The sequence below is a fragment of the Lactuca serriola genome, chromosome 8 (genome assembly GCF_051521515.1).
Source record: "Lactuca serriola cultivar US96UC23 chromosome 8, Lser_US96UC23_V15, whole genome shotgun sequence".
Classification (NCBI taxonomy): domain Eukaryota; kingdom Viridiplantae; phylum Streptophyta; class Magnoliopsida; order Asterales; family Asteraceae; genus Lactuca; species Lactuca serriola.
Window position 1 is genome coordinate 169,236,446 of NC_136415.1, and position 72,089 is coordinate 169,308,534.

Consider the following 72,089-nt stretch of genomic DNA (forward strand, 5'->3'; position numbering starts at 1 on the left):
ATCAAACATTTTATTTATACTTTGAGTATATGTGTTCATTTATGTCACTACAAAAGTTATACTTTACATAACAAGTGAGCATTTTACTAGGGTTTACTATACAAACGAAACAAACTTTTGGAAAACTATAATCGGTATAGTTTACGATGAACATTTTTACATATTAAAAACTCTTTATCAAACTGTCTTACATACTTTATATTTCCTTTCAAACGCTGTTAGAATCATGTTTCTAACAAAGGTCTTCCTATACTTAAAACTGTTCTTATTAAACAAACTGCTTTCAAACCATTTTATAAACTGACATCAAGTCATCATTTCTTATTTATTAAACTTTTCAAAGGTTTTACAAAACTTCTTTTATATTTTTATATTGTCAATTGCATGCCTATATATGTATAGTTATATAAGTAATGTTTAAAGGACATAGGACGGCTAGCTCGCTTTATTTCCTTTTCCTCGTTAGGATGTGGCCTGAGGGCATCAGTTATTCGTCCGAATGTCATCTAAATATTAGTTATATATATCATGTATACATATATAGACATAAAAGTTTCCATCAGTTGGTTCAGTACTTTTGGGTAGCAAAGGCATACTTCGGTTATACACGTACAATACTAGTAACTATAATAGGTATAGTTAGGAGATACTACTTACCATTCCAAGTACAAGGAATCACACAAGAGTCAGTTTATTCATGAGTCTATACTAATACATTACATACTATATGAAGAGATACGATTACATACAATTACAAGGCATACAATTTCAAGACATACAATTACAAGAGATACGATTACATAAGATAGTGTACTAGATATTCATGAAATTTTACATACTACAAGTACTATATCAAGGAAATACTTTCATATACAAAAACAAAGTGGACTTTCATATGTAAATCTATTTAATACTAAGAATTGTGAGACATTTCAGCTTCACGTACTTTCGAGTATGCATTTCAAGTCATGTATTATAAACCATAATCTCTTGGAGGGAGAGCGTGATACTTGTGTATAGATCTATACGGGATTGACAATCCCGCACCTAAACTGTTAGCTACAGTTAGATCGGCAGGTCTAGGGTGACAAACGTCATAACATTCCAACACCTGAAGAACGTTGTTACAGGCAGTCTGGGTCATTAGCATGGTTATAAAACTCACATGGGGTATTAAAAACACGTTGATTTACGGGGTTATCAAATACCTTAGCGATTTTATACGTACACAAATCTACTATTTTAGGCATGAAAAACACCATGGTAGTTCATTTTTGGGACTTTTAAACTACTACCCACTTCTGGGCAAATATTAGATTTCTAAAAGCAAACATTCAAAACAGTCGGGTCTTGGTAGAAGGCTACTTTTTATACTAGTAGAAAATGGGATTTTCTAGGGTTTTCAAACGTTTACAATTACTTACAAACATGTTCATTGGTACAAACTTTCCTTCAAACATTTACAGGTCTTTCTTTACAGTTTTACAAATCAAAGTCACATAAATACTTGTGAATTCACCAGCATTATTGCTGATACTCGCTTTCAAAATAACTTGTATTCCGAGGTCACAAATAGGCAGGTACGAATACCAGGTTTTGTGAAGACGGAGCAGTCAAGACTCGTCTTTTATAATGAATATTCATTTTGTAGAATTATACTATGAAAGAACTCGCATGTAATTAAAAATATACTATTAATGCAATGGATGATGTTGTTGCCTGTTTACTACTTTGCATTGTTGTGATACATTACATGATGTCCTCCGCCCCAGAACGTTTCCGCCGTTCTTGGTTTTGGGGTGTGACAAATAGTATAAGTTATGATTTATTAATATATTATAAGTTCTAATATATTAATATAAAATCATATTATTTAATTAGTATTGATCTATAATTAATCTAGGATTAATTTAGAGATCAAAAGTATTACTAATTAAATATGGGCTCCTATATTTATATAGTGTAGGCTAATGCTTATTTGGAATGGGCTAGGCTTGCATGGAAATTCCATGGATACTCCATGGAGCTTTAACCCATGGATCTCATGGAAATGAAAAGACATGGGTATTAGGGTTTACTTGGATGTAACCCTAATCCACCACATTATATAAAGGAGGCTTTGGTTCTTGAAATCACACTAGTTGTGGTGAGTAAAGTAAGAGGGCCGATTTCAAGATAGTTGTGACTATTCTCTCAAGGTTCCAAAGTTTGTGGTGATTTGTGATTTCCATTTGAGGCGTCCACACTATTGGTGCTAGGCTCTAAAACTCCAAGCAATCAACTACAACTACAAGGTAAGTAATTCTACTAGCTTTATTTGATTCAAGTTCCCCATGCCATGCTAGATAGGATAAGAAACTTGGAAAAATAATTATTTGCATGTATCTTAGTCAAACATAGATCCAAGGTTTCTAGGGTTGCATGTACACCATAGGAGTGTTAGAATGCTCAAAACCCATCAAAAACATGTCTTGTTGTACTTATGTCATCATCACCATCAACATTATGAATGTTATCACTGTATCCCATCAAGCTCATATTTTTACTTTGTTTATATATTATCCCAAAAGATGTACCACGTAAGTAAGAAAGAATTTGCTTAATAGCACATGTGTGAGATTCTCTTGGACGTTGCATGTAACAACTAACGACTCCAACCAAATATGCTAAATCTAGATGTGTGTGCAAGAGATATCGTAAGCAACACACTAGTTTTCGATAATGGGTAGCTACAACTTTAGGTTCATCTTCAGCGTTAGATAGTTTTAGCCTTGGCTCCATAGGTAGTGAGTTGAATTACAGTCTTCCGCGCCTGCTTCTTTTAGAATTTTCATGGCATAACTATCTTGTTTTACTTTTACACAACTTTTTTCTTGCAATACCTCAATACCCAAGTAGCAAGTTAGTTTTCCAAGGTCTGACATTTCAAATTGTAACGTCATTAGGTTCTTGAATTGGTTTATAAACTTTAGACTTGTTCCCGTCACGAATAAGTCATCTGCATAAACCGTAACAATTATAAACTTTCCATTTGAAACCATTCTATAAACAACATTTTCTTGCATGCATCGTTGAAAACCCATATTTCTCAAAGTATTATTAAGTTTCAAATTCCATGCTCTTTGAGATTGTCAAAGACCATATAAAGCTTTTGCCAATTTGTAGACTTTTTTTCTTCACCTTGCTTCACGAAACCTTCCGGTTAGCTAACGTACACTTCTTCCTTGAACTCGCCATACAAGAATGTCATTTTTCTGTCCAAGTGATGAATTTTCCATCCATTCCCGGCTGCGAGAGCAATCAATAGTCTTATTGTCTCAAGACAAGCTACTGGCACGAATACTTCATGAAAATCAATACCTTGTTCTTGTACATAACCTTTAGCCACTACACATGCTTTATACCTTGTAAATGATCCACTCATATTTCTTTTTAATTGATCCACACATATTTCTTTTAATTTTATACAACCATCTTAGCCTGATCGGTTTAGCATCTTTAGGTGGAAGAGCTAATTTCCAAGTGTTGTTCTTTTTAATGGAGTCAATTTCGGCCTTCATAAATTTAAGTCAATCCTTGTTCACTTTAGCTTCATTAAAATTCTTAGGTTCTTCATTGAATGTCAACATTAAATGATCTACATTTAGCTTGTAGTCATTTAATCTTCTTGGCAACACTGAAGTTTGAGTGGACCATTGAAGTGGGACAAAACTTGCATTGTTATTATGATCATCAACAGGTTGCGATGGGCTGTTGTCAATGTGCAACGTGCCATCACCTTGGTTGGTTTAGGCGCGATCGGTGGGTTGTTCGGTTTCTATTGTAGTTGGGCATGAACCAACATTACATTGGGCTTCTTCAACGGTTTGATCATTACTTCATGAGACCATGAATGTACCCGATCCATTTCCAACTTGATTTCTATGTACATTAAATTGGGCCGACAATGGTGCCTTAGACCCGTTCCTATTAAAGGAAACTCACCTCGCAAAGCTAACTGTTGAAATCTCGAGTGAGGAATCTCTGATGGTTGCTCCAACGACTCCCCGACTATTAATATCACAATAGCACTTAGTCAAAACCTAATAATCCTCCTTAGGGTAAAATGACCATTTTACCCTTGGTCAAAGTCAACATTCTGGGTTGACCAACTACCCGAGTCGACCTATCAACTCGCCGAGTTCTTTAACTCAATAGTCCTAAAATCGCGATCCAACTCGCCGAGTCATCCCCCCGACTCGTCGAGTTCTATCGTGTTGCTCATGGTAGCGATTTAGCGAATCAACTCATCGAGTCCCTTCACAGACTCCTCGAGTTCTATCTTAAGCTAAAACGAGACAACACGACCCAACTCGTCGAGTTCCCTTAGGGACTTGACGAGTTCCTCTGTCTGTTTGGCCATCTTAACAGATTAAGCCTCTACTCTCAGATCCAAAGTCCAAACTTCGTCTATACACCGGAAATACCACTTTTAGGGGTAAAGTTTCCAACTTTACCCGCTAATAACCCATCTTAATGGGTTTAGTTAAAACTCTAGTTCCTTAGGACATAGTGATGGGTTTTGAGCATTCTAACACTCCTAAGTGTACATGCAACCCTAAATACCTTGGATCTATGTTTTCTCTATTATACATACAAATATGAACATCCAAGGTATTATCCTAATGTATATAAAATAATGAATATAACAAGATAGAATACATACCTCTTTCATGTAGAAAGTCTTCATGAAGCTTGAGTGCCTAGTGCCCCAAGTGTGACACCTCAAATGGTTCACACAACACCAAATACACTTGGAATAACTTGAGAGAAATCTACACTTCATGAAATCGGCTAGCCCTTCTATTACTCACACTAGTGACCGATTTTGTCAAGAATAAGATCTTTATATAGTGTTACAATTAGGGTAAACCCTAATTGTCATGACTTTCCATTTCCTTGGATCCATGGGTTCAAATACACCATGGAGCATCCATGGACCATCCTATGGGTTTTAGCCCAACTTGATTATCCATGGAGCATTAGCCCACTATACAAGTATGGATGATTTACACAATCAACCCATATATTTAATTAGTCTTCTTTTGATCACTTAATTAATCCTAGATTAATTCTTGATCAATACTAATTAAATAATCTTATTATTCTTATTATTAATATACTAGAACTTATAATATATTAATAACCATAAGTGTCTTATTTCTCTCATTATAGTCTATCCAAGTGCATGATGCCATGCAACCCAAATGGACCATGTCGGGTCGGGTCAAGTCTTACCAATTATAGTTATGGACTTAGACATTAATCCAACACATAGATCTTTGTCCAACAACCTTATTACTCCAAACCAATGCATGAAAACCCAGATCTAGGTCGAAGATACCAGAAGAACATGTAAATTAAAGCCTCAGACTTCCCTTCAATGCATGGCCTTTTAGGGCACAAAAGGCCATAACAACACCTTAGAGGTTGCATGGGGGCTTTAATGGCATAAAGTTTGCATGTTTATGCCTTAACAACCCTTAATGATCCCAGATCTGAAAGGATCCTTGCTTGGGACGTCTAAACCCCAAGGGTCAACCTTCTTGAACCAAAACCCTCAAAAAGTGGAAATAAGTAGATCTAATGAATAAATGATGAAGTTAGAGACTTGATTACCAGAAAGTGAAGGGAATGACATGTTACTTTTGGATCAATCTTCTCTTGGAGTTCTCAAGCTTCTTCTTCTTCTACAAGCTTCAAAACACACAATAACACTAAAAATGGCTCACACACTCACACAATGCTCTAGGGTTTCGTGGATTAGGGTTTGGGACTTGGAGGCTGGAAATGAGGCCAAAAAGTGGGGATTAAGATGCTTAAGTAGGGTGCAAAACCCCGAAATTAGGATTTCACTCTGGCAGACCTACTCGCCGAGTAGATAACTTAAAACCCGCATCCAAGACCCATTTCTACTCGACGAGTCTGGGGCTTCCAACTCGTCGAGTAGCTCTAACAAAATGAATAATTTATAAATAAATGCGTACCAGAAACCAGGCGTTACAGTTTTGTTGAGGTGCATAAGGAGCCGTCAAGATATATGTTACCCCTTCTTCATTACAAAAACGATTTAACTCATGCGATGTGAATTCTCCACCTCTATCCGTATGGAATCTCTTGAACTCTTTACTGGTTCATTTTTGAATTGATGTCTTGAAGATCTTAATAACTTTGGATGCATTGTTTTTGTGCTTCAAAAGAAAAGACCACATGTATCTAGAATAATCATGAATAAGAATTAAAATATAAATATTACCCACTTGGGCGGGGGGATCAACCAACCCAAAAATATCTCCGGCAGCAGGTGCAGATCCCTGAAGAAGCTGAGGGCACTCGGCCTTCCTATGGCCAGTCTGGTTGCAATGAAAGCAAACCGTAAATCCCTTGGGACACTCCCTAGCAATGTGCCCCTCCTTGCCACACTTGTAGCAAGCACCAGATCGACACGCCCCCTCATGACCCTTGCCGCACTTTCCGCAAGTGCGGCTCTTCGAACCTCCCGTCCTCGCATCGGCGGACTTGGTCCGCTTGGCTGCCGGCTGGAACTGAGCCGGTCGCCGGTCCACCCGCTGAGACTTGGCCTCCTCCCTGGCCTGGGTCTCCAACTCGATCTCGCGCTTCCTGGCATTCGCCTGAAGCTCAGCAAAAGTATGGTAGGTGGAGTTCGACACAAACTCCCGGATATCCCTCCTCAACACTCCCAAGTACCGGCTCATCCGAGCCTGATCAGTGGACACCAGCTCGGGGCAGAACATTGCCCTCTTATGAAACTTCCGCGTAATCACCGCAACAGAATCAGTACCCTGCTTGAGGGTTAAGAACTCCTGCACCAATCGTTCCCTCTCCACCGGGGGAACGTACTCATCCCTGAACATGGCAGTAAATCCCTCCCATGTCACCGCTGTAGTCTCTGCCAAAGTGAAGTTCGCCGTCACGAACTTCCACCAGTCCTTCGCTCCCAGGCGGAGCTGGTTCAATGCGAACCGTACCCTCAGGTGCTTCGGGCATGAACACGTGTAGAAGCACCCCTCTATGTCCGCGATCCACCTCATCGCAGCAATCGGATCCTGCGTCCCATCGAACTCCGGTGGCTTCGTGTTGCTGAACTCTCGGAACAGCAACGAGTCACCTCCCTGTGGCCTAGCAGCGGCCACAACTGCGGTAGCTGCAACGGTTGCAGCCTCAGTCAACGCGGCGTACCGCTCATCGAATGTCTCCATCAGGGTGGTCTTAATAGACCCAAACATCTCCGGGATCTCAGCCCGGATCACGGCCGCCACCTCCTCGTGAATCATCTGACGAATATCCTCGTCACTCACACCGCTCGTACTCGCTCCGTGGCGTGGTCTAACCATGATGTCTCTGAAATACAACATAAAACTATCAGAGACTCCTCCGAGTATAATCGCACTCGATACGCAACCCTACTCAGTCCCCGATATCCAGGGATTCTTACTTGGGTCTCCCACTAACCCGGTGTCCTCGGTAGTACGGGCCCAATACTACCGACCACACCGCATCAGTGTTCATCCCAAGTCCTCCTCCCCAAACTCCGGATAGTGAGTACTCTACTGATGATATGCACTATCTACCCGCATGCTAGCAACACATCTCATATAGGCAAATTTCCCTAGACTAAGGCATCACAAATCAGGCCACTCTAGTCCTATCATGGATACCTAGTCTTCTAGCATGCATAACAATTCATATCATATAATATTGTAAGGTATTTTGGGGATCTTTACTGTTCGGGCGCTGACTGATCGTACACACTGCTTCTTTATTGCTTACCACAAAACCATTTACAAAAGTTTATGCCTTTATTTAAAAAGTTTCCCTCAAATCCTCGGTTTGAGTTCAGCTACTCCCAAAGGTGCACCCGAATCCCTCAAACCAAGGCTCTGATACCAATTGTAACAACTCAAATTTTCAAACCAATTTTTCATTTTAAAAATACATTTATTTCCATTCAAAACAAGGCATAAATAGTTTAAGTGTTCTGTCAAATACAAATAATCCAAAATCCCAAGATCATAAAAGTAGTCTTCAGTGTGTATCGATCACGCCGGCGCCTTCCCACGGTCCTCGCTAGTACCTGAAATACATGTACAACAACTGTAAGCATAAATGCTTAGTGAGTTCCCCAATATACAACTTACGCACTTACGCCTTTCCAGGCCCGACCTTCCGGTCCATGTGTCTCAAGGGACTTCCGTCCCTGCTGGGTAAACCTTCCGGTCCTACCCACGCCGACCTTCCGGTCCATCACACAACATATCGCCTTCCGGCCCATAACATATTGCCTTCCGGCCCATAATATAATCGCCTTCCGGCCCATGACATACATAGCACACATATAACAAATAACTTACCACAAATAGCATACATATCACATATCATATCCGACCTTCCGGTCACACAGTCAAACCCTTCCGGGTACAGTATAGTGAGAAGACTCACCTCGTAAAAGCTGAAAGCTAGCAAATCCTGAAATCACTCGTGCACAATCCGACGAGCTACAACCTCCCTATAACATCACATATCTCATTAGCACTTATATCTTCTAAGTGTGACTATCCCTAAGAAGTCAGACTTAGGTCAACTCTGGTCAACGGTCAACGGTCAACTCGACCGGACTCGGCGAGTACCATGGCGACTCGGCGAGTCTAGACGTCCTCCAACTTTCTGAGATTCCTTATCTACTCGTCGAGTATCCTCCTCGACCCGACGAGTTACCCCTGGAAGAATCGCGGGGCCACCCCGACTCCACTCGCCGAGTCTGAAGAACAACTCGGCGAGTCCCAGTAAATCTTCAAGCTACTCGCCGAGTCTGAAGAACAACTCGGCGAGTCCATGCCATGCAGATGATCAACTGCTTCCTGAATTACGTATGGTCCCGAGATATACAATCATGGGACTTTCTGGACTTCTAAACACCTTATTACTGGGGTATAAACGTTTGGGTAATAACATAATAACCCATCTAATCACTAAATGGGTTTCATAAACCCTAATTTCGCATACACATCAAAATAACATAAAGGAATCCGAAATATTACCTGGAATATGCCCTCTCTGAGTCTCCAAACCGCAAAACTCGAATCCCTTGCTGTTCCTTTAGCCAAAACCCTTCTCCTCCTTGCCCAACAATCTCTTCAAGCCCTAATATCCTCCAATCTTGCTCTAGATGCCCACAGCCGTTTAGGGTTCCTCTCAATCGACTAAAGACGGACAATGACGGCATATAAGAGCATTATATACGATCCAAAATCGAACGGTTAGGGTTTCTGCTGAACAGCGTCGACTCGCCGAGTCCATATCTGGACTCGTCGAGTCCAGTCGCGGACCCGCGACCAAGTCTGCGATCCTACTCGGCGAGTCTAGGCTCCAACTCGCCGAGTCCCCTCTTAACTCACCCCAAAAACATAATTAAACAATACCTGAGATTTCGGGCTGTTACATTGTTGCTCTTGTAGTTGTTGGAGCCTAGATCAACAACATCCCAAACCCTATGGATTCTAAGCAAAACCTCCATTCGCATTCTCCAAATCATGTAGTTTGTCGACGTTAAAATTAGGTATGGAAATGTTAACGAGGTAGGTTCCTTTGTAGTTGGCTGTGAAAAGCCTACTTCTCCTGTCATCACCAAATGGATTATGCTTCTGCCTTAATTGTCAAGCTTTCGATTCTTTTTAGCTCTTCAAACTATTGATCGAGAATTCCTAAAGCCTTAACCTCACTCAGGGTGTATGATCCTCATGTTTTTGATTGATCCAAGCCGAGAAAACCTACCACACGAACAAGAAAGTTGTTTATTCACTGTTCCGATTTAGATTTATGCTCATGTTTTCCACACGAAATGTTTCTCTGATTTTGAACATGAAAGCTCTTTCTCTTTTGTCCCAGGTTCACCTTCTGTCATAGGTCTTTGATTCGAAGCTTTGATACCAATTAAAGGTAACATGAAATACAAGTAACAAAATTAGAATACCTAACTCGCATGAACTTTATTTGAAGAAAATTACTCAAAACTTCAATCGGATACAGAATACAAGATCCTATCTCTATTATATACTATACAGATCACATTAGAATATAACTAGGATACCTAAATGTAATTAAACAATACTTTCCATGTGAAGCATTCCTTATGGCTCAAGGAAAACTCTAAAACCTTGGACAACACTCCAAGTAACCTTTGATTTGGACCCGAATACGCCAACATGCCACATCTGTCTCAGATAAATTGTCAACAGTTTATTGTACAGATTGTGAATGCTATCAATAACCAATTTCCACAAACTATCTTTTTCATTCATCATCCTACGCCACCATTTGATTAAGAGGGCTGTATTTTGAGCTAATAAGGATCCAATTCCAAGACCTCCATCAAATATTGGCGCGATGACTTTTGACCATTCCATCCAGTGAATTTTCTTTTTAGGTCCTCCACAGCTCCCCCAAAGAAGTATGCTCCTGATCATTTCAAGATTATAAATAATTCATTGATGAGCTTTGAATAAAGATATGTAGTAGGTCAAAAGGGAACCAAGGATGGATTTGGTGAGAGTGGGATGACCGCCAAACGATAATGATTTAGCTTTCCAAACTGATAGGTTGGAGCTAAATTTATCAAGAATCGGCTTCTAGTTCTTTTTTAAGAACAACCCCAACCGGGACACCTAAATAATTGAAAGGGAAAAAACCCTCCAAGCAGCCGAGAATACGGACAATTGCATGTAATTTTGCATCGGAAACTCCAACTCCAAATATAATTTTACTAATTGGTTAATTTCATATTTCTGGGTAATTGAGCTCTCAAATAAAGTTTGATCATTTTACGGTCATTGAATTTGCCTAAACAAATATATGGTTGTCATTCATGGCAAAATTAAAAATTATATTAATATTAGGTTGATCGTTGGATGTGAACTAAATTTAGTTTTGTTAAAATGTTAGTATTTAATTATTTGGAGTTGGTCAAGTAAGTAGTTTTATCAAAACAAAACAAACCAAATCATGAATTTATTGTTTTTAAAATTTTTAATATTAAATTTTACAAGTTTATGCTCAATAACAAAAATCATGTATTTTATTTGCAGCTTTATTGTCTTGAAAATGTATTTTAATTTGTAAAAAAATCATTTTTAATAGTTTACACGTATTATATGTCAATGATAGTAGGATTGTGTCAACAACACATTCTGAGATTTTTGTAAATTTGTTTTGTCTACCAAAAAAATATATTTTACAAATTGTCCTTATTATTTACAAAAGGTATCAATTTTAGGATTAGTCAAGGTAAACACTATATTATTTATATTATTGGTATATATGGTTTCAAAATCTTGAATTTTTGGGCCTTTTAACAATTGGATTGCACCGTTAACAACATATAAAATAACTAATTTAACATTCTTATCATTACACAGGGTGTGTGTGGGTTCATCATCTAGTTTGTGACAAGTTTGAGCAACCTAACATCATCATCATCTTCTTCATTGCTATAATGGTTGGATATAGAATTTGAAGTCAACTGTTTTTTTTGAATATTTTTAAAACCGACCGATAGGTTATACAATGTTATGATCGATAAAGTGGCCTTGTCAACTTCTTCCTCTCATTTTGAATCCAAAAATCAGTCACATCCTATCTCTTAAATCATAATCTAGGATTTAAAGATTTAAACATTTTATTTCATATTTCAGTATCTATATGGGTATTGTTGGTTTAGTTGGTGCTTTATCAATCAAGATATATCTTAGTTTAATTGGTGGGAAAATGATTTAAAAGTCCAACGAAGTTTTCAAACCATTAAAAAAATCTCAATAATGTTTTATCTGTTCAAAAAAACCCAACGAACTTAACTTTTTGTCTAAAAAGTCCAACAAAGTTCCAAACCGTTCAAAAAATCTCAATTTTGTTTTGTTTAAGTTTGTTGGGTTTTTTTTTAACAGTCAAAACATGATTGAAGTTTTTTAAACGTTTTGGAAACTTCGTTGGTCTAACAAGTTATTTTCCCGATACGGTAATGAGCCATGTCATTTGTTTCTCTTATTTGACTTTCAGGAAAGTGTAACTTAGTTGGGGTTTTTTAGACAAAATGTTAAGTTTGTTGGGTTTTTTTGAACAGACAAAACATGATTGGGGTTTTTTGAACGATTTGGAAACTTATTTGGGTTTTGTAAGTCATTTTTCCTTTAATTGGTATGTGGTCACAATTCACAAAATATGAAGATGATAAAGGTTTCAATGTGGATTGAAAAACTATATCGGTAAGTTGTATGTTTTTTAATCATTAGATATCGTTTGTTTTGGATAGTTTTATGGATCTATTTGTAACTTAAATCCATGTAAGTGTAGTTATATATTTGTAATCTAAAATTAAATACTCATATGTTGCATTACGGGAAAAAAAAACCTTGACCTTTAGAATGCAAAGTCCGGGTTAGAGGTTATTTGATAGTTGTTAATTGAGTTAAGAGTCAAGAGTCTGACTCACTGAGTTAGACACAACCTTGAATATGAAGCATGGACCAAATCAAAAGCTTCTAAATATGATACCAAATAGTTTGAATCTAACACAGTCATTCGAGCATTTTACTAGAGGTCATAAAAGGCCTATCAATTTATCAAACACCTAATATAATGAGTGCGTTTGAGATAAACTGAGATTAGAGAACTAAGGAGTAAGGAATATACTTACCTTTACTAAAACACAAAGTGGAATAAATTTGACCAAGTCAATATCCAAGTCAGCAAGAAATTTCAAACGCCAAATACCAAATCCGCATAAAATATTTACGTCCTTGCAACCTATTGGGAAACCTGAAATTGTTCAATTGGCCAAAATACAAAAACATAGATCATATCTTAATTACATTAATATTTATTTAAATTAATTAAAAAATGAAAATAAGATAAGAATATATTAATGGTTATTATATTATTTTATATATTTCAGATCTCATCATACAAAATTGATAGTCTTAACAACCGAAGAACTAACCGTGTTTGATTTAGGAAACTACATGAACCAATTGTATAACATTGTCCAACATAATCCTTAAATTGATAATTCTTAGAAAATGCATGGATCATTCATGACATTTCGTTTTATCAAAGATATACTTTCTTTCGAAATTTCAAACCTTATCACAAATTCACAACTATCAAAAAGCATGTGCTTTGTGGAAAAAGTACAAAATAAAGGATTGATTCACAATCAAAGCACGATCGAAATGTGAAACAATAATATGAATGTTTTGGTCTTAAAATAATGAATACTCTTCTGAAATTTGTTGTGTAAACTTCCAAGACTTTGATGTTTTAAAAAAACCAAAATGCAATAACAAAACTATGTTACACGGTTGAGATAAAGTCAAATTTAACCATTTTTAGTCCGGATAAAACAATTTCGAGTTAGATGCAACCATAATATCGAATTTTTGGAATATATATATATATATATATATATATATATATATATATATATATATATATATATATATATATATATATATATATATATATATAGGGTTGAGATCGGTTGAGAACACATAGTTTCCCGAGAACCTGATAACTAAATATGGAGCGTTAGATCAAAATTAACTCATTAAGGACATGATCGTAATCTTACCAATCTCATTTAATGTTTATTTTTTGTGTTATTTGACAAAATTAACATAATAAATCAAATTTCGGATTTTAATATTTTTTTTAAATGGAGTTTTTTTAATTTTTTTTCAGAAAACATGAATTTTTAAAAAAAAAAATGAAAAAATGTAATTTTTTAAAAAAATTGCAAAAATTTTCAAAAAAAAATCTGTACTTTTTTTAAAAAAAACTGCTTCTTTAAAAAAACAACATTTAAAAAAGAACTGCAATGTTTTCAGAAAAAAAAAAACCTACAATTTTTTTATAAAAAACTGCATTTTTTTTCAAAAAAAACTGCAATTTTTTCAAAAAACAAAACTCCTAATTTTTTAAAAAAAATTGTATTTTTTTTTTCAAAAAAAAAACTGCAATTTATTCAAAAAAAAATTGCAGTTTTTTATAAAAACAACTGCATTTTTTTCTTAAAAAACTGCATTTTTTTTCAAAAAATAACTGTAATTTTTTCTTATACTATAATATTCTTAAGTAAATCATAAAAGATCTTATTTTTATTAATTAATCTATAAATATAATGGTGCAATTATTTTGTTCGATACAAAATAATATATAAAAAATAAAAAAAGCTTCAAAGATTCACAATGTTATCATTTTTTCGTATCAAGATTTTCATATTTTCTTCAATTTATCACTTTTTGCATCTTCAAAATTTTCCACAAATTCTTTCAAATCTACAAGAAAATAAAAAAAAATGATTAATGCAAGAACACTCACAAAAATGCATATATATATATATATATATATATATATATATCATGTAAGATTCACATTCGATTATATAATGTAATATTCACATGTGATTGTATCTTTTAAAATTCAAATGTGAAATTCATAAAATAAAATGAAGAACACTCACACAAAATTACATGTGATTTATATGTGAATTACATGTGATTTATATGTGAACATGTAATTCATATTTGATTCACTTGTGAATTACATGTGATTTATATGTGAATCACATGTAATTCATATTTCATATGTGATTCGCTTGTAGATTACATGTGATTCATATGTGAATTACATATTATTTATACGTGAATTACATGTGATTTATATGCGAGTCACATGTGATTTATATGTGAATCATATGTAATTTATATGTGAATCACATGTAATTCATATGTGATTCGCTTGTGAATTACATGTTATTCATATGCGAATTACATGTGATTTATAAGTGAATAACATTTGATTTATATGTGAATCACATATAATTCATATGTGATGTGATTCATATGTGAATTACATATAATTCATATGTGAATTACATGTGATTTTTATCAATCAGATATGTAATGTAACTAACTGTCTAGGTTACTTTAAAGGAATTACATGTGATTCAAAAACAATAATTAATCAATAAAAAAAGGAATGATTTTTAGTAACTTTTTTTAATTCTTTTTTAAGAAATGATTTTTTTTAGTCAACTTGAAAATTACCTGCGTTTTGGCTTTGAATCATAAATAGCTAATAGTTAAAGACGTAAAGATACTTTAGACGTACATATTTGGTTTGTAATTTGCAATCACTAAATAAATAAAGTGTAGCTAGTTGTACCTGTGCCTTCTGGGATGGTGTAATCCAACATCATATAGTTGTCTGTGATAGTATTTCCAACTATGTGAATGTTTTCCGATAATAACTGAGTGCAATTTCAAGAGCCCATCCATCAATCACAAAAACCACATCCTACAACAAAATACATACATACCTTCTAACTAAATTTAAATCAAACAAACAAAACAAGTAATTGCATCAATAATAAATGTAAGTCATTTGTTACCTTAGGTTCTTCTTTTGTTATCTTCATTGTAAGAAAAATTCTTTCCATATCTCTATAAACTTCATCTTCTGTTTTTCTATTAACTAACAGAAGCTGGCCTTTGGGTTCTGTACATGATTGAAACATAATGAAATTTGAAAACTACAAACAAATCATAAATTCTAAAATTTAATCAAACATGAAAAACTATCATTCCTACTCAAGATACGGGTAAACTCAAGAAATAACAACATATTTTTGTTCATTTTTTTACTTTATAATTGAAAAATAAATTGAAATGGTAAAATCCTAAGAAAATATCATGGATTATTAGAAGTGAACAAAGGAATGCAAAGTTGTATACTTGTATTAAGCCAATCTACCTTAAAATTAAAGCAAAGGAACTAAATTTGGTTCAGGACTTTATCGAGCAGCTTGTGTGTGATGGGTTTTTGGTCATAAGACATCCTATGTGCTCATACAAACCCTAAAGCTCGGATCTATGTTTCTCTATTGTACATACTTTGAATCCAAGACTTTGAACCCTAATTCTAGCATATGGAAATCAGAATTCACATGTAAATAGGTTTAAGAACATACCTTGATTGTTATATAGCAATAACAATCCAATTCCTCCTTGAATTGACCTTGGAAAGCAAAGAGTCACAAGTGTCACTCCTCTAATGGCTTACAAACACCATAAGCAAGTGGAGAAGGTATATAGAGAGAGGAGAGAGGTTAGAATTCGTATTTGGGACTTCTTGGGAAGGGATACACGAATTCATGACCTTGGGGTTGTTTATATAGGTGTAGAGATAGGGTTTCAGTCATTATCCTTATCTAGTTGATTATCCATTAAGCAACCAATAAGATAATCCTTGAATCCTTATCATACTCGAATTCTAAGGCTTTCCAACCTTAAATTCGTCCACCATATATAAAAGATAATCCTTACCTTATTTTGTAACTATCACATAATTACAAATCAGCCCCTCTAGTTTAATTAATTACATTTGATCACAAAACTAATTCTTAATTAATTATCGACCAATATTAATTAAACAAATATGATTTCTCCTTTAATATATTATTCTTATAACATATTAATAAATCATATTATCCTCTCTCTTTATTCATTTCTCCAATCAAGTTGCTTTGGTGAAGGCAACCCAAAAGGACCATGCACCATCGGGTCAAGTACATACCAAAATAGTTATGGACTTAGACACTAATCCAACAGTCTCCCACTTGGATAAGTCTAATAACTATTCTGCGTATGACTTCGGATCCCGATCTGCAATCGTAGCTTTCCAAAGCCGCTGTCAACTCTGATCATATCAAATACGCGTGTCCTTAGATAAGGGATCATATATTCCTCCATTCTAGATATCATATGAGATATGATTTCAAATCATTCTCTTTGTACTATATCTCGATTTCCGATTTATGACGACAGACTAATTGAACAAATCAAATTAGCCCTAGCCCGGCCGAGCATTTACGTTTGTCATCACTAAACCATCGAGGGGCCCAAAGATATCGCTTTTATTCTACTTTGAATAAAAGGAACGGATAAAGTTTGATACAATGCTTGCTTGCACTCACCCACCGAATTACACACAACAATATGTTTTATAACACCAAGTTACTAGTGCGTTTACATATTATCAATGTGCAACCGATTTGCAAGATACAACTCACACATCTCGGTTTCAAGAATATAAGATGTTATCGTCTCACTAATCACTCGTGATACAATTCATGGAGTGATCCAAGCGAGCGTGGGTCTAATCCAATGCTCAAATCACATTCATAAGCACTCATGAACGTTGCAGCAAACATTTGCTTATGTCTAATACTCTTTTAGACAATCCACACACCAATTCATGACAGTCTTCATTCATATCTACTTCCAACATATGAACGACTGTGGCCCGTTTGAATAATTCGATTATTCTTAACAAACTCAATTATTCTGGAAGTCAAAACATGCAAATGTGAAACACAAGAATAATACTAATCCCATATGGCCTCAAACCTTTGAGCATAAATAAAACACCTTTTATTTATCACCATATTGATTACTCATTATTTGTCGTTTCGGGTAATCAACTTCTTACTTGAATTACAACACTTGTCCCATGCTCCTAGCATGCACACAATGTTTACCTATGGTTCTTACTTTGTGAAATAGATCACATTGAACACATTTCCAATCCTTCTCATTTCACAACTCCAAATCCGTTTTTCATAAGTCAAAGAATATCAAATTCTTGCTACTTATAGAATATGCTAGATTCTAACATTCTATGCAACTATCCTTTCGTAATGTCACTGCACCAAAGTCACAAAGACTATTGCCAATGATATTACAAAGTCCTCTATCAGAGATTGTTACAAGACAATTCCATAGACGTGATGTCTCTCACTCAAAGTACATTCTTTGAACATCCTTTTGCATAGAAGTGTCTAATCTAGTCATAGATTTCTCAATATTCAATTCCCAATATGGACACACTTCCATATGTTCCATATGACAACTCATTCTTAATAGAATCTTATCTATTCGTAATGATGTCGATACGGTCCATCCAATATGGAAACATTTCCATATTTTCCAATACTATACTTCCAACTACTCACAAGCGACCAATCTTCGTCGAACTTGGATTGTCCTTTGATAGTTGTTTGATTATTTTAGTCAAAACCAATTCTAGTCCCTTTTCCCTCTAAATGCGCTCGACATTTGGAAAATTTTAGAATGGTCAAACATTAAGCATTTGCAATCGATCCTATACCCGAAGCGTATGGGACACGACGCATAATGTTTTATTTGCTATGTTCTCAAAATTCGGATTGTGAAAAGGGATGCCGTAATCATAATCGAAATTTTAAGAACACACTATGTACCTTTGACTAAATTTATTAACATTTCTCAACCTAATCCTTTAGATTTGAAATGAAGCATAATATTCTCTCCCTTAATTATAGTAAAACAACCTTTCAACTCTTACAACTTTGCAAAGTATGACTCTTGTTTTCTATAATTAATATTGCTAACCTTGCAATACTTTCCTTAATAATCATACAATCATAACATTTATGCTCCCACTATCATGATGATTATTATAAAACATAACACTTATGCTCCCACTAGCTTCGACATGTATTCATAAACATCTTAACTTTCAGAAAACAATACTTATTGAATTTCTTAAGTTCATGTTTCTAATACTTAGTGCTTTGATAATCCTTTATCAATGCTTCTTGAACTTATACACCTTTGCCTTCGATAGTTCATATGTGTGTCTAAACAATTAAGACTAATTGCCAAACCTCACAATTCAAATTATGGAAAGGGATGCCGTAACCATAATTGAATTCGAGAATGCAATTTTACAATCACTATCTTCTTAAAATCTGTCTTAGTGAAAGCATTTCCTCACAATCATTTTCATGAAGGAGGAAATCTTATGACACTTAGATTTAAATGGTGTATATGTTCCTATCCATGTGAATTTGTCAAATACAAAGTTTACGACGAATTCAAACTCATATGGATCGAACTTTCTTAATCTTGATTTCTTGCCTTATGGTAGCACAGCTGCCCACCACGTCTTCCAAGTAGTTAAGCAGCTCACCTTTTCCTATCAATGTACTTTCCATTGATCAAGGTCCTTGCCTTTTATGCATTCAAATGAGAACTCATAGGACTCACATGTATAATTAACTCGATTGGATTGGCACAAAATCAAAATAATGTCAACACGATAGGTTGTAAACCTCAACTCGTGTGCTAGTGATGATCGATAAGGTTTATTTGATTTGTTCTTGAAACCTTTCAAGACAGTTAAGACTCCCACTGACTCCTTGACATATAAGGTTCTCTTGTCAATAACCATTTCTTGACAAACAAATATTCAAGAGTTAGTGTAGCTTTTATCAAAACACTTCATAAATTGGTCCTAGTTGGTCTTTGTCTTATCCAAGACATCACAACTTTCCACATTTAATGAAAGTTACAAACCTTCTTAATACCTTTTCACTCAATGCCACAATCTTAACTTTAAGACTTGTTTTTGGAACGAAGTATGATTGACTTTTTGATTTAACCATTTCTTCAATTCTTGATTCCTCTTCTCAAACATACAATTGTACTAAGACTTACTTAGAGGATCAATTGAGATATGGTTCTTAATCATTAAGACCTATCATAAAGCATAAAAGGTACTCTCCCTTCTTCTTAGAATGGAGAAACTTTTATCTTTCTACCTACTTGATTCTTTTTATTCGTTCTGCTATTGATTTAAACATTTTCAATCAATTCAGAATTACACTTAATCTTATAAGCATAATCATATTTACTAAATCTTTAGTAAATCATGTCGAATATCTCGTTACTCTTGTGGTGGACTTTGATCAACACACAACTTTGTGTACTCGATCTCCTAGTCCTTCACTTGACACTTTGTCAATGAATTAGTCTAATTTCCAAATACGAAATTTCTCATTCATCGTGCATCCAAGTTGCATGATTCCAAATTTCTGTCCAATTGAAACTTGGGCGATGAGAAAACTCTCCCTATTTGGTAAATTCTTGACTTTTCCATAAACACCATAAATAAGAATCATATCCATTTGTTGTAGAAATATGAAAACACCAATTTTCATAACGATTTCATTGCAAGGAAATAAATAAATAAATAAGTCAAACAAAAATTTATTTTATTTATAAAAGCAGCGGAAAACATTTGTCCTTACAATGCAAAATCCATTGAAAACTATGTATTTCAAAAGAAAATTTTCTAACAACTCTATCATAACTATCTAAGCTCAAAATTTAATCTTCAAGTCCATGCGATCAAGATCCATTCCTTGTGATTAGATTCATCTTGCTCTTTCACCAAGCTTCCTTTCTTTTCACCGATCCTGTAAAACATTCAAATGCAATCTTATTACATTATGTATTAAGAATTAATGAATAGGAACTTAATGGAGTTAGATAGTGGATTTTACCTGAAGCGCAGTCATACCTTTGACTCTCCCATCTCTTAGATCTCTTAGGTAATTAGGGCAACTTCGTCTCCAATGCCCCTTCTCTTGGCAATAAAAGCAAATTGACTCTTTTGGAATAACACATGGAACTACTTCAGACATCGCCTTTCTCTTATGATCAAACTTTTCGATCATTGCATGTCTTTCATTGCCATTGTCTATATCCATAGAGTTCTTGAAGGCAGATTCACCAATCAACCTTGCTTTTCTATTGCGCCAAACCATTGCTGATTCGGCAACAATAAGCATATAGGTGAGATCTATAAGGGTCACGTTGTGGTTCGTCATATAGTACTCTCTTACGAACTCACTATATGAGTTGGGAAGTGACTGAAGAACCCAATCAACAGCCATCTCTTCACTAACAACGGATCCCATGTCTATCAATGCGCGACTTCATCCCTAGGACGTGTGCACACACCGACTTTCCTTCTTTATGTTTACTTGCCAAAAGGGCTTGAGTGATATTGAACCTTTCAATTTTACAATCTTGTGGGTTAGGGAGAATAATTGGAGGAGGAGGAGGAAGTGAAGCATGATTTCTTGTTCCTCGATTGAATCGTGGAATACCATCTTCATGTGGAAAGCTTGTTCCACGGGATTTGGGAAAACCATAGTTGTCGAACTTTGACATCTACAATACGGGAGAAAACGAATTCAAGTTAGTTGATTGATTGAGTCCTTGGTAAATCACCCAAATGAAATTCCAAGGCTAGGACCCAACACAATATTCTACAACTCGGGAGAGGGATGCCGTAACCCTAGTTGCAGAATATTTGAAGGTAAGTGAATGACGATTCACTAATTTCCACCATGAAAAACGAAAAAGAAATTTAAGTTTTAAATCTATGAAAATTCCTAGATCCTTTGAGATACATTGAACTTTCAATGGCATGTTTATATCTCGATATGCCCCTCTTGTTTGTGACTGGGATGCCGAGGATCACAAAGCGGGTGTGAATAACCATGCAAACTACATGGTGCCCTCACATGTTACGGTCACCTATTCGATGTGCCGGTAAACCACACACGCTCCACCGAACTATGACAAACATTGAGTCACCCTTTGCTACCTTTGCTTAGAACCATTTAGTGTGTCGGTAAACCACACACGCTCCACTAACGTCTTCGCAAGGGCACAAAGTGTAATTTCATGGAATTGCATCAATTCACTTTTGCCTAAGTAACTAAGATTGGGAATTTTGAAAAACATTTAGTTACTTTTATAATTTATTATACTTATAATGGAAGGTTTCGTCCTATCCTACCCGTTCGGCTAACGACTCTCCACTAGTCAAGAGTGCGGTGGGTAAGAGTGGATACCCATTCAATCGCCATTTTATAGGCAATTTCCTTAAACACCCCTTATAGACCAGCTTCGTGAATGAGGCCTACTAACGGTAAGACTGACTTTTACTCATACATATATATAATGTTAGACTTTTAATGTTATATATAGTATAGGGTGTATTTTATAACTTTTAAAATACTATGTGGTTAACTTTAACAATTACACTTTTAATCTATTAAATGGTTAACCTAAACTTTTATGGATTTATTAAACCTCTTTTAATTATACACCTTAAATAATTAATAAAACCATAAGGGTGTGATTTGAACCTTTTCAAAACTTCTTAGAGTTTTAGAATTTAACATTCCTAATTAAACTTTTAATCAACTTTTAAATTCCAAAACTTGAGGGCAAGTTTTGAAACATTTCAACACATTAGGGTTTAGAATTTAAATATGCATCAAAATTAAACTATTTAATCAAAATTTAAATTCCAAAACTTGAGGGCAAGTTTTGAAACCTTTTTTTTCAAAACATTAGGGTTTCAACTATTTAAATTTCAAAACAACAAAACTTTTGGGGTTCAAATTTAAACTATAAAACCTAAAGGGCCAAATATGAAACTTTTCACAACAACAAGGATCAAATAACAAATAATTCAAATTAACATTTAATCACATAATTATCCATATTTGATTTATTTAATGATTTCTTGCAAAACAATTTATCAATTTACTCAAAATAATTAATCAATTATCTTATAAGGAAACAATTATCTTATTAATTGATAAATATCTTCAATTAGATTAAAATTATAGTCAAATATATCATATAATCGGATTAATATTAATCTAACATGATAAGGTAATTATCCCAATGCAAAAACAGCAAGAAATCCCGAGATAAGCACTATCTGACGCACCGACTCGCCGAGTCACCCTCTGGAACTCGCCGAGTAGGGCTGACTCGCCGAGTCCAAGAGTGACTCGCCGAGTCAGGTCGAACAGTGAGGCCAAAACACGATTTTCAGTTACATCAAGCATCAATACAATAGAAACCAATCATGGCTCTGATACCACTGATGGGTTTTTGGTCATAAGACATCCTATGTGCTCATACAAACCCTAAAGCTCGGATCTAGGTTTCTCTATTGTACATACTTTGAATCCAAGACTTTGAACCCTAATTCTAGCATATGGAAATCAGAATTCACATGTAAATAGGTTTAAGAACATACCTTGATTGTTATATAGCAATAACAATCCAATTCCTCCTTGAATTGACCTTGGAAAGCAAAGAGTCACAAGTGTCACTCCTCTAATGGCTTACAAACACCATAAGCAAGTGGAGAAGGTATATAGAGAGAGGAGAGAGGTTAGAATTCGTATTTGGGACTTCTTGGGAAGGGATACACGAATTCATGACCTTGGGGTTGTTTATATAGGTGTAGAGATAGGGTTTCAGTCATTATCCTTATCTAGTTGATTATCCATTAAGCAACCAATAAGATAATCCTTGAATCCTTATCATACTCGAATTCTAAGGCTTTCCAACCTTAAATTCGTCCACCATATATAAAAGATAATCCTTACCTTATTTTGTAACTATCACATAATTACAAATCAGCCCCTCTAGTTTAATTAATTACATTTGATCACAAAACTAATTCTTAATTAATTATCGACCAATATTAATTAAACAAATATGATTTCTCCTTTAATATATTATTCTTATAACATATTAATAAATCATATTATCCTCTCTCTTTATTCATTTCTCCAATCAAGTTGCTTTGGTGAAGGCAACCCAAAAGGACCATGCACCATCGGGTCAAGTACATACCAAAATAGTTATGGACTTAGACACTAATCCAACAGTGTGCACCTCAGAAAACCTGACAATTTGAATACAAATTGACTATATTTTCACCAGAAAGGTCCATGTTAAAGAGAACAACAATATTCATAAGGCAACACATGAAGGAAAAGAGCACTAGAGTTTTATATTTTCACGAAAATGTTCTTCTTAATAAGAAAACTTCTAAACTCTAAGTAATTTCAATATCATATACTGTATTGAATTTGATAACTAAATCAGAATACGAACAAGTATATAGATTGTCAACTTAATTTTGGTAATGCAAAAAAGCAAAAGTGACATCTGATCTAAAAAACCGAAGAAATGCAGAAAAATAAAAACCTCTGTTTAGGCAACTTCTAGTGGATGAAAATTGAGACCGATATCGAGAGTTAGGGATAGTCTGATAGGCTAAGGTCAAGTGCTTCAGGCGTAAGTATAGCGATCGAGACCAGATGCACTTTTCATATTATTTGCACTTTGAATTATTGATCGACAAAGGATCTTCTTCTCCGTTCAGGTCTTCAATCCACAAAGGAGGCCGAGATGAAGTCGGCGATTATGGTGTACTCCGGGGAACAAATTGATGGAGGATAAAACGATTCAAAATCAAAGCATCTTCATTTGAATTTTTTCTATGAAGAACATGAGATCAAGGAGTGTGGTGGTCGATAGAGGTAGAGGTGGCTGGTGAAGGTAGGAGGGAGGCGATCGACAATGGATGATGGAGGAAGCAGTCGTCTTTATCGTTAATGAAGAACGTGAGAGGGAGAGATATTTGATGAAGAACATAGAGAAATAGTATAAGGAAAGGGTTTGACAGGATCAGGTATAAGTTTTCTATCCCTAAAATGCCCTCTAACAAATTGAAATAAGATACCCCCATGTTTTTTATTTCCAAGTTTTTACAAAAATGCCACAAATCATCTTGAACCTCTGTTATTTTGATCTAACGGTCCTTGTTTGGTTCTCGGATTCTTGGGAAAGTATAGGTTCTCAAATGATCCTTCCTCTTTCTCTCTCTCTCTCTCTCTCTATATATATATATATATATATATATATATATAGAGAGAGAGAGAGAGAGAGAGAGAGGTAAGTTCAATTGAGAAAATAAAAAAGGTTGAGAATGGGGGAATCATTCTCAGCCACTCATTTAATCTAAGCATAAAAATATACGGTGGCAAACTTGTAAATATGATAATAATCTTCAATCTCAAATACGTAACATCGATTTCTTTGTTGAATACTCCGAATTGGAATTTCCCAGATTCGTGAACGCACTCAGTTGGAATCGGAATTTCTTCGATGTTCATGAAATTGGAATCGGAGTTATGGACTCGCAGTCACAGTCGACATTGAAGGACTCAGAATCGGTATCACAAGTTCCCAATCAGATTTTCATAAATAAAAATCAAAATGTGAAATCGATCAGATATAGGATGTTGCATCTGAAGTCGGAAGCTTTTGAAATTGGAACATATATTCTAATCGGAACAGTTCGCGTCTTGATTATCGATATTACAAAGAAATTTGGAATCGGGATTTCAAGGTTTCAAAATTGAAATCCGAAATTTTGGTGGAATGAAATAAAAATCGGAATTGCACGCTTCAAAGTCGAAATCGGAAGTATATGATGATTTGGAATTGGTAACTTGAATCGGAAGTATCATGTTTTTAACATTTTTAAAAAAGTTAACATGTATGCACTCCAACTGTTTGATGAAATGCATAAACTAAATTACCACATTATATTCACATATATATACGTTTTCTCACCAAAATAGTCTATGATTATTAAAAAGACAAAATTGCAAGAATGGTCCATGTGGTATGTCAAAACTAGCACTTTTGGTCCAAAATGGGTTTGGTTCGTAAGGATGGTCCAATAGTTTCGTTTTGTTGCGAGTTTAGTCCAATTTCCTATGAATTTTTTTATAATGACGGATTTGCCCCTTATTATTTTATTTTCCAATTTTCTTTTATTACAATAATTAAAAACAATTAAAAATAAAACAAAATAAAATAAATAAGCTATAAACCCAAACACGTCGTCTCCCTCCCCTATTTCTTCTACAGTGTTTCCTCTCCACCGGTATCATCGCCGACACGAGTACTCCGGCAACTCCAAGGCATCTCCAGTCACTCCAAGGCACCTACACTATCAAACCTCACCACATGCCAACCCACTTTCCCCTTTCCCTTTCCCGTTTCCCTTCTGTCATCCCTAAAACTAGGTCATAACTCCATTACGCAAACGTATGATGCAACAAAATCTTAGCGACCATCATGCAAAATCGAAGAAGAGGGAGATTCAGATCGGTGAAGCAGGTTCAGATTGAGCCTAAAGATTCATCGATTTAGGGTTACACAAAAGAGCAACAACTCTAGGGCTTGAAAGATTCATCGATTTAGGGTTACACGAAACAGGGAAAGAAGTATCATATAAATGTACCCACGAAGAACAACAACTCTTCCAAGATGTTATTTACTCTAATCTCGTTTCTCTGGGTCACTGATATCGGTAATAACTCTTAATTGCATTTTGATCCCGAAAAAAGAAGACTCACTGTTCAAAATCAACCGGATTTGTTAGATATTAATAAAGACTAAGATGAGTGGTAAGAAGTAAACACAGATCTTCTCGTTCTGGCATAAGGGTAGAAAATGAAGAGTTTGTTATGGTCGGACCTTTCAATGATTCCGACGATCGAGATTCTTTTTCATATGAAGACGAAGATAATCATGGAGATATTCATGTCTGTGTTCATGGCGTTAATTTACGTGATGGTAAGGTTGTAAGTGAAAGCAAGCAAGAAAAGGTAAATGATAAAGGGTTGAGATTGTAGTCCTAATTCGCAGGAGAGAGAGAGAGAGAGAGAGATTTGTTTTGTATTATTTTTAATTGTTTTTTAACTGTTGTAATAAAAGAAAAATGGAAAATAAAATAATAAAGGACAAATCCGTCATTATAAAAAAGTTCATAGGAAATTGGACTAAACTCGCAACAAAACGAAACTGTTGGACCATCCTTGCAAGCCAAACCCATTTTGGACCAAAGTTGCTAGTTTTGACATACCACAGGGACCATTCTTGCAATTTTGTCTATTAAAAACACAAAACAAATATGCAAGTCTGTATGTTATTCATATGTGAATAATATTTATATCTGAATTCACACGGTGAACTCGAAAAATATATAATTTAGTTTTTAGCATTCATGATGTGAAGTTATTAATTTAGAAATTATTAGTGTTTTTTTTTCGATAAACAATAAGCTCTAAAACTTAGAAAAAAATTGTTCTTTGGAGGACCAATAATTATGGTTCTCTATTGAACCTCTCTCATATATATATATATATATATATATATATATATATATATATATATATATATATATATATATAGGGTTAGGTTCATTTGAGACCACTTATATTTTGTGAGACCGTGAGACGCATTTGTTTATTTTTTTTATTTTTTTTATTTATTTTTTATTTTTTTAGTTAATTCATGTTCCGAAAAAAATATTTAAAAAAAGAATTTTTTGATTTTTCCATTTATTTTGCATTTTAAAATTATTTTTAGAATATGTACAGTGTAATATTCTATTTAGAATATTTCACGTATTTTTCAAAAAAAAATAGAATTTTTTTTAATTTTTTTTAGTTAATTCAAGTTCCGAAAATAATATTTAAAAAAAGAATTTTTAGATTTTTCCATTTATTTTGCATTTTAAAATTATTTTTTAGAATATGTCAGTGAAATATTCTATTTAGAATATTTCACGTATTTTTCAAAAAAAAAACGGATTTTTTTTTATTTATTTTTTATTTTTTTTATTTTTTTTTAATATTTTTTTTAGTTAATTCAAGTTCCGAAAATAACATTTAAAAAAAGAATTTTTGGAATTTTCCATTTATTTTGCATTTTAAAATTATTTTTAGATTTGGTCTCACGGTCTCACAAAATTAGAATGGTTTCAAATGAACCTGAATATATATATATATATATATATATATATATATATATATATATATATATATATATATATATATATATAATGCAATACGTCCAAAATGAATACAAAACTACTACTATTATTATTATTATTATTATATAATATTTTAACTAAATATTTCAGGAGATGCGATTTTTATTTTTAAACTTTGCTTTTTTTATTTTTATTTTTTATTTTTTATTTTTTATTTTTTATTTAACTTAATAGATTAAAACTAACCAATAAATAAGTGAAAATGGTCAATGTTCATATGTTTCGGTATTTATCAAACGTATAAACTATCCCACAAACACTTACTTAGTAATGAAGAAAAAAGTTTATATATATATATATATATATATATATATATATATATATATATATATATATATATATATATATATAGGAGGGTTCATGCGAAAATACAAATAATTTGCGAAAACAAGAAAAACCTATGATAATGTGTCACCTCAAAATTAGATTTTGGAAAATAATTCATCCAAACTTTGAATTACATGATAATAATCGATGATAGATGAGAAATTGTTTCATATTAGTAAAGTATGATTTTTAACATTTTTATTATGAAAACATGAATTTAAAAATGATTAAGGACGTGAAAAAAAATAATTATTAAAACTGTCTTTAAATCTATAATATCATAACACCGTCCAATGTAAACTTACTATCTTTAATTTATTACTAATAAATTTATTTTTTTTATAATACACATGTTTGATTTTTATAAGATAAAATATGTTTTCACGTTTTCGAAAGATATTTATGTTTTCGCATGAACGTGTATATATATATATATATATATATATATATATATATATATATATATATATATATATCAAAACTCTGAGATATCAATTGCATGACCATTATTTTAACGGAAAAATGGATTTGAAATTGGAATCAGTCATTAATATTCAATCTGATTATTGGTTTTTTCTGTTCACCACTTTTGGTTTTTGGTTATTCTGGATCCGATTCGGTTTAGACCGGTTCTGATAGCGAGCACCTTCTTAAATAACATACTTCTTAATAGAAGCAAACTGAAACTGGTTAGTGAAATTCGATTCAATTTTCAGTTTTCCATTCACTCCTTAATCGGTATTCGGTTATTTCGATTGTATCTTATGACCATCCTTTTAATACTTATTATAAAATATATTTAAAAATAATTAAATTCTGCGCGGTTTCTATAAATCTATTTTATTTTACAACAAATATTTAAGAAAATTTACTTTGAGAATTATAAAATGTATAGTGTACACCACCCATTTAATATTTTAATGATTATCTCAATTTTTTACATTAGGACAAATTTCTTAGAAATTGACATAAAGACATAGACGTTGTAACGTTGACTTAGACCTAGACGTTAACTCATTATAAATCATCGAATCAATGTTAAACTATCTTCCACAAATAATATAATCAGAATTCCGAAGGCTATTCATTCACTAATTCATACATAATCGCAAAGGTATTTTCAGAAGCATCAAATTCAAAGCCTCACTTACACTCTACTACTCATGATCTCAAGCAATTAGGTTTTTAATCGTTAATGGTGTAACTGTTTAGATATGAAGCAAACAGGTGTGCAATTAGCCCCAATCGATGAACAGAAGCCCATAACTCCACAGCAGCAGCACGAAATCATCGTTCCTTCTCAATCAAGGCCACCACAACCGAATCTACCTGCTTCTGATCTCCTAACAGGTAAATTTCTCCATTTTCTACTTGATTGGATCATTGGGTGTGCGTATAAACTATAAAGTGATATGATTTGAGGTTTCGCAAATAAATATCATATAATTTTGATTTTGAACAGATATTATGCAATTTATAACTTTTTTAATCGATTGGTGATCTCATTCGATTCGCAATAACTTTTCCTTGTAACTAATTTAAAGGAAGCAGAGAAGTTTACATAGACATTGGTGTCCCTCTATACGAAGCAGCCATTAAAGGCGATTGGAAAGCTGCTGAAGCGATTCTTGAAAAAGATCCAAAGTTAGTACGATCAAGTATCACTGAAAATCACGAAACAGCCCTCCATGTTGCAGCATCAGCAATAAGAACAAAACAGTTGCAAGAATTTGTGGAAAATTTAGTGGATAAGATGGATGAAAAGGACTTAGAACTTCAAAACAATAGTTCCAATACTGCCCTTTGTTTAGCAGCTGCAGCTGGAAATGTTGAAATGGTTAAGATTATGGTGAACAAGAACAAAAAGTTGCTTTCAATCCCTGGTAGTCAAGCAATGATGCCTCTTTATATGGCTGCTTTATTTGGTCAACGTGACATGGTGAAGTATCTCTATGATAAATCTAAAAACTTGAGTGATGATGGTTGGACCCCTCAGAATCGTGGTTGGCTTCTTCTTAAATGTGTTGAGGCTGATCTCTTTGGTAAGCATGTTATCCATGATTTTCATTGTTGATTTGTTGAAATTTTTTCTCTCATTGTAAAAAATCGTTTTTAGATATCGCATTAAAGATAGTGCAAGATCGCCCTGAGCTTGCTAGTAATGGGAATGTACTTGGAGTTTTGGCTCGAAAGCCGGATGCATTTATTGAAACAAAGACTAATGTAATATGGAGAAAAATCAATTCATGTAAGCATCTCTAATTCTTGATTTGTTTTAATTAAGGGTAAATTACATAGATAGTCCTTGTGGTTTAGGGTAATCTGTGTGTTTGGTCCCTAATAACTTTTTTTTTTTTTTTTTACCTCGGACCGTTCCTACTTTATATTTTTGTTGCACGTTTGGTCCCTGTCCGTCATAAAAAGACTGATTTAACAGGACCAAACGTGCAACAAAAGTATAAAGTAGGGACGGTCCGAGTTAAAAAAAAAATATAAAGTAGGGATGGTCCGAGTAAAAAAAGTTGTTAGGGACGAAACACGCAGATTACCCTAAACCAGAGGGACCATCCGTGTAATTTACCCTTTAATTAATTATGATATAATTTTGTTTCTTGTTTTAGGTTTTGCTTCCATTGGTTTAAAAATGGGAGCTCCCGAAAAGGAAAACGAAGCATTACAATTACTAAGAATCATTTGGAAAGATATTGCGAAGAAGCCAAAGAATCAAATAGATGACATCATCCGGGGCCCACCCGATCCAATCAAGCAAGATGACAAGCTACATTTGGGAAAAGAAGATCAAGCTCTACAACTACTAAAACTCATATCCGAAAATATTGTCAAAATGCCAATTGAAATCCAAAAATTAGTTGGAAGTGGTGGTGGGACCACATCAAAACCAATAACAAGGATGCCATCAATGGTGAATGTTAAAAGAACTTATTCTTCTAGAATACTGTTTCTTGCTGCAGAAATGGGCAACACTAAATTTGTGGTTGAGCTTATTAGGCAATACCCTGATTTGATATGGAAAGTGAATGATAACAATCAAAGTGTGTTTCATATTGCTGTGAAACATCGTCATGAGGGTATATACAATTTATTGTATGAGATTGGGTCAATGAAGGATTTGATAACTCCTTTGAAAGATCAAAATGAAAATAATATGTTGCATTTAGTTGGGAAGAGTGCAAAGAGAAAACGTCTTCAAGATGTTTCGGGAGTTGCTTTACAAATGCAACGTGAATTGTTGTGGTTCAAGGTACGTTTTACATGAGTTTTATTTTTAAATTATTTATTGATTATTGCTTTGATTCTTTCATTTCATTAGTTCTATATATAGATTTCGCTTTTAATTATTTTATTGTTTAGGGGTCAAATAACCAGTTTCATAACTCCTTTATATACAACAAAACTTATTCTCATAGGGTAAAACAAATTTTCCTATTTTCCCCTAATTTTGACATAAGTTGAGAGACTTTTACTCTCATTTCACACGATTCCACACTTTTTTTTACTAATAAAAATGGCCTCTTTAGTCATTTTACCCATTAGATTTTGCTTCTGACTATCCGATTATTTTCATGATTCATGCAAGTGTTTGTTCAGTAGTGTTAAATGCATGAAATAGCAACGTACTTAATTTGATTTGTATATTATAACATCATCTTTTCATTTCTTCCTATTACAAAAAATCAACCAAATTATAGCAATGTCATCCAAATACAAAGTAATGTTCTTATGTTCACTACTATTGTTGTTTAAATATTTCAAAGTAAAATGTCCTAATCTAAAAAAAAGTCTAAAAAAATACAATGTTGTAATTAGCTAGACTTTGCGAAGCATAATGTCCTACTAAGAACAAAAAAAAAAATCAAAAGAAAATGCCGTAATTACGTAAAATTTTCAAAATACAATTCCCTAATAAGAAAAACAATCCAAAGTAGCATTCAACAACAATACACAAATAAATAAAAGTATCGTTGTTTCTCACATTTAGCCCTAAATAATAGAGCATATAACACATACACGTTTATGTTATAGGAAGTAGAAGCCATGATCCCTCCATCTTACAGAGAACGTAAGAACAAAGACGGTTTAACACCACACGAATTATTCACAAAAGAACACAAAGACCTCGTTTCACAAGGTGAGAAATGGATGAAAGGAACCGCTAGTCAATGCATGGTCGTTGCAGCACTCATAGCCACCATAGTATTCGCCGCCGCATTTACAGTGCCAGGTGGATACAACCAATCCGATGGTATCCCAATCTTCCACACAACACCAACCTTCATAGTTTTCGTAGTAACAGACGCCATTTCCTTATTCTCATCCACAGCTTCAATTCTCATGTTTTTATCCATCCTCACGTCTCGTTATGCCGAACGCGATTTCTTAGAGTCGTTGCCTAAAAAACTCATGTTGGGGTTAACATCGCTTTTTTTGTCGATTACGAGTATGACGATTGCGTTTAGTGTTAGTTTTTTTGTGCTTTATCGGAAGGGGTTGATTTGGGTGCCGATTGTGATTGGGTTTTTAGCGGTTATGCCGGTGTTTTTGTTTGCTTGGTTGCAGTATCCGCTTTTGGCGGATGTGATTCATTCGACGTATGGGTCTAGGTATTTGTTTAGACCTAGGAAGCTTATTTTGTACTATAAAAATCCTAGGCATTGATGAAATTTGGAATTTTGGTTGTGTGTGTATGTATGGTTATGTATTTGGAATAAGATTGCTTGTGTATTGGTTTTAACTTTTATGTTGTAATGTGATTGTTGTGTTAATATAAAGAATGTGGCCTTGAATGCAATAATGAGAGACGAATGCTTGTGAAGAGAAATGACCAAAACATTTTAAAAACACTAAAATACTAGGATTATTTAATGACTATAGCCATTATACCAATAATTCCTCGGATATACCATATTTGGGATCTTTGTTGATATATCTCCCAACAATGTGAAATGCAACTGTGAAGATAATTCTAGGTATTATGCACAAAAAACTGGCTATTTGAACTCTTTTGAAAACTCATCTTGGTTGAGATATTGATCCTTTGGTGTTCTAGAATTGGAACTCTTTTGCTTTAGATCTTTGTCTCTTGCTTTTTTATTTCTAGCCTCTTGTTGGTCATTTTTCTTTGTCAAATAACATTAACGTTCCAAAAAAAATCAGTTATACTATCGATCTACATGCATACATGTTTATCTGTTTTTCAGATTCTTTTATCCATGTATGTTAATTGTTTCTTGAGTTCTTGGTATTTACATTAATTATGTAAATTGCTTCATATGTATGTTAATTTCTTATCTTTTTGGATTCATTTGAATTTTATGGGAAAATTCGTAAAGAATGTAGATTATATTGGATGTAGATTAATGAGTAAATACCAAAAAATATTAATAAAAAACATAAATGAACGAGTAAATTACAAATCTAGGCCTTATGGTACATTGTATTTTGGTGTTTGGTCAAAGGGTAAATGCTATTTGAAAGAATAGCAAATTTTTTTATTAATGGTTAAATTGAACGCTTGGGACCAACCATGCAACAAAATGACAGGACAAAGACAATCCGTACAATAAATTACAAAATTGTCCTGCACTTGCACTTGAGGCTTTTAGATATCACATGTACCATTTATGTAATTTTGTCTTTATAAAAGCAAGTAACAAATGCAATTAGTTTATATGTAAATAAAAAAAACTTTAAGATATACCTCCTTTCAGAATCGAGTATAGAGAAAGAATAAATGACATTTTTTACTATTTTACTATTTAAATTACTTGAATTTGTTATATAACTCTATCAAAATCTATTAAAATCTGAACCAATTATAACAACAATATAACAATCCAAAAACTTACGTAAAATTTTTTCATTTATTAACTAGAAATGATATCCATATTTGTTTCCCACAAATGCCATTACATAATACATTGTTCAAAAGATCAGAGTACCCAAAACAACTAATGCGGAATACTGGAGAGTGCATACTGCGCCATTAAGCCGGACCCTTGCCCTTAGAGCCAGAAGTACCTAAAACACCCAACAAACTGTAAGCAAACACTTAGTGAGTTTCCCAAAATACACAACACATACAATCACATAAAAACTATGCAATAGAAAGACATACATGAACTGCCATGGACTCCCTCCATGGTCTATACTTGGAATGCCATGAGCTCCCCCCACGGTCTGATAACCAAGTGCCATGGGTTCCCCTCATGGTCTTTACCTGGAATGTCATGGGCTCCCCCATGGTCTTCACATAAAACAATCTATACCATAAAGCATACAATTGAATATCAACTAATTACTACATATCATATAATGGGCCGACATTGGTGCCTTCGACCCATTGGTATGATGAGAAGACTCACCTCAATCTGCTGAGCACAATAGTTGCTCGCCTATCAGCCCGAAACCTCACATTGAACAATGGTACAAATAACCCTAAATTAGGATTATAACTCAACCTAGTCAAAGAGTCCAAAAACCTAAGCCTAAGTCCTTACATGGTGGCCCAAAAGTCTTTCTTTTACTAATGGGCCTAGGATCCAAGATAAAAGCTATTAAAGGGTCACATGACCCAATAAGGCCCAACCAAAACAACTATGGCCCAAAACAGAATAATCAGACCACTAACTCTAAATGGGACCAGACCCAAAACTAAATAAGTCCCAAAAAGCTTACTAGCCCACACAAAGCCCAAACCCATCTAGGGTGCGTACGCCCAACGTACCACTCCAATACGCTTAGCGTACTAAGCCCCTTGGCTGTACGCGTGGCGTACACGATATTACCCCCGGTGTACAAGCAGAATATGCACCAACGACAATTAATTGCTTAATACTTGGGATTTCAACGTTAAACTTCAAATCCGAGTCCATTAAGATGTCCTAGGGCATAAAGTTGGCAACTTTATGCCCTTGCATGTCATAAGGGTCCCTGATACTTCATTCTACCCATTAATACCTCATTTAAGACCTCAAACTCATGCATGGTATTAAAACAACCTTCAAGATGGCACCTTTATGCATCAAGCATGCTCAAAGAGCTTAGATCTAATTATCCTAGTCTATGGAGTTGCTCAACTCACAAGAGAGGGTCCCAGAACCAAAAAGGGACTTCACAACAAAACCCTAGATCAAACTAACAAAAGAGATGACAAGGTTATGATTTATACCTCTAGAAGTTCCTCAAGATGAACTAAATGCATGATCTAGAAGTTCAATGACACCCAAGACTTGATCACCACCTTCTCCTTCTTGAATGCTCTCTAAAATGGCCACCAAAACACTCTTTAAGCTCAAGGATCACACTCACATGAAAAATCTGGGGTTAAGGGACGAAATGAGGCTATGGAGGCTGATTAGGGTTTGGTCCAAATGATATAAGGTTGCTTAAATAGGGTGAAAGTCAAAGAATTAGGGTTTTAGACATCTGTCACGTATGCCCCGCGTACATGCTCGTACGCCCAGCGTACGAGCCCCAGCCACCTAATGCCCTCACACCCTTACGCTAAGCGTACACAGATGTACGTCCAACATACGGAAATGACAATTTTTTTGACAAAATTGAAACACTTGAGGGTGAACAATGGAATACCTGGATTGGAGTGTTACAAATAATAACAAATGCAATCACTCAGAATTTTTATAAGTGTAACCAACATATATATGTTCAAAAAATTATGAACCGATTTCAATCGGTTCCAAACTTTAGGAACCTAAACCAACCCTGGTCACATCGGATCTCGGTTCTGGTTTTGAAATTGTCGGATCCTATCTGGTTCTGGTTCCAAAAACAATTATTCGGTCTTAATGCTTACCCATCACATTAAAAGAAGCATGGCCATCAAAGAAAATGATAAAGGTTATAACTTACAACTCCAAAGACCTGGAAAAAGTATAAAAGATTGCCTTTAAAAAATATAGTTGAAGATTTCTCTTCCTATTAGTGTACATTAGCCCATTATTTATTAGCTCATTGTTGTATTGTATAGGCCCAATTGTATTATGTATTTTGTATATAATATGTTTGTGTATGTATGAATGAGAAGGCAAGTAATATTTGGCAATCTATTATGGTATAAGAGAATTGATCCTCCTAACCCTACCTATTGTCGCCCTCATCTTCTCCATCTCTCATGTGATCATTTTTTCTTCTTCTCCACCATTCTCATGGTTGACAGCCACCTCAAACCCTATAGCAGCACAAATATAAAATATCTTGTTCCCTTGATTGTTGACTTGAATCAATTGAACTATGATGCTTGGAGAGTTTTATTCGAGACCCATTGCAAAACCTATGACGTTTCCGGTCACGTTGATGACACTTCCAATCCGAAAGACGACAAAGACGTGGCATGTCACAATCTTGATTCTCTTGTTTCCATGTAGATTTATGGCACCCTTACTCAACCTCTACTCACTATGGGTCTCAAAAATGACTACAATGCTTGATAAGTTTGGAAAGCTCTTGAAGATTTGTTTCTAGACAACAAAGATGTGCGGGAAATTGAGCTTGAAAACGAATTGCATTCTATGGTTCTTGGTGATCGATTTATTGTGAAGTATTGTCAAAAGATTAATATCGTGGCAGAGTTATTAGCTAATATCGGGTCTCTCATTCCCGATAAAACCTTGGTCATCCATTTTTTCAATGGCTTAGGTCCCAATTGTGACAACATCACAACTCCCATCCGTCATCATGAGCCTTTTTGAGTTTTCTTCAAGCTCACTCCATGCTTGTTCTTGAAGAACAATGATTTGACAGGATCCGTCCCTCTCAGGTTGTTTACTCAAACCACTCATCGACCTCAACAATCTCTTCATACCAATGTTGATGGTTCCCAATCTCAGCCTCGTAGGAACCCTACCCATGCTCCAAATTTCAACAATAATAACCGAGGACCACCACACGACAACCGTCGCAGCCACAACTGTGATAATCACCGCCAATAGCCCTCTGTCGGACGTCCATAACAGTAAAAACAACCACCATCTTAGGTGTTGCATTGGCTTAGCTACCCTCCCTGAATGAACGATTAGATTCAAGTTTGAAATGATAAAGAGATTCACAAGAACACATAAGGTAAATAAGATTTCGTTTTCATTAATGAGTTAGAAGAACAATTCGATATAGGAAGGAGCTAATCTGTCAAAACTCTAATTCACTCTGCTAACTAATGTCCCTTTATATATGCTTCAGAGGAACATCATAAAGGAATCCTACACAAATAGAAAAACTACGAACCTAAGAATACATAATGTGTGAATTCAGAACTAAATCAATTCACACAAAGTAAAGACATAGACATGATAAAACATGTAAACTTAGCGCGCTACAAATTGACACAACTTATACATTCCAAAACCTAACACTATGCCTTGGTGGCCACCCTCTTTGTGGTACAACTACCGACCGATGCAACAACCTTCCACCATCGGTCGCTAACAAACATGTAATATTCCAAAATCAAGGCAAATTTTTTCATTTTTAAACCAATCCAAATCCATAATTATCAAAAAATCGTAGTTTCTAAAAGTCATAAACAAGAATCATAGTATCCCAAAAATCATAATCTCATAAAAATCCAGGATGATATGCACGATCAAGCCTTTGCCTTGCCTATGTCCTCTGAAGTACCTGAAACCATAACAATCAACATATAACAACATGCAAACAGGAGCCTTCATCCTGACTGGACCGCCTCATAGGGCCTACAACCTATCTATATCGCTCTCCGGGCTTTCAGCCTGAATGGACTGCCTCGCAGGGCGTACAACCTATCTGGACCGCCCTGTGTATCTTGGCCTTCAGCACAAAGAAAGACCGCCTCAACCCAACAAGCTATAACATGTCGACATATACAATAACAATCAATAACCAACAAATACAGGTAATCATACAAATCTACCAGTCTAACATATAACCAACAAATACAGGAAATCATACATATCTACCAGTCTAACATATATCCAACATAACATCATCCTATATACCAGGATACATAACCTAGTGGGTCGTCATTGGTGCGTTCAACCCACAAGTACAATGAGGAAAACTCACCTCAATGTTAAGAAGGTAGTTGAACAAATCACTTCTCTGAAACTAGCTCTACCGATCACCTAAACATTAAACATGGACCAAACCTTAATTCCCTACCCAAAATACCCTATATGACCTAAAGTCATACTAGGTCAAAGTCAAAGTCAATGGTCAAAGGTCTATTGGTCATTATTTTCCCACACAGACCAAGTACGCCCTACGTACTACCACTCTACGCCCCATGTAGAGGTTTGCTTGAATTTTATGTGACAAACATGAGGTACGCGATGTATACCCACCTGTACGCCCCACATACTTGTCTGAATCCAAATCTTTTTATTAAGTCCTTAATGCAAAAAGTCAACTCATCAAACTTCAGATCTAGACAAAAAAGAACGTCTCAATGGATAAAGTCTTTGACTTTATCCATTTGCAAGCATACAAGAGGTATAAATTCAAACCATAGGTCCAAAAGTCATCCAAGACTCCAAAAATCATGCATGGCTTAATGATAGTGACCAAGCTCTCATTTTTATGACTCCATAAGCTCAATACTACAGAAAACTACACCTCAAGGGCCTGGAGTAGCTCATACTCTGCTAGACCAAGACTATGAGACCAAAAATGTACACAAACCCTAGAACTAGCAAGATCTTAGAAAATAAATCAAGTTCCAAGCTTTATAACTTCTGGCGATGCTTGAGGGTGAGATACTTCTGGATCTAAGTTGATTTGAACTTCCAAGTTGATCTACCACTTCCTTCATCATTCACAAGCACAAGAACACACACTTTCAAGCTCAAAAACACACACCAAAGAACTAGGGTTTGCAAGGAATGTTTATGGGAGAGGGAGGCTAATGGGAGGAAGGTCTCAAAGGAGTTAAGTCCTTTATATAGGGCTCAAACCCTAAAAAAATTGGGTTGTCCTTTATATAGGGCTCAAACCCTAAGGTACGCCCTACGTACTACTATAAGTCCCTGCGTCCATTTTAATCAGTTACGCCATGCGTAACTCCAACTTATGCCTTATGTAAGGAAAAAATTTCAACATTTTAAACTTTAAGCCATAAATGAAAATACTTAGAAAACAAGTGTTACAAAACAACCTCCCGACATCAACCCAAGATCCTCGGTTAGCCTTCATCGTTACCTCACCAGTCAGATTTTCCTGTTTCTCAATCATCTTCCATACAACCCCCTTGGAATTGGTTCCCGCGGTATCAAATGATCAACTCACATACATCGGTCAATCATTTAGCTTTATGTCTCTTCAAGAGCCTAATGATTCAACTTGGTTCATGGAAACATATGCCACATCTCACTTAGCCTCAAACTCACGTATTCTCAACTCCTTTAGCAATAAGAGCTATATTAATTATGTCTTGGTTCACATTCGTCTATTCCTATTACTCACACTGGCCGTACCTTCATTCTTTCTAAATGTTGTACTCTTTACTTTACAAAGTGTTCTTGTTACATCCGACATTATCAAAAACCTTGTCTCTATTCGTAAAATTACTAAAGATAAAAAAAAGTCTCTATTGAATTTGATGATTTTGGTTTTTCTGTTAAAGACTTTCTGACTAAATAGGTGCTCATCTGATCTGATAGCACCGATGATCTCTACCTTGCATTTATGAAGTCACCTGATTTTGTTGCCATCCTTTCCAGCAACCTCACTCTGTGGCACCCTTTGCTAGTTCTATCATGGTATAAGAGCTTTAGGTTAAAACCCTATAGCCGACCCCATTTCACAGTCGCCACCATCCACCTCCAACGACCTTCTCTAATAGTCGTTAGAAGTTCCTTTTTTGTCCAATTTCCCCCTTTTCAATCTCATATCCTCCTTCTCCTCCTAAGGAAAACATCTCTCACATAAACAACTTGTAACACTAAAAAATCACAATAATTTAAAATTTTCAAAAATCAACCATTCATCATCAGTGTTTACAAAATAGTCATGGTTTCAAAAGTATTATTTCAAATAAGAGTTTTCCCTCAAGATCTAGTGACAAAACAAGAAGTTGTGTACGAGCACGCCTTTGCCTTTCCGCGGTCCTCTGAAGTACCTGAAATCATAAACTAAAAACTGTATGCCAAAGCTTAGTGAGCTCCCCCAAAGTACCACTACACAAACATATAATCAAATAAATAATAGGTCCACAACCTCCTGGTTGGATTACCCCCGACTCACAACCTCACGGTTGGAATGCCTCGACCCACAACTTTACGGTTAGAATTCCCATTACATAACGAGTCCACAACCTCCTGGTTGGATTACCCCCGACCCATAACCTTTTGGTAGGAATTCCCTGGCCCACAACCTTATGGTTGGAATGCCCTGGTCTGTTAACTTACATCACAAAGCAGTACAGTCTCAACCCCACCTTACCATGTTGCCATGCACATAACAAATAACATATATCTAACAACTGATAATCATATAACTGGTTAACAGACTAGTAGGCAGATCTACAGATCTCTACAGTATAGCGACATCCTATATACCAGGATACATAACAAAAGGGGTCGACATTAGTGCCTTCGATCCACAAGAACAGTGAGGAAACTTACCTCACAGTCTGATGAATAGCTGAACAATACACTTCTCTAAATGCAGGCTCTACAGGTCTCCTATTCAATAGATACAGACCAAGGCTTAACTATATCTCAAAATACCCTTGAGTCAAACTTGGTCAACCCTAGTGAAAGTCAAAGTCAAAGTCAACGGGTCAAGGAGTCAATTTGGTCCACTCAGCCGAGTACGCGAGGCGTACTCAGCTCCTACGTTGGGCGTACTCGAGCCTTGATCGGAGTCAGGAGTTTGACCACATACGCGCACCGTATGTTTAGGTACGCATGACATACACTCAGAACCCCATTTCCTCAATAAGAGCTTAAAGCATTAAGCTCTCACGTCCAACTTTCAGATCCAAGGCCAAAATACCACTAAGAGTCATAAAGTTTCCAACTTTTTGACTTTGCATGTTCATTAAGTGCTCAATACACTAAATCTCAACATCTTAATGCCTTAAGACCTTCTATAGCATGCATGGAGGAAAACTAAGCATCAAAACCACAATTTTATAACTCAAGATCCCTCATAAGGTCTGAAAGGACAACTTATTTGGTTAAGAGCATGCCAAGCTCAAGAATCACCATTTTGGGACCAAAAGTTCCTTAAATGAAGAAATGGCTATATTTACAAGATAGAGTGATTATGTCATGAACTTTTTACCTATGGGAGGTTTCTAGTAAGGAGATAATCTCAGATCCAAGTTGCTTCCAAGCTCCAAGCTCTTCTTACTACCTTCTTCTTCTTCAAGAACACCATAAAACACAAAGATAAGATCAAGATGCACTCTTCTCACTTAGGGTTAGCTAGAGGGTCGTTTATCTCAGATTGAGGCTGATGAGGGAATGACAAATGAGAGATAATGATGCTTATATCTGGACAAAACCCTAAAAATTAGGGTTTGAGGATTTACCACGTACGCCTTGCGTACACAACGTACGCTAAACGTACTAATCTTCTAGCCATAGTTACCAAAATGTCACAATGGGCCATTCTTGCAATATTTCTCAAACCCAAGGGTCAAAATGCAATACTCTTCCATACACAGGTTTAAAATTGAAAATACCTCATCATCAGGATGTTTAATTCTCCCCCACTTGAACTAGAGTTTGTCCTCGAAGTCGGCTATCGCAAATAACTCAGGATAATGCTCCTGCATCTCCGGCTCCGGCTCTCAGGTCCACTCGGAGCCTTTCTGATGTTGTCAATGAACCTTTACCAAATGTATCTCCTTGTTGCGCATAATCTTCATCTTTATCTCAACTATCGCTACCGGCCTCTCAATATAATTTAGGCGATCATTGACCTGAATATCATCCAAAGGAAATACTGCCTCATCGTCCAACATGCACTTCCGCAACTACGAAACATGGAAAATGTTGTGGATCTGACTGAGCTCACTCAACTTATACAACCGGTAGGCCACCCTGCCTAACCTGGCGATCACACGAAACTGTCCAATATACCGGTGGCCTAATTTTCTCCTCTTCCTGAAGCGTATCACACCCTTCCAAGGTGAGACCTTCAGTAGTACCATATCACCGACCTGAAACTCCAACTCTGATCGGTGTCGGTCGGCATAAATCTTCTGCCAACTCTGAGCGGTCTGCAATCTCTGCATGATCTGCTGGATAAGCTCCATGGTCTGGAGGATTACTTCAGTCCTTCCCATGACTCTGTGACCAATCTATCCCCAACAAACCGGGGTACGACATCTCCGACCATACAAGAGCTCAAAATGCGGGGCACCAAATGCTGGAGTGATAGTTGTTGTTGTAGGAAAACTCCACATGAGGTAGGTAGGAGTCCCAACTCCCACCAAAATCTATGACACAAGTTCGCAGCATATCCTTAAGTGACTGGATGGTCCGCTCACTCTGGCCGTCGGTTTGCGGATGATATGCAGTGCTAAAATATAGCCTCGTACCTAGTTCCTCGTGGAACTTCTGCTGGAATCAGGAAGTGAACCGAACATCAAGTTATGAAACAATGGAGACCAGAACCCCATGATAAGCAACAATCTCCTGAACATACAAATCGGTTAACTTTTCGGTCGAGGAGCTCTCTCGAATGGCCAAAAAGTGGGCCAAAAAGTGGGCACTCTTGGCCAATTGATCCACGATGACCCATATAAAATAAAACCCTTGGCAGTCTTCGGTAGCTTGGTGATAAAATCCATGGTGATCTGTTCCCACTTCCACATGGAAGCCTCCAAATGCTGCAGCTTGCCATGTGGCCTCTGATGCTTGGCCTTGACCATTTTACATGTCAAGCACGTCTCAAGATACCATGCTATCTATCTCCCTCTTCATACACGACCACTAGTAACTTAGTCTCAAATCCCGATACATCTTGGTGGCTCCCAGGTGTATCGAAAAGAGAGACTTATGAGACTCCTCCAAAAAATTCTGCCTGATCCCAAGAGAAACCGGAACCCAAAACCGACCACATCGGGTCAACAATCACCGACTATCGTTGACAAATCTGTCAATCTCACCCCTGATCCTCTCATGTTTCCAATTCTCTTTCTTGAATCCCTCTGCCCGTGTCCCTCTGATCAAATCCAAAAGTGGAGAATCAATGGATATCCTTATACACATATCCCCAGCTGAAGATCCGACCGACTTGTGGCTCAAGGAATCCGCGACCGCATTTGCTTTACCCGGATGGTAAAGGATCTCGAAGCCATAATCCTTAACCACGTCCAGCCACCAGCACTGCCTCCTGTCCAGGTTCGGCTGGTCCATAAGATATCACAAACTCTTGTAATCCGTGTAAACAGTACAATGGAACCCATATAGATAATGTCTCCAAATCTTGAGGGCGAACACCACTACCCCCAACTCCAGGTCATGAGTAAGATATCATGCCTCATGCGGCTTTAACTGCTGATAAGAATACACAATCACTCACCCTTATGCATAAGGATCGTCCCCCAAAACAGTGATGGATGCATCACAAAATACCACGAAACCCTCGACATGCTCCGGAATCGTCAACACCAGGGCCTCACATAACCTTTGCCGCAATGTCTCAAATGCCGACTGTTGATCAGGGCCCCATCGGGAATCCACGCCCTTCCTCGTCAGACAAGTGAGGGGTACAACAATCTTAGAGAAATCCTGTATAAATCCCCGATAAGATCCCGCCAAACCCAAGAAACTCATGATCTCTGAGGGAGACTTCGGAACCTCCCACTGCATCACAACCTCAATCTTGACCGGATCGACCAAAATCCTGTTTTGGTTAACGAGATGCCCCAAGAACAGGATCTCTCATAACCAAAACTCACACTTCGAGAACTTGACACACATTCGTTCCCGCCTCAATACTCCTAAAAGCTTTCGAAGGTGCTCCTCATGCTGCTCCCTGGTCTTGGAATACACCAAGATCTCATTAATAAAAACGATAACTGATCGATCGAGCATCAGACTGCATACCCGATTCATCAAGTCCATAAACACTGCAGGCGCATTGGTGAGCCCAAATAGCATCACCACGAACTCATAATGCCCGTATCGAGTCCAGAATAATGTCTTCTCCAAATCCTCCTCTCTCACCCTTACCTACTGATACCCGGACCTCATGTCGATCTTGGAGAACCAAGATGCACCCTACAACTGATCAAATAGGTTATCAATCCGCGAAAGGGGATATCGGTTCTTCACCGTCAATTTTTTCAATTATCGGTAATCAATGCACATCCGGTGTGAACCATCCTTCTTCTTAACGAATAATATTGGTGCTCCCCACGGTGAACTGCTTGCCTAGCAGTTCCTGAAGCTGAGAGGATAACTCTTGCATCTTGGGCGATGCCACATGGTACGATGCCTTGGCAATCGAAGATGCACCTAGCCTTAGGTCAATCATGAACCCAATCTACCTCTCAGGAGGCACACCGGGTAACGCCTCTAGAAACACATCAGCAAACTCCTTGACAGTTGGCACGTCTGAAATTGAGACCTGCTCCCCAACCTAAGTATCAACCACATAGGCAAGATAACCCATACACCCATGCTAAATATATTGCTGAACCATGGATGCCGAACAAAACCATGTTCCAACCCTGGTACCTTCTCTGTAGATGACCAGGTCTCCCCCACTTAGGGTTCGAACCACTACCTGTTGAACCTCACATTCTATCATATCACTAAACCTACTCAACCAATCCATCCCCACTATCATGCATACATCCCCCATGGAGATAGGAATCAAATCAATCAAATAAGGCACCCCAAAAATCTCCAGACCACAATCCTGATAAGCTCTAGATGTAGAAATCCCATGCTTGTTGGCGATAGAAACTCGTAGTAGACACTCAAACTCGATAATGGTCATAACAAAATCCCTACTAAAAGACCAATACATAAAGGACCGACTCCTGCCTGATTCAAATAACACAAGAGCAGGAAAAAAAATCACCAAGAATGTACCTATGAGAAACATAAACATAATTATACCATAAAATAATCGATATAATGATAAATAGAAACATAACAGTAACGACGTCCGCCGCCACCCTGGTCTCCTCTGTCATAAGCTGAAAAGTACAACCTTGAGCCCCCGGGGGCTCCGCCCTGCCTTGGCTCCCATCCATGATCCTCAGAGTAGCCGACAATGGAGCCTGCTTCGGTCTAGTAGTAAGCAAAGGGAGTTGGGCCTTCACATGGCCCACCTAGTCATAATGATACCAAATCCTGGTACTCAATACTGGAGCCTGCTGACGACAGTCCTTGGCGTAATGCCCCTCCTTGCCACATTTGTGGCAACTAGATGAAGATCGAAAAATACCCTCATGAACCCTGCCACACTTACCACAAATGCGGCCCCTCTGCCCTCCAGACCTCGAATTAGCGGGCTTGAACCGCTTCGTCGCGGGTTGTGTATAAACCGAATCCTACCTCCGCTCTCTCAGCTGGAGCTCCATCGCAATCTCTCGTCTCCTAGAGGCCTCCTGCAACTCCACAAGTGTACCATAGCGCTGTGTGGATACGAATTGGCAGATATCCGTCTTGAGCATGCTCAAGTACCGGGTCATCTGAGCTTGCTCAGAAGTAGCAAAATCAGGACAAAACATAGCTCTCTCTATAAACATCTTGGTGATCTCAGTCACGGACTCAGTCCCCTGCCTTAGGTCCAGATACTCCTGGGCTAATCTCTCTCTCTCTCTCTCTCTCAACCAAAGAGACGTATCTCTAGTGGAACATATAAGAAAACTGTTCCGATGATATAGTACCTCTCTGCTTTAGAGTGTATGAACTAGTCACCAACCTCCACCAGTCATTCGCTCCAGACCGAAGAAGGTTCAGAGCGCACCTGACCTTTTGGTTAGCTGGGCAGGAACAAGTAAAGAAACATCCATCAACATATGACAACCACTTCATAGCATTAATCGGATCCTGAACACCATCAAACACTGGGGGTTTCGTATTGTCGAAGTCTCAGTACTGGAAGGCTCTCCCCGCGCCAATCCCCGCCACAACGATGACCGTAGTAGATGCAACATCAACAACCTTAGAAAGTGCAGTGTATCGGTCATCAAAGAATTCCATCATGGTTCTCTTGATAGAACCAAACAACTCTGGTATCCGCCCCTAGACAATAGAAACAACCTCAGCATGAATCACCTCCCCAACCCGGTCCTCAATCAGCTCTGGCCTATCCTGGCCACTCGCTCCTGCTCCTGATCCAGATCCCCTCGTGAACACCATACTAAACTAATCCAAAAACTATCAGATAAAGCACAATTCATACCATAGGAACTATTTCAATTAACGAAACCCTAGGGGTTGTGACTTCCCTGCTACGCGTACGGGCCCTGTGCTTTCGGTAGTATGGGCTCATACTACCTTCCACACCTACCCGTATTTATCTCAAAGGATCATCACAACAACCTTAACAACACACACTAGCATGCTCATACATCCTATTCTTACTTCCTAGAGAAAGGCTAGACATTCCTCAACTGGCCTGTCGACCCCACATAGCTCATCCATGAAACTTTCACCAACCCTGCAACACTCGTGTATGCTAATCATACATAACACTGGACCCTATAGACAGTCGAATCCCTGATTCTACCCTAAGCCCTTCATCAAACAAGAACAGTAAATAAGGCTAAACCAAACATTCTCAGGTTATAAAATATTAGTTATTTTACTTTTTAAAACAATTTATGAAAAATCAGTTTAAAAACTTTTGCAGTTCGCTAGTTTGAGTCCGGATTCACACGAATGCCCATCTAATTCTCTCAAACCAAAGATTTGATACCAACTTGTAACACTCAAGAATCACAATAATTTAAAATTTTTAAAAATCAACCATTCATCATCAGTGTTTATAAAAACAGTCATTGTTTCAAAAATATTATTTCAAATAAGAGTTTTTCCCGAAGATCCAGTGACAAAACAGGAAGCTGTGTACAATCACACCTTCGCCTTTCCGCGATCCTCTGAAATACGTGAAACTATAAACTAAAAGCTATAAGCCAAAACTTAGTGATTTCCCCTAAAGTACCACCACACAAACATATAATCAAATACATAACGGGTCCACAACCTCTTGGTTGGATTACCCCCGGCCGACAACCTCACGGTTGGAATGCTCCGATCCATAACCTTACGGTTGGAATGCCCAATATGTAATGGGTCCACAAAACACTAAAAATTAGAGTTTGAGGATTTACCACGTACACCTTGCGTACACGGTGTACGCCCAGCGTACAAGGATCCGCCCTAGTACACCTAATGTACACAACGTACGCTCAATGTACAAATCTTCTAGACATAATTACCGAAATGCCACAATAGGCCATTCTTTCAATCTTTCTCAAACCCAAGGGTCAAAATGGAATACTCTTCCATACATAGGGTTAACATTGAAAATACCTCATCATCGGGATGTTATACAACTGTTATAGCCTCTGATGCCTTCTCCGATGCCTTTTAGACGTGGACTTCATCAAACATTAGTGCGCTCCCACCGCACCTAGTTCTTCTAAAGCCGCAACGGTTCCGGTTCCTATTTTTTTTTTTATTTTTCGTTGCTTAAAACATATTCACATGTTAAGTAATCACAAAACTTTTAAATGGTTTCTTTGTTACCAAATTCAATTTTTTTTGAAACAACAAACTAATATACTTCTAAATATAACCACTTATGTTTCAAGTGAGACTCGAACCGATGATCTCTTAAATGAGAAAGTCACTCCCTACTGCTAGGCCAAAGACCCTTTGGTATTGTTTTTTTCATCTTCTCTTTTTATAAGTTTGAAAAACGTGTATATGTATATTCTTTGTTCGTAAATTAAATTACCTAATACTCTTGCTTATCTTTGTTCGTAAAATAATTTTTCAATCATACTGTTTACTTACGTCGTAACAATTAATTTATCTACCTTTCCATGAGGGAATTATAAAAAATAAAAAGCAATCGGGTACCCGGTACTGAAATCGGTCCCGGCGGTTCCAAGACGGGTTCCAAATTCTGAAGAACCGGTGTAACCAGTTTCAGATCCGGTTCCTACATTCTGCCAATCACCTATATATGTGTTATGGATTTATAGCTAAACACCTATTGACAAGAAGATATCTCCATTGTCCGCCGGACAAAGTCAAGTGATTCAAATGCTCATTATAAAGCTAAACGTTAGTGTTTGGAGGATATTCTTGAGGACCAACTCAACATATGATACCAAATGGAAGTACGCTTAGATTCATAAAAAAATTGTTTGACAAAGTCAAGTGATTCAAATGCTCATTATAAGGCTAAACTTTAGTATTTAATTGAAGAATATTCTTGAGGACCAACTCAACATATGATACTAAATGGAAGCAAACTTAGATTCATAAAAAAATATTTGACTAACCATTAAATCCTTAAACTATCTTTTAATAAAAAATATTAGATTCATAAAAAAATCTATATGTGTTGTAATCAAAATTTTGCTGTATTTAGAATGATATTTTCGTATCTCATTCTGAAAGGAAGACGATTAAAAATTACAATATTATATTTGTCTAATTTATTTTATAAACATTATATTTATATTTCATAAATTGTTAAAACATTATATTTGTTCAGCCTTATTTTAATTTTTATTAGTTGATTATTATGCACATCTTATAAATTTAAGTTTAAAACAACATTTATAGCGTAACTTTTAAAATATAATATTTACCGAAATTATTATTTTAATTAATTTTAATAAGTTTAAAACTATAGGTAACTAAATAATTAATTTCTACTAAAGCAATTCCATACTCGTCCTCTCTATTTTTTATGGTTGAAGCTTGAAAAATGTAAGATCAATATAATCAATTAATTATTTAAATAATTGAACTTAAATAAGTTATAAAATGTATTGAGTGATTAATATTTCTTGTTAGATATACAATTTTAAAAAATGTTATAGAAGAAGCATTTTAGGAAAAAAATATTAAAGCTTAGATTATTTTTAATTTGATTTTATCGTAACACTATGATAATAAGAAGCCTTTTAGGAAAAAGATATATTAAAGCTTAGATTATATTTACAAAATCTATTGTTATAAAAATAAACATTTTAAGAAAGTTTCTCATTATGAAAATTATTTACACAAAAGGATAGATTAAATAAATTTATTATTTTTTGCGATTTTTTAAATCTAAAAACATTCATTTCATGACAAATATTACAATTAGGCTTACTTTTGTACAACAAGTTTTAAGAAACATAAACGATCGAAGATGACAATTCGTAAATATGCGAGTGAAGTTCAAGTGTAGTGGCTTTCTTAAAACTTATGGTTAATTAAAGGTAATCATATAAATATTCTATCAACAAATATAAAGATAAGCGAAATAGTTTATTTTGAAGAGTAAATGCAAAATACTCGTTTCATCGTTAATAAATTAAATGCAATATGTTTTTCTATTAAGAACAAAATTTTGATATTTACCTCTATAAACTTCAATGTTGAAAATAGAGACGATGAAAGTACGGAGCTGTTTTAATAAAAAAATAGTTATTCGTTATTTTGAGTTTTAAACTTATTAAAACATGATTACAATAATAACTTGCATAAATTAAATGATATTTTATTATTAAATTTATAAGAAGGATATAATAATCAATATAATTAATAAAAATAGAGATTTAAAATAATGATATAATAATAAAAAATAAAAAATAAAGATTTGAATAAATCAAAGATTTTGAAAGTTTACAAAAAATAAATATAATATTTAATAATTAAACTTACCAAATGTTTGTTGATTTAAAAAAAAAGATATATATACCGAACTTTCCAAAATGTTGACATTATATATGCAAATATACGACTTCAAGTCGATAGTCGATATCAATGTAAGATATATGGGCAAAGTGACACACTAAATCGTAATAATGTCGTCATCTTCTGATCTACACTTGTTCGATATATATCAACTCCTCATGTCCCACGTTTCCCCATAAAACCCCTAAAACCCTACATATTTCTATCCGTCTTCCCAACGTTAACACCAAATAAAGTAATAAGCAATGAATTCTATATGGTTTCTTCTTCTTCTTCTCCTCCTCCCAATCTCCATATATGCAGACTGTTCTTGCGAAGATTCAGGCAACGTAGACGACAACAACAAAATCCAATCTCTCAAATTAAAATTGGTTGCTATCGCTTCAATTCTAGTGGCCGGTGCTTTTGGCGTTTGTGTCCCTTTGTTAGGCAAGAAGTTTGAATCATTACGACCGGAAAGCACCGTGTTCTTGGGTGTCAAATTCTTCGCCTCCGGTGTGATTTTAGCCACCGGTTTTGTTCATGTGTTAGCTGATGCTAACGAGAGCTTGGAAAACCCTTGTTTGGGCGACAAGTCTTGGGGAGATTTTCCGTTGGCTAATTTTGTAGCGATGGTGGCGGCTGTGGTGGTTATGATGGTGGAAACTGCTGCTACGAGTTTGTTTAATAGACATTCTAGTAAGAATGGGGCGGAGGAGCATATCGGAGATGAAGAGAAGCAGGGGGGTCACGTGCATGTTCATACACATACATCCGATGGCCATGCACATGCCCATATTAAAGATTCTAACTCGTCGGAAGGTTTGCTCCGCCACCGGATTATTTCACAGGTACCACACTAATGCGATCTTTTTCTTTCCTTGGATTTGTCATGTTTTCGTGATATATAATATTTTACTGTTTTTGTAAATGGTTAACTAAAAACTAGTTATTATTTTTTAGATTATATATCTTCCTAGCAGATTTTAAGAAAATCAAAATTTTGACTTAAAATTAAACATTGTTGCATGCAGGTGTTGGAAATGGGTATTCTGATACATTCAGTAATAATTGGAATATCATTAGGTGTTTCAGTCAGTCCCAAAACGATAAAACCACTTATTGTTGCCATAAGTTTTCATCAAATGTTCGAAGGCATGGGCCTTGGAAGTTGCATCACTGAGGTACCTGTGATTTTTATATGGGTTGGCTAAAAAGATACCTTCTTTTTCCATTTAGACACTCTATTTGAATTTTAAGATTTTTTTATCGGTTGAAATTTCATTTTTTCCGAAAAAATTGATTATAGATAATTGATTATAGGTTGACTTTTTATAAAAGTAATAACAGGGTGTTGTCTAAGGGGGGTGTCTCATTAGCAACACCCCATTACTCAAACCTCCATGACAAGATTTATTTATAAACTAAGTACTATATATTTTTGCAGGCAAAGTTCAAGATTCGAACCATAGCAACAATGTCCATATTTTTTTCTGTCACAACTCCAATTGGGATTGCTCTCGGGTTCGGAATCTCTAACACTTATGACGAGAATAGCCACACAACTCTCATTGTACAAGGTGTCCTCAATGCGGCTTCTGCTGGCATACTAATCTATATGGCACTTGTTGACCTTCTTGCTATGGATTTTCTGAAATTAAAAGTGCAAACAAGTCCAAAGCTGCAAATCTTAGCATTCATGTCTCTTCTATTTGGCTTAGGTTGCATGTCTCTTTTGGCTATATGGGCATGACTTTCATCTTGAAGATTTTAGTATTAGGTTAGGTAGATTAGATTTTACATAAAGAGGACCTACAAACTACAAAGCATGATTGATATGAAAAGGAAGATGATTCGTACACAATATTTTTTTTTTGTTCTACATAGCAATGACATGTTTTATCTATTTATTATTTTTGTATATTGTACAACCATTTTGAAGCATAAGTTATTATGTATGATGAAAAGCTGTTGTGTACGAATCATCTTTTTATATGAAGAGTACATTTTGATTAGTATCAAGTTAGCATTATTGATGATGATGAGTTTGTGTTTTTTCATTGACAAAATTGCAAAAATGGTCCCTATGGTATGTATTTTTTGGGGTTTTAGTCCAAACAGTGACTTTTTTGGATTGGTGGTCCTTTTGAGATAGTTTGTATGTGAAAATAGTCCCTCCGAAAATTGAAATGACTATAATACCCTTGGGGTATTTATTTTTCATTTTTCTTTCTTTTTTTTTAAAATTAAATATTTATTTATTTACTTTAACAATTAAAAAATAATGGAGGACCCACCTCTCTCTCTCTCTCTCCTCTTTTCTCTCTCTCTCTCTCATCCCGAGCTATCACTTCATCACACACACACACACAAACAGACGAACCTTCCCTCTTCTTTCAATCTCCACCCTTCTCCCCTGATTTGTTATATTTTTTTAGATTACACTTCATCAATTCATTAATTCCCCCTGATTCGATTCGATCTTCGAGGATGGAATGATCAGTTTTTCGGAAAAAACATTCGTTCTATTTTCACCATTCTTGTTCATCCAAAAGCCGATTTACCCACCTGTTATCCCTCCATACTTCTCCCTTCCTCTAATTTTGATGGGGGAATTGATTAATGGGTTGTTCTTGATTTTGGTTTGGTGTTGGTTACAAGTTTTAATTTTTATCTGGGGATGAGTTCAGGGGGAGATAACGATGGTGAAGAAGAATAGGTGGGAGGGAAGAGGAAGTTGATGAGGCGAGATGAGGGGAGGAACCAAAAGACACACACATACATGGATTTCTGGTGTGACTAGGGAACCTTCATCCTTGCTCAAAAACTGATGAAGATGAAACCTTCATCCTTATTCAAAAACCATTACAGGACGTCAACTAAATCAAATATTGGGGTTTCTTGCTCCAAAACCCTTAGAGAACCTGCAACTAAATCAAAGGTTTGACATTTAAAAACAAACCCATATGTCAACAGTTTCATCGTGTGTGCCCTGAATTAAAAAGAAATCTGGAATTCATATGGGTTCTTGAAGAAATAAACTTGAATGGAATCAAAATAGAAGTATGAAATAAAACTAAAAACTTGATTGAAAACAAAATTAGAGTTGTTCCATGGGTTTTTGGTTCTGGTTAGAGGGAGAAACAAAATCGAAATCGACACCATAAACAAAATCAAACCCAAATAAAGATTCATTGTTTGTATCTCTTCCTCCATGGTGTTTGTGATCAATGGTGACAGGGGATGATTACCTCGGTGCATGTTTTTGTTGTGGGGTTTTCAGTGGTGCAGCTTCGGTGGTTGAAGAAGGAAGCTTGGGTTCAACATTCTTGATGTATGGATGATGGTGGCTAAAAGGAAGATGATGAATGTCGATGATCTGGAGTGTGTGTGTTTGCTTGAGAGAGAGAGAGGGGGGGGGGTCCTCAATTATTTTTTAATTGTTAAAATAAATAAATAAATATTTAATTTAAAAAAATGAAAGAAAAATGAAAAATAAATACCCCAAGGGTATTATAGTCATTTCAATTTTCGGAGGGACTATTTTCACATACAAACTACCTCAAAATGACCACCAATCCAAAAAAAATCACTGTTTGGACTAAAACCCCCAAAAAATGAATACCACAGGGACCATTTTTGCAATTTTGTCTTTTTCATTTATGTTGGTGCAAAATCATTAGATTGTGAAGAAAAACAATGTTTTTTTTTGTAAGAAAATAAGTAATCAAAAAATTATAGGAATTCTTTCTTGAGGTTTGAGCCAATGTGAACTTTTTTTTTAATGATGACTTAGACCATTGTTTTGGTATTCTTTAGTTATGTTTTCTAATCTAAAAAGAGAATAATACCCTTTTTTATTAACATTTTATATTTTCTATTTTTTTTTAAAATTTCTTTTATTAGGACCCACTTTAGTTCTTACCATACCCACCTCTCTGCTCCCTACCATGTTATTAGATGCAATTGCATCCCATATGTTCACCTCCCGATAAATACTACCGGCAAGTCCCAAAAACCTATAATCAAAACCAAATCAAAATCAAAACCGAACAAAAATCAAAATTAAAACCATTCAAACCCAAACTTTATATATATAAAAAAAATCCACAAATAAAACGTGAAACAAACTTGAAATAAAAAATAGTCCTATGAGACCTTGTAATCGAAAATAAAATGAGTCTTAAGAAATGTAATAATAAAAACCTTAAATTAAAATCAATCAAGAGACCTGAACCCTAATGAACATGAATCCCCTCATCAATCCAGAAATTGAAGTGCCCATATCGGATCAAAAATCGTTTCCAATAGGTTTTAGGATCCAAAATCCAAAGTTGATGATGGAGCATAGATATCCTTAGAGACTATTTGAAGGTGATGAATGTTAAAGTAGTGGTGAGGTGGAGGTGGAAGAAGCTTGTAATAGCGAATGTTGGAGGATAAGGGTTTGATTGATATCACCATATACTATGGCTAAGTTGGAGAGGTTCGTGCCAAACCAGTCTGAAAGGAGAGAGAAACAAGAGGAGAGGGTGTGTGGTGTTGGCGAGGGAGATGATAAAGCATGTGGGGTAGGTCTTATATTCAAATTAATCATATTAAATAATGAAAATTAATAACAAAAAGGTAAAAATCGGAAAGGGTATTGGCGTCTTTTTTACATTTGTTTGGAACAAAAATCACAACAAAAGAATACCGTAAGGAGTATCCGCGTGAAAAGGATGAAATGCGTAGATTGGGTCAAACCATTTGGACAATTTGTGTAATTTACCCTTAGATATACTATCAATCAGGTTGAATTGGTGTTTATAATGTAGTTTTATTTATTTTATTTATTTTTTAAAAAAAAACAAATGTTTGTATTTTTAAAAGAATTAATTTTAAATGCCTTAACAATAAATGGGAAAACTAAAATAACACTTCAAACAAACAACTTTTTTCACAATTTGGTATAATCCGTAATATTAAAATCTGCCATAAAATGAAAGTAGAAATGCACACAAAGAAGGTGTTTATGCTACCTTGTTTGTAAATAGTTACTATCATTAAAAACCCCAATATATATGGAGGGGTTTCGGGTTAAACATAAACTTATTTTTATTTTTCCTAACAAAGACATTATATATATATATATATATATATATATATATATATATATATATATATATATATATATATATATATATATATATAGGTTGTAATAGATCTACCGGTAATATTCCGGTTTTAGACAAAAAAATTTGCAAAACTCTAACTCTTTTCCTGAAAAAACTTTCAAATTTGACAAAAAAAAAATTCTTTTGAACTAATTTTTTCGGAATAGCTCATGATTCATATATTCTTCTAGTTGTTACTATTTATAGTAATTTTTTTTACCATTGAAACTTAAAAAAAATTGATTTTTTAAACAAACAAAAAAAAAAAGATATCATGTTCACTATATATGATGAGTTTTGAGCGTTACAAAATTCTTATGATGCACATGCAACCCTATTTGCTTTGGATCTAGGTTTTTCTCAAGTTATACATGCAAATTAAGTTTTTCAAAGCAAGAACCCTAATTCTAAGATATAAAATCGAAATATACTCATATTAGGTTTAGAAGAATACCTTTCTTGTTGATTGCTTGATCTTGACCTTCAATAGCTTAGTGCCTTAATTGTTGCACCTCTAATGGAGTCACAAAAACCACTTAACAATGGATGAACGAGAGAGAGAGAGAGAGAGAGAGAGAGAGAGAGAGAGAAAGAGAGAGAGAGAGAGAGAGAGAGAGAGAGAGAGAGGCTACAAGATTTCGGCCAGGGTTTCTTCTAAGGAATCAAGTGTCAGATTTCAAGAGCCTTGGGGTTCCTTTTATAGTTGAGGCTACTAGGGTTTTCAACTGGAAACCCTAATTCCCTTGCTTCGGTCTTAAGCAATCCACAGACCCCCATATGATAGGCCTTGGATGAAAACTCTATGGGCTTCCCATAATTTTTTTTCCACCCCTTATCAATAGGATCCATTAGCCCAAAATACAACTATCACTGATTTACATAATCAGTCCCCGTTCTTTTAATCAGTTTCTTTTGATCACTAAATTAATTCCAAATTAATTTATGATCAATACTAATTGAATAATATGATTTCTCAATTAATATATTATTCTTATAATATATTAACAAATAAGTTATCAAACTCTTTCTCCATAATTCATCCTATCAAATTGATATTCTAACATCCAGATTTCCAGGTATCACAATTTGAGTATTTATTTTGACTTAAGAAGGGGGACTCGACGAGTTGGTGCCTAAACTCGTCGAGTAGGATCGCGACTGATGACTCGGATTAATGAATGGACTCGAGGAGTCCGCACTGTGGACAAAAACCCTAAATCTTTGGGCCTGTGCCCTATTTAAAGGTCCTTATGGCCTTCATTTGCGGCCACACATACCCTTGCGAGACCCTAATCGAACCAGAAAACATAGAGAAAGAGAGGGAGCTAATTTCATCACTTTCGTGCATTTTTGCAAGGAAGAAAGGGGGGATTCAAGCTAGGCTGGCTTGAGGGGCTCAGATCTTCTACCATTTCATTCAAGGTTGTTGCTTAAGGCATGAATCCATGCCTATTTTCATATGATTAGTAGATCTCATGAATCTGGGGTTTCTTTGCCCCCTTTGTAACGTCCCGTCTCTGGTATGTTGTTTCATGTTTATTTATTTTGAAGTTTTCCAGAGGGACTCGGCGAGTCTATAGCCCGACTCGTCGAGTAGAGACAGGATTTCGAGCACGTGTAAGTCGGCGACTCGACGAGTCCATATTTGGGAATCGGCGAGTCCGCCCGTCTGGAAGAAACCCTAAATCCCCGGGTTTGCTCACTATTTAAGCAATGATATGTGCCCCAAACTCGCCTCCTTCACCCTCAGAGAGTCTGTGAGCAACCCTAAACCATTCCTTGTATGATTAAAGTGTTTTGTGTGGATTCTTGAAGGTTTGAAGAAGAAAAAGAAGAAAGGATCAAAAAGGGGAAGAGTAGAGAAAAGATCCAAGGCCAAAGTCAGAGTTCATTGAGGTATATCTCGGAATTATTTTGTTTTGTGCTTAAAACCTCCATTAGAACACCTCTAAGGCTAGTTTAATGTATTTTCCAAGCTTTATAGTTGTATGGATGCCTTGATGGGTCGAGATATCCTTAGATCTGTTCGTTTAGGAGTTCTAGAGCCCTGATCTATTACCTTTTCCAAGTTGCTTTGCATGAGAACCCTAGATCTAGCCTTTATTATGCTTTTTGAGCCTTTTAATCTTCATGGATGCTTATGGGCACATAAAGATAGAATCTTTACGTGTTAATCGAGCCTAAGGAGCCCAAATCTACAAGTTATATGCGCTGGATTCAAGCAGAATCGAGTTTATAGTAGCTGCATGCATGCGACTCGGCGAGTCGTTCTTCGGACTCGGCGAGTCGAGGTGTGAGTCCCCGATTTTTCCCCTTTTTGAGTGATTCCGAGTGGGGACCAGTGAGTAGTAGAATGGACTCAGTGAGCTGGAGTTCAGACTCAGTAATGGAGGGACTCGACGAGTTGTTCATACAACTCGGCGAGTCCAAGGCAATCTTCTTAGTTCAAGAACAACTCGTCGAGTTGTTCATACAACTCGGCGAGTCGGATGTAGATAGTCTGAGTTCTAGAATCTAAAGGAAACTCGTCGAGTTGATGCCATACTCGACGAGTAGCAGCGAACAAAGTTGAGAAGTGAGAGTAGGGACTCGGCGAGTTGGCGGCCCAACTCGGCGAGTCAGGTCAACTGAAAGTTGACTTTGACCGGGAGAGTTGACTTTGGCCAGGGTTAAAAGAGTCATTTTATCCCAATATAATTATTAGTATTTGATTGAGTGTGTTCATGGAATTGTAGTCGGGGAGATTGTCACACCCCCGAACCAGACGACGGAAACGTCCGAGGGCTGTCGTGACTTAATTGAGTACCATAACATTGAATATATATGAAACATAACAACATTCGTCACCATGCATTAATAAAGTACGACCGATAAAGTTTACATGAAGTACATTTTTTAAACATTACATTCCCAAAAATAAATTGTTCGACTCGTTAATCAGTAAACTGCAAACCATCACTGAGTACATTTTCCTTTGATTCACTGGTTACCTGAGAATACAAGTATTTTGAAAAACGTCAACATGTGAAATGTTGGTGAGTTCATAAGCGGTATTTGAAAATCAATGTTTTGTATCATTTTGAAAACCACCAGAAAATCCGATATTTTCTGAAAGAGCTTTTGAAAACATTTGTGAAGATCCATAGGTATGCTTGTTTGTTTCTATAGTTGTAAGAAAATTGTTCATCAAAATTGTGTACGTTTTGAAAATCGTGTGTATTGAAAACCCTAGGAAAACCCGATGTTTTCCTAATTCTTTGAATTCCATGAAGTAAACATAAAACCATTGCAGCGCGTGAAATCAATAATTCCAGGCGACGTCGGATTATTTTTGCGCATGATTAATTGCTATAAACACGCGTTACACAAACGACCTGTTTATAACTATACTAACGATCCCGTAGGCGTCGTCCGTACTAATCACGTTATCCGACCGCCCTGACTTCTTGTAGTCCCACATCCGAATAGAAAAAGGGCACGAAGACCCCGATGACTCCATTAACCGGTTGGGGATAAAAAAAAGGTACGAGGGGTCCTTGACCCGCCTCGCATGAAATACCGACTTTACTAGCAATACCATAGGACCCTTGGGGACCAATAGTATAAATGCCATTGAAAGTCCTTTTACGCTGTGTTAGATCATGTAAGATCCAACAACTCGTAAGGTAGAAGTCTTCGGGCCTTAAGATCAGGTCATTGGGCTAGCTAGGCCCAACAAACAAGATTTTACACTTTGGGGCCCAAAGATGGTGCGTAGACGTCTGTGCACTCTCACGTGTGTATTGAATTACCAAATGTTTTCGTGTACGAATCGAGTTATCGTCGCGTTAGTAGTTTCGGATTTTTATTGATTCGAGACCGAATCAATTCGTTTAACAACGAATTTTTGGTATTGTTGTGTATTGTATTACGTAGGTAGTCGCGGTGTCAATGTTTGATCAAGTTGCGTGTATTGAATTAGCCTTGAAATTTTTCTGTTTTCAGCCCCTCATTGTTTGTAAAATTTACTTTTTCAACCCTCTAATTAAATAACTTTCCGGTTTGGTCCTTAAATCATTTTCCTTGACATTTTAACACCAAAAATTATTGAAATTAATATTTTTCAGCATATTTTTCATTGAAAACAGTTTAAGTCCCTGAAATTGCAGTTTTCTCGGTTATAACCCCTCTTTTTCGCAATTTTTACAATTTTGGCCCAAATTGGAAATTTTTTGCAACTTTGGTCCTTTTTAAATTTGAAAAGCATTTTAAACCTTTGAAAAGTACTTGGAACACTAGTAGTCCACTGTTTTACAGAAAAACACAGTTTTGGCCCTCCAAAACAGAAAATTTCGCATAATGGGCCCTATTGGGCCGAAATTGTCATTTTTTTAGCCCATTAAGCTTGAAATTTGTATTTTTAATCCTCCATATGAGTATATTTCCAGAAAATATTCTATTGAAACTGTTTTGACACTCCTCATCCATCAGAATTCGTGATATGTCATTTTGGGCCCTTTAACTTTATATTTTTAACATTTTATGTCCAAAAATTGAGTTTTTAGCCCAAAGAAGATGTTATTAAACCATTTAGCTATTTTTCTTGGAACACTTTGTATGTAGAAATATATTTGATGCTAATATCATTTAACATAAAGTATATCTCGATTTTTAGGTGTTTATGGCTAGATCCAACATTATAAACACACAAAATCACACATATAAGCATAGAAATCATACAAGGCATACAAAACACATATAGATCTACACTTTCACTTGTATTCCCCCCCCCCACAAAACTCATAAAAACAGAAAATAGGGGGTATGAAGCTCACCTTAGGGTGTGATTTCGGTTTTTGAAGAAAAGATGGGAGAAAACTTGGTGATTTTTGGCCTTAGCACCCTTTTCTTGAAGATCTCGAGTTTGATGTGCTTCTAGGATGTAAGATCACGGGTTTTGCATGGATTAGGAAAAAATTTTGATAACAAAAAGAATCTAAGTCATAGATCTAAGCATGATCTTACCTTAGATGAAGAATTTGTGGGAATATCCTCTTGAAAGCTTCCTAAATTTCGAGATTTTGGAGTGGAGAGGGAGGAAGTGTTCTTGAGTGTTCTTGAGAGAGTTTGAGAGATATTTGTGTATGTGTGTATGTGTTTCGGTCGAGAGTGAGTGAGAGGGAAGAAGGAATGAACTTTGAGGTGATGTATGCATGGGTATATGAGATATAATGCATGGATAACCATGAGGTAATAGTGAGGTGTCACTTGAAAGTCAACTCTCTTCATCTCCTCTTGGGTTTGGGCCTTGGGCCGAGAGTTTTGAAGGGAAAAGGAAAAATTTGGGCTTTTTGCCCCTAAGCCCAATATTAGAGTTAGTTTGGGTGAGTTTTAACCTAAAAGAATGTAGTATGATTTTTACATTTTTGTTGGACTAGTTTAGGTCATTCATGAATCAAGGCTTTTAATTTATTTCATTCTAGGCCCACAATGGCCCAAAATGTTGGATTAAATGAATGTGGGTCCAATTAGAGCCCATTTAAGGGTTCTAAGCCCATGATAGTCAAATTGGAAGCTTATTGGTCCATTTGAGTCCAACAAGGAAGTCATAGTCCAAGATGGACCTAAACAAGAACTTCTAGGGTTTCCAATTACTTGTTGACTATTTGTAGTACTTGTATGATGTATTTGATTGAAGTTTTTGAAGTCATATAATAGGTATCACACATGCTTTTAAGTTTTTGATTCATATTAACTTGCGTGTATAGATTACATGACACAAAATTTCCAGTGGTGACATCATCCCCCCGTTAGAGGGAATTTCGTCCCGAAATTCTGTTTGAAAGCTAGGTTTGAGAATGCTAGAATAGGTGAGGGTACTTTTGCTTCATTTGGTCTTCGCGTTCCCACGTGAATTCTGGCCCACGCTTTGCATTCCATCGTACTTTCACGATCGGGATGCGACTTTGCTTAGTACGCTTCACCTCCCTGTCCATGATTTCAATTGGTTCTTCAACGAACAGGAGATTCTCGTTGATTTCGATCTCGTCAAGGGGAATGACGAGTGTTTCATCTGATAGACACTTCTTTAGATTAGAGACATGGAACACGGGGTGTACACTGTTCAGCTCTGCGGGTAGTTGCAGTCTGTAGGCTACCGGACCTATTCAGGCGACGATTTCGAAAGGTCCAATGTATCGCGGGTTCAACTTTCCCCGTTTTCCGAAACGTATAACCCCTTTCCAGGGTGAGACTTTCAACAGTACTCGATCACCGACCTAAAATTCTAAGGGCTTTCGCCGTTTGTCGGCGTAGCTTTTTTGTCGGTCACGTGATGCTTGCAATCGAGCTCTGATTTGAACGATCTTTTCTGTGGTTTCGCGAATGATCTCCGGTCCCATTAGTGCCCTGTCCGACGTATGTGTTCTTGCTAGCTGGGTGTCACCTACTTCAGCCCAACATAACGGTGATCTACATTTACGCCCGTACAGTGCTTCGAAAGGAGCCACCTTGATGCTCGAATGATAACTATTGTTATATGAGAACTCGATCAAAGGTAGGTGGGTATCCCAAGACTTCCCAAAGTCTATCACACATGCACGAAGCATGTCTTCAAGCGTTTGAATGGTTCGCTCACTTTGACCATCCGTTTGTGGGTGATACGCGGTGCTCATGTCGAGATGAGTTCCCATTGCCTGGTGGAGTGATTGCCAAAAGCGCGAAGTGAATCTATTGTCCCTGTCCGAGATAATAGACACTGGTACTCCGTGGAGTCTCACGATCTCCCGAATGTACAAACGTGTCAGTCTTTCCATCTTGTAGGTTTCTTTTATAGGCAGGAAATGTGCAGACTTCGTCAGTCGATCGACTATTACCGAGATGGTGTCAAGTCCGTCCGACGTCTTGGGTAGCTTGGTCACGAAATCCATAGAAATCCCCTCCCATTTCCACTCAGGGATTGCCGGCTGCTGTAACAATCCTGAGGGTTTCTGGTATTCCACCTTTACTTTGGCACACGTAAGGCATTTACTAACGTAGGTCGCGATTTCCGCCTTCATGTTAGGCCACCAATAGTGTTGTTTAATATCCAAATACATCTTGTCTGAACCGGGATGAATGGAGTATCGTGTCTTGTGGGCTTCCTTCATAACGGCCTCCCTAAATCTTCCGATTTTTGGGACCCAAATACGGTTCATGAAGTAGTATACCCCATTCTCCCTTGTTTCAAGGTTCTTCTCCATCCCGCGCAATGCCTCGCTAGCTCTATTTTCCATTTTCATAGCCTCCGACTGGACTGATGCAATTTGAGTGGCTAGATGAGATTGAATGGTTATCGAGAGAGTTTTCATACGGCGATTAGAGTACTCCTTCCGACTTAATGCATCAGCTACCACGTTGGCCTTGCCTGGGTGGTACTTGATCTCACATTCGTAGTCGTTTAGCAATTCAACCCATCTTCGTTGTCTCATGTTCAACTCCTTCTGGTTCAAGATGTGCTGGAGACTCTTGTGGTCCGTGAAGATGGTGCACTTCGTACCGCAGGTAGTGCCTCCAAATTTTCAGAGCGAAGACCACGGCTCCTAGTTCTAGGTCATGGGTCGTGTAATTTACTTCGTGCATCTTAGTTGGCGGGACGCGTATGCTATCACTCTTCCACGTTGCATGAGAACGCAACCTAAGCCCTGATTCGACGCGTCACAGTAGACTACAAAATCTTCCGTTCCTTCAGGTAGAGATAGTACGGGAACGCTACAGAGAGCTTGCTTCAAGGTTCGAAACGCAATCTCTTGTTTGTCTGTCCATTTGAATGGTACGCCCTTTTGCGTAAGCGAGGTAAGTGGCTTGGCGATCTTAGAAAAGTTTTGAATGAATCTCCTATAGTAGCCTCCTAGACCCAAGAATTGACGAATTTCGGTGGGCGTGGTCGGAGTTGCCCATCATTCCACGGCTTTGACCTTAGAGGGATCCACATGAATTCCGTCTTGGCTAACTACATGGCCTAGGAAGTTCACATTCCGGAGCCAGAACTCACACTTAGAGAGTTTGGCGTAAAGCTTTTCCGATCGCAGAGTTTCTAGGACTTGTCGGAGATGTTGGCCATGCTCTTCTTTGCTTCGAGAATAGACGAGGATGTCATCGATAAACACAATGACGAAGTTGTCAAGGAACGGTCGGCAGATTCGATTCATTAGGTCCATAAATGCGGCAGGTGCATTTGTTAGACCGAAGGGCATTACGACGAATTCATAATGTCCGTAGCGGGTTCGGAAAGCGGTTTTAGGAATATCCTCTTCTCGGACTTTGAGTTGGTGGTATCCGGACCGTAGATCTATTTTAGAAAAATAACTAGCTCCTTGGATCTGGTCGAATAGATCATCGATTCGTGGAAGTGGGTAGCGGTTTTTAACAGTGAGTTTATTTAACTCTCTGTAATCGATGCACATTCTAAAAGATCCGTCCTTCTTTTTGACAAAGAGCACTGGAGCTCCCCATGGCGAGTAGTTAGGTCGGATAAATCCCTTGTCCAGAAGCTCACTGAGTTGGCTGGACAATTCCTGCATTTCAGCAGGAGCCAACCGATAGGGTGATTTAGCGAGAGGAGTTGCTCCTGGAACGAGGTCGATTCTGAACTCAACCTGTCTCTCTGGGGGTACTCCCGGAAGATCTTCAGGAAACACGTCTGGAAATTCACACGCTACCGGGATATCTTGAATGTTAGTCTCTTCCTTGGTCTTATCCACTATGTGAGCCAAGAATGCCGAGTTGTTCTTTCGTAGATGTTTTTGTGCCTTGATGCACGAGATGAGGCGAAAATTCATGCTAGGTTTGTCTCTGTAAATTACTAGGGTTTCGTGATTTGGGAGACGAAGGTGAACGACCTTCTCGTGGCACATAATCTCAGCATGGTGGGGGCTTAACCAATCCATGCCGATAATCACATCGAAACTCCTAATTGACACTGGCATTAGGTCTATTCGAAAGACGTGTTGGTTAAGGGTTAGGGTACATCCGATGTAGATTTCCCCAGTTGATTCGGTTTTCCCATTGGCCATTTCCACCGTATAGGTTTCATTTAGCTTCTGGGGTTGTTGTTTTATTAAATGTTTAAACTTCTCGCTTACAAAACTTCGCTCTGCTCCGGTGTCAAATAAGATGCATGCATAAGTGTGGTTTAGGAGAAACGTACCGGTCACAACTGTGGGGTCCTGAACTGCCTCACCCTGACCCATAGTCAGCATCCTTCCTGCTCCTCTGTTTCCTGAATTGTTGTTGTTAGGGCAGTCTCGGCGGAAATGCCCCGTCCTTCCACACCCGAAGCAGGTGTGGCTAGGCCCTGCATTATTGCCGCCGGCATTTGTGTTGTTGTTGCGATGGTTGTTGTGGTTGTTTCCCTGATTTTGGTTCTGGGGAGGGTAAGTCCTGCAGTATCTTGCAGTGTGTCGGTTGCAACTGGTGCAATGGAATTCCCTGCATTCGCCGTGATGATGGAGACCGCACTTATTACATTTGGGAAGATTACCAGAATAGGGTCTTGAAGCATTTGAAGCAGCTGAGGTTGGAGCATGTGGTGTGGCTGGAACCGGTGCGGTGACAACGTTAACCGCCACTGTCTGCTGATTTTTAGAGGTATCGGGGCCCTGACGTCCCTTCCTCTTGTTGTTATTCCCTTTCTTGCCATCACCCTCCTTTTTCTTCTCAACCTCCACTGGCTTCTCGCCCTTCTTGTTGTTATGATCATACAGCCTCTTCGCCAATCTCTTCGTACTGTCAAATGTTTCAGGGTTCGCAGCTATCACATTCCCTTGAATGGGTGATGTTAGTCCCCAAATGAAGCGCTCAATCTTCTTTCCTTCCGATGTGATCATACCCGGGCACAGCAGGGATAGTTCACTAAATCTCGATATGTAGGCATCGATATTCGCATTCTGCACAGTGAGGTTCCATAGCTCTTGCTCCATCTTCTGTATTTCGCCTCGTGGGCAGTACTCAGCCATTAACATCTCTTTCATTTCTACCCATGGTATAGAGTTGGCTACCGGGAGCGTCATGGCTTCCACGTGTCCGTTCCACCAAGTAAGTGCTTGGTCCACAAAAGTGCAGGCCGCGAACTTCGCCTTCATTTGTTCAGGGCAATCGCATATCTCGAATACCGATTCCACCTTTTCAATCCATCGCTTCAGAGTGATCACCCCTCCAGTGCCGTTGAAAGTTCGTGGTTTAGCGTTTGTGAAGTCCTTGTAGGTACATGTTTTGGTAGATCCTTGGTTCATCCCGTTGTTTGAACTTCCTGCCCCTTGTCCGTTGCCTCCTCCATTATTCCCCTGATGGAGTTGTGCCATAGCTGCGGTGACCGCAGCAGACACGGCTGCCTGGAATGCAGTGGAGTCAACCTCGGGTGGAGTTGGTCCTGGGTTTCCGCGAGTAGGTCGGCGAGGCATCTTTCTGTTATGAAACGGAAAGATGTTGAGTGTTTGGGGTTTCTGGAAGGTTGTGACCCTACGGACTAGGTGTAATATACGTACTAAAACATTCCTATCATTCACATGCAATCATAGGTTTCTCAACACATAGCAATTTGTAATATCATAACAAGGCACGTAAAAGTTTACTAATATTATCCGTATTTAATACAAGAAAATTTTGCTCGTAAGAGCATACATGAGTGACACTAATTCGACAGCATAACGGCTCTATGAGTAGTGTAGTCACTTAAACATAGAGTCGGAGTACATAGCATAGTTCCTAATGACCTACTATGATAAGTCTATCCCTAACCGTGACGAGCTGCATCCTACGTAGTGGCGAGATCATATGCCGAAATGTTGCGCCAGTAACTGAGCCATCTCCGCCATGTCTCCAATAACCTCATCCCTCTCATGCTCTGCTCGCACTGCCCGAGCTTCCATAGCATACAGCTGTTGTCGCAGTGCGGCGATCTCAGCTTCGGGGGAACGGTTCTCCCTTGGGAGGTTCACTGGTGGAGCGGGGTGGTCTGGTTGTGCCTCGTCTTCACACGGCGGGACGGGGTCCTGGCCCTCCTCGTCGTCGTCGTCGGTCTCTCCAAATTCATAGTCGATGTCTACGTATTCGTCGGGTCCGACGTCGTGTGCTTCCTCTGGATTCCCTTCTGGTTCATCTTCAAGCATCCCGTGAGCCACTAGGACCTGATGGAACTGGATACCCTGCTACTCTTCCTCCATGACGACTGGGGAAAATGTAAACTATCGTCACTCTTCTGACTATGACTTATGCTAACTAGACGCTCTCTTTTTGATGATTGCGGGTATACTTTTAGGTTCCCTAGCTATCCCGATCTCATCAAGACGTGTGTTAGTTTTACTTTGGAGAGAATGTAGTTGATCTAGCTACATTCACTCCTTGGTATCACTAAGAACAGTCCCGAATTAACCGAGATACTAGTATTATTTTTGTTTGGTTCGACGTTATGTTCCTATTCCTAATGCAAGCAAGGGTGTTTTATTTACTTGTTTTGTTCAGAGTTATGTTAGTCCCTCTTTTTGGTTTATAGTTGCATATCAATGTGTGGCTCGACATGCTAGTTCACTATAAACAAAGCTCTGATACCAACCTGTCACACCCTCGAACCAGACGGCGAAAACGTCCGAGGGCTGTCGTGACTTAATTGAATACCATAACATTGAATATATATGAAACATAACAACATTCGTCACCATGCATTAATAAAGTACGACCGATAAAGTTTACATGAAGTACATTTTTTAAACATTACATTCCCAAAAATAAATTGTTCGACTCGTTAATCAGTAAACTGCAAACCATCACTGAGTACATTTTCCTTTGATTCACTGGTTACCTGAGAATACAAGTATTTTGAAAAACGTCAACATGTGAAATGTTGGTGAGTTCATAAGCGGTATTTGAAAATCAATGTTTTGTATCATTTTGAAAACCACCAGAAAATCCGATATTTTCTGAAAGAGCTTTTGAAAACATTTGTGAAGATCCATAGGTATGCTTGTTTGTTTCTATAGTTGTAAGAAAATTGTTCATCAAAATTGTGTACGTTTTGAAAATCGTGTGTATTGAAAACCCTAGGAAAACCCGATGTTTTCCTAATTCTTTGAATTCCATGAAGTAAACATAAAACCATTGCAGCGCGTGAAGTCAATAATTCCAGGCGACGTCGGATTATTTTTGCGCATGATTAATTGCTATAAACACGCGTTACACAAACGACCTGTTTATAACTATACTAACGATCCCGTAGGCGTCGTCCGTACTAATCACGTTATCCGACCGCCCTGACTTCTTGTAGTCCCACATCCGAAGAGAAAAAGGGCACGAAGACCCCGATGACTCCATTAACCGGTTGGGGATAAAAAAAAAGGTACGAGGGGTCCTTGACCCGCCTCGCATGAAATACCGACTTTACTAGCAATACCATAGGACCCTTGGGGACCAATAGTATAAATGCCATTGAAAAAGTCCTTTTACGCTGTGTTAGATCATGTAAGATCCAACAACTCGTAAGGTAGAAGTCTTCGGGCCTTAAGATCAGGTCATTGGGCTAGCTAGGCCCAAAAAACAAGATTTTACACTTTGGGGCCCAAAGATGGTGCGTAGACGTCTGTGCACTCTCACGTGTGTATTGAATTACCAAATGTTTTCGTGTACGAATCGAGTTATCGTCGCGTTAGTAGTTTCGGATTTTTATTGATTCGAGACCGAATCAATTCGTTTAACAACGAATTTTTGGTATTGTTGTGTATTGTATTACGTAGGTAGTCGCGGTGTCAATGTTTGATCAAGTTGCGTGTATTGAATTAGCCTTGAAATTTTTCTGTTTTCAGCCCCTCATTGTTTGTAAAATTTACTTTTTCAACCCTCTAATTAAATAACTTTCCGGTTTGGTCCTTAAATCATTTTTCTTGACATTTTAACACCAAAAATTATTGAAATTAATATTTTTCAGCATATTTTTCATTGAAAACAGTTTAAGTCCCTGAAATTGCAGTTTTCTCGGTTATAACCCCTCTTTTTCGCAATTTTTACAATTTTGGCCCAAATTGGAAATTTTTTGCAACTTTGGTCCTTTTTAAATTTGAAAAGCATTTTAAACCTTTGAAAAGTACTTGGAACACTAGTAGTCCACTGTTTTACAGAAAAACACAGTTTTGGCCCTCCAAAACAGAAAATTTCGCATAATGGGCCCTATTGGGCCGAAATTGTCATTTTTTTAGCCCATTAAGCTTGAAATTTGTATTTTTAATCCTCCATATGAGTATATTTCCAGAAAATATTCTATTGAAACTGTTTTGACACTCCTCATCCATCAGAATTCATGATATGTCATTTTGGGCCCTTTAACTTTATATTTTTAACATTTTATGTCCAAAAATTGAGTTTTTAGCCCAAAGAAGATGTTATTAAACCATTTAGCTATTTTTCTTGGAACACTTTGTATGTAGAAATATATTTGATGCTAATATCATTTAACATAAAGTATATCTCGATTTTTAGGGGTTTATGGCTAGATCCAACATTATAAACACACAAAATCACACATATAAGCATAGAAATCATACAAGGCATACAAAACACATATAGATCTACACTTTCACTTGTATTCCCCCCCCCCCCACAAAACTCATAAAAACAGAAAATAGGGGGTATGAAGCTCACCTTAGGGTGTGATTTCGGTTTTTGAAGAAAAGATGGGAGAAAACTTGGTGATTTTTGGCCTTAGCACCCTTTTCTTGAAGATCTCGAGTTTGATGTGCTTCTAGGATGTAAGATCACGGGTTTTGCATGGATTAGGAAAAAATTTTGATAACAAAAAGAATCTAAGTCATAGATCTAAGCATGATCTTACCTTAGATGAAGAATTTGTGGGAATATCCTCTTGAAAGCTTCTTAAATTTCGAGATTTTGGAGTGGAGAGGGAGGAAGTGTTCTTGAGTGTTCTTGAGAGAGTTTGAGAGATATTTGTGTATGTGTGTATGTGTTTCGGCCGAGAGTGAGTGAGAGGGAAGAAGGAATGAACTTTGAGGTGATGTATGCATGGGTATATGAGATATAATGCATGGATAACCATGAGGTAATAGTGAGGTGTCACTTGAAAGTCAACTCTCTTCATCTCCTCTTGGGTTTGGGCCTTGGGCCGAGAGTTTTGAAGGGAAAAGGAAAAATTTGGGCTTTTTGCCCCTAAGCCCAATATTAGAGTTAGTTTGGGTGAGTTTTAACCTAAAAGAATGTAGTATGATTTTTACATTTTTGTTGGACTACTTTAGGTCATTCATGGATCAAGGCTTTTAATTTATTTCATTCTAGGCCCAAAATGGCCCAAAATGTTGGATTAAATGAATGTGGGTCCAATTAGAGCCCATTTAAGGGTTCTAAGCCCATGATATTCAAATTGGAAGCTTATTGGTCATTTGAGTCCAACAAGGAAGTCCTAGTCCAAGATGGACCTAAACAAGAACTTCTAGGGTTTCCAATTACTTGTTGACTATTTGTAGTACTTGTATGATGTATTTGATTGAAGTTTTTGAAGTCATATAATAGGTATCATACATGCTTTTAAGTTTTTGATTCACATTAACTTGCGTGTATAGATTACATGACACAAGATTTCCAGTGGTGATAGAGATACCAGAGCAGCAGCAGATAGCTTCCAGAGCCATACACTCAGCAGCCAGTTTATAAGGTGAGTTCCCTTCCAGTAGGAACAAGTCTAAGGCCACAATGCCGACCCGTTTAATTAGCAGTAGTTCCGGACTTCGGTTTGATGCAGTAGTTAGTATGTTTGATGCGTTCGTGGCTTAGACAGGTTTGCGTGTTATGTGTTCCGGGTTATGGCCCGTTGCAGTATGCAGTATATGTTGTTGTGTTAGTTGATATGTTTATGCTATGCTATGTTCAGTAGTTCCAGACTTCTGTCCGATGTATTGAGTTCCAGACTTCGGTCCGATGCAGTTAGTTTCGGACTTTGGTCCGATGATGAGGGCAAGGCCCTGGTTAGTTCCGGACTTCGGTCCAATGCAGTTAGTTTCCGAACTTCGGTCCGATGCAGAGGGCAAGGCCCTGGTTAGTTCCGGACTTCGGTCCAGTATAGTTTCCGGACTTCGGTCCGATGCAGTGGGCAAGGCCCAGTAATTGTTATATGTTTGTATGGTATGTGGTAATTTGGGGGAGGTCACTAAGCTTCGTGCTTACCATTTCAGTTTTGGTTTCAGGTACTTCCGCAAGTATAGGGAAGAGCTCGGGATGATGGCATCGCACACACCACAGCTTCAGTTTTGTCCTGGGAGTTGATTCAGTATTTCTTGGATGTGTTTTGATACAGTTTTCTCACGATATTTTATTATGGTTTTGAGAGACGCGACGTATGGTTTTATTAGATGATATTCAGTATTATGATCTCTGTTATTATTTTAAACAAAAATTTTTGGGTCGTATTTTGAGGGTGTTACAAGTTGGTATCAGAGCCTTGGTTTGAGGGATTCGGATACACTCTCGGGTGTGTCTGAAATCAAACTAAGGGAAAGATAAAAAGATTTTCAAAAAGAAAATGTTTTCGAAAGAATTTTTTTTAAAGCGCTTAGAAAGAAAAGAGTTTTGAAAACGAGATGAGGGTGTGGTGCATGCGATCAGCCGAGCTCAAGTAAGTACTCCCAAATTACCCATACAAGTTTATATTATAATTAATTGTTTCAGTTTCAGTAGAACAATATGCTAGTATAGGACTAAGGATCTAGGAGGATGCCTTATGTGCCTGCTTTGTGTGTTCCAGCTTTATGAGAATTGCATGTTAGCATCAAGTAGATAGCAGTAGGATAGCCTGTTTAGGTTATGCCTGATAGCATGAGCTTAGCATTGTATGCTAGTACAGTTTCTCATTACGAGGATAGAATTGCTTGAGTAGTTTCTGTGTCCGAATGCTACCTGCTTTGTGCTTTGTGGGACTCTAAGTGATGGGAGTTAGCCGTTAGGTGAATGTGCCACAACACATGAGAACAAGGTTGAATAATCTCAGAGTGTTGGATTTGGCCCTGCTGCGTAGCTCTTGTTTGAGTCTAACCGTTGTGGGGACGAGTTCTGTACTCGAAGGATTATCTGAGCCTCGCCACATGTGATGGTATTCATGTAATGACTAATTGGCATCACAAGGAGGCCTTCAGCAGCTGAGGACTGGTAAGGGTTGAGTCATATATTTACCTAGGGCAAGCCTCGGATGAGTGTAGTAGAGAGCAACAACAGTAGTAGTGGTCGGGTGGAGTCGAGGCAGTTCTTGAGAAAAGTACGGATAGATGTGGAAGGTAGTAGGGGCCCATACTACTGCAAGCAGAGGATCTGTACTCGAATCAAGGAAGGCTTAGATGAGACCGGAGGGTTTGTAGTAGTAGTGATCCCTCGAGATATATCAGTGTTTCTGACATTTATCGTAATGCGTTTTCAGAATGGTGGTTTTACGCTCTAGACCAGCAGGCGGCAGTTCAGGTGCCGGAGAAGGATCGGGATCAGGCTCAGGAGCCGAACAGTTAGATGAACAGACCAGAGAGTTCTTCACTTCAGAAGTCACTCGTATCATTCTTGAGCAGACTCCAGTGATCTTTGGTTCGATCAAGGAGGGTATACTAGAGTTGATGGAGGAGAAGCTAGGCACCTTTCGTGCTGAGGTGGCGGCCATGATGGGGTCGCGCACGCTTACTTTCAGGGAATTCTGGGCATGTGGAGCTCCAGACTACCACGGGACGCGGGACCCCATAGCGAGTACTAGATGGTTGGCGGATATGGCCAATGCTTTCTGCACAAGCAGGTGTCCCAAGGGGGACAAGGTTAGATTGGCATCCTGTCTTCTGAAGGACAGGGCGCGAGATTGGTAGGAGGAGGTCGGACATGCCATTGGAGATGATGCAGCGTTAGATGCCATGACGTGGGCTGATTTCTTTACCAGGTTTAGGGTGGAGTTTGCACCGGTTATTGAGGTGCAGCAGTTAGCCAGGGAGTTTCAAGACCTCACCCAGAC

At 37.0% G+C, this 72,089-nt stretch overlaps 2 protein-coding genes across 2 annotated transcripts; both read left to right on the plus strand.

The window, feature by feature from the left end:
• The first annotated feature begins 29,075 nt into the window (after positions 1 to 29,075).
• Positions 29,076 to 32,809, plus strand: LOC145068366 (uncharacterized). Its single transcript, XM_079015322.1, has 6 exons — positions 29,076 to 29,170; positions 29,269 to 29,406; positions 29,601 to 30,098; positions 30,173 to 30,304; positions 30,678 to 31,318; positions 32,101 to 32,809. Exons 2-6 carry the CDS (start codon positions 29,271 to 29,273, stop codon positions 32,731 to 32,733), a joined length of 2,040 nt encoding a protein of 679 aa, XP_078871448.1. The 5' UTR covers positions 29,076 to 29,170; positions 29,269 to 29,270; the 3' UTR covers positions 32,734 to 32,809.
• Positions 32,810 to 49,925: 17,116 nt separating this feature from the next.
• LOC145070981 (zinc transporter 4-like) lies at positions 49,926 to 51,862 on the plus strand. Its single transcript, XM_079017932.1, has 3 exons — positions 49,926 to 50,794; positions 50,978 to 51,127; positions 51,391 to 51,862. The coding sequence occupies exons 1-3, from the start codon at positions 50,210 to 50,212 to the stop codon at positions 51,694 to 51,696; spliced, it is 1,041 nt and encodes a 346-aa protein (XP_078874058.1). The 5' UTR covers positions 49,926 to 50,209; the 3' UTR covers positions 51,697 to 51,862.
• Positions 51,863 to 72,089: the final 20,227 nt, after the last annotated feature.

Coding starts and splice junctions, on each gene's coding strand:
- LOC145070981 (XM_079017932.1), top strand. CDS start 50,210: ATGAATTCTATATGGTTTCTTCTTCTTCTTCTCCTCCTCCCAATCTCC. Junction 50,795..50,977: donor GCCACCGGATTATTTCACAG/GTACCACACTAA, acceptor TGTTGCATGCAG/GTGTTGGAAATGGGTATTCT. Junction 51,128..51,390: donor TTGGAAGTTGCATCACTGAG/GTACCTGTGATT, acceptor ATATTTTTGCAG/GCAAAGTTCAAGATTCGAAC.
- LOC145068366 (XM_079015322.1), top strand. CDS start 29,271: ATGAAGCAAACAGGTGTGCAATTAGCCCCAATCGATGAACAGAAGCCC. Junction 30,099..30,172: donor TGTTGAGGCTGATCTCTTTG/GTAAGCATGTTA, acceptor AATCGTTTTTAG/ATATCGCATTAAAGATAGTG. Junction 30,305..30,677: donor ATGGAGAAAAATCAATTCAT/GTAAGCATCTCT, acceptor TTCTTGTTTTAG/GTTTTGCTTCCATTGGTTTA.